The sequence below is a fragment of the Cupressus sempervirens genome, chromosome 8 (assembly GCF_028749045.1).
Source record: "Cupressus sempervirens isolate cs-2001-9-10 chromosome 8, ASM2874904v1, whole genome shotgun sequence".
In the NCBI taxonomy this organism is placed as follows: Eukaryota; Viridiplantae; Streptophyta; class Pinopsida; order Cupressales; family Cupressaceae; genus Cupressus; species Cupressus sempervirens.
Genome location: NC_143125.1, coordinates 39,959,906 through 40,031,994, shown reverse-complemented (window position 1 = coordinate 40,031,994; position 72,089 = coordinate 39,959,906). Strand labels below are relative to the sequence as shown.

General features: G+C 35.9%; 1 protein-coding gene across 4 annotated transcripts; it reads left to right on the top strand.

Annotated features, from left to right (window-relative positions):
- Positions 1-15,839: 15,839 nt before the first annotated feature.
- Positions 15,840-66,280, top strand: LOC149541473 (ER lumen protein-retaining receptor B-like). Of its 4 annotated transcripts, none has more exons than XM_089796724.1 (7): positions 15,840-15,977; positions 16,075-16,276; positions 31,176-31,441; positions 32,015-32,130; positions 65,406-65,479; positions 65,628-65,691; positions 65,967-66,280. In XM_089796724.1, the coding sequence occupies exons 2-7, from the start codon at positions 16,186-16,188 to the stop codon at positions 66,001-66,003; spliced, it is 648 nt and encodes a 215-aa protein (XP_089652850.1). In that variant the 5' UTR covers positions 15,840-15,977; positions 16,075-16,185; the 3' UTR covers positions 66,004-66,280. The 4 variants fall into 4 exon arrangements, with proteins under 4 accessions (XP_089652850.1, XP_089652849.1, XP_089652851.1 ...); XM_089796725.1 differs by lacking the exon at positions 15,840-15,977 and adding an exon at positions 16,393-16,448 and having other exon boundaries at positions 16,018-16,276; XM_089796723.1 differs by lacking the exon at positions 15,840-15,977 and having other exon boundaries at positions 15,980-16,276.
- Positions 66,281-72,089: the final 5,809 nt, after the last annotated feature.

Genomic DNA, 72,089 nt, shown 5'->3' with positions numbered 1-72,089 from the left:
TTCACCCACCTTGGCCTTGCAGAGCCTAAAGAGTAGGGAGTATTTTGTACTCTGTTGAAGTTGGTCCAGAGCCAAGACTGATCACACTCAATGTAGGATTTGGCTAATCCTTAGGTTTGTTTATGTCTTATGTATTTTGGTATTGGGTTTAAAGTACCTAGTAGTCTAAAAGAATAAACAACACTTTGGACTCAAAGAACAAATATTACAATATTACCTAGTGACAATTTCTACAATGAGGTATGTCAGGCACTTCAAAGGGATCCTCAAGATTTTAGATATGAAGGGTACCACCTAGAGGAGGATGGACATGAGATATAAAGGTAGGATGTATATACTTGGAAATCTAGAAATTAGAAGGATGATCTTAGGAGAAATTCATATTGCACCCTATTTTAGACACCCTAGTTTTACCAAAATGTTAACAAATATTAAACCCTTGTACTTTTGGTAAGGGATGAAGAAATAAGTTGCAAGTTATGTAGTAGGATGCCTCAAGTATTAGAGGGTCGAGGAAAAGCATCGATATCCAACGAAGATATTGCATCCCAATAAAGTTCTATAATGAAAATGGCAGATGATTACCATGGATTTCATGCAAGGATTATCCATGACTTGAAACATGCATAATACCATTTTGGTAGTTGTAGATAGACAAACACAAGTGGCTCATTTCATGTTGGGGAATCTGATAGATGGATGATTGAAGATCGCTCATAAATTTGTTAGAGATACTTTTAGGCTTCATGGAATTCTAGAAAATATTGTATCCAATTTAGCAGACTTTATTTCCATCCTTGAGAACCAAATTGAACATTAGCTATGCTTATCATCTTGAGATTGATGGTGAGACATAAAGGGTGAACCAAGTGTTAGAGGATATCCTAAGGGTATATCGTATGGATTGACAATATCAGTGGGAAATATATCTTCCATTAATGGATTTTGTTTATAATAATTATCACCAATCTACAATTAAGATGACACCTCTCAAAGCTCTATATGGGCATAAGTGCAGGATCCCTATGAGTTGGAATAGTATCAAAGATCAAATAATTGTTGGTCCTAAAATGCTTCTAGAGATGGAAGAACAAGTGGTTCAGATTTGTCAAAGGCTGAAGGAAGAAAACAATCAACAAAAGAGTTATGTATATGCAAAGAAGATTCCTAGGAAATTCTCAATAGGAGAAAAGGTTCTCCTAAAAGTAAAACCATAAAAGATCACTATCAAGTTTGGCAAGAACTCAAAATTAGCCCCAAGATATGTAGGACAATTTGAAGTCCTCAAAATCATAAACCTGGCAGCCTACATAATTTCTTTACCTCCAAACCTCACTAGAATACATAATATATTTCACGTATCATATCTTAAGAAGTATATATCTCATCATGAGCATGTCATCAAATGGAATCTCTTGCAGGTGCAAGACCTAGGGGTGGTGGAAATAAAACCACTCAAAATACTTGAGGTGTGTAAGCTTCACTTGTAAAATTGAGACATAACTCAATGCAAGGTCTAGTGGGACCATTATTATGAGCAAATTGCCACATGGGAAGACTATGATGAGATCTTATAGAAGTTTCCTCCTTTGTTATCTAGAACTTGAGCTATGAAAGAAATCTGAATTATATATGTGTTTAGATTTATGATTTTGTTATAGCATTTTTGTTTTTGTTGAAAAGTTCACCTGGGACAATGAAACACGAGGAGGGTGTGTTACCTTCTAAATTTTGCTACATTGAATAATATTCTAGCTGCTGAGAAATATCATGTGAAGTTGTTTGGTAAATTTGTTGAGAATAGCAGTTCATCTGAAATTGATTTATTGATAAAATTGTTGAGATATTTTGATTCTTGTGAAATGAAAATTTGATTATTTGTTAATGTGTCATGTGACATGTTAGTTAGCCATCTAGGATAAATTTGGAAAAATGAATATCCTAGAAAGTTAGAACAATTATGTGATATTTTTATTATTTTAAATTATTGGAAATATGTTATTACTTGGAACCATTTCCATTTTGTAGGAGCAAGATGATGACGAGAAGTTTTGCTAAAATGAGAGTTAGGAAGGGGACATCCAAATCCAATGATACACCTACATGTATGAACTTAACCACCTAGACCAAGGACTAGAATGACTTGACAATCAAGAAAGTACAAGGACTACCATGAGCTATTCATATATATAATTGAAAAAATTATAAATAAATTAAGAATATTACCTTCATTGTGTATCAATCTTTTTGTACCTTGCAAGCTAGCATGTCTTAGTACAATAATATCTCATATACACTCATACTTGGGTGGGTATGAAATATGTATTTATGTACACACACATATATTCATGCGAATTTATCACTAGTCTATACATATGTATGTATCTGTGTATGTATCATAATTACTTAGGTAAGCATGAGTATATATAGGAAATTAATTATTGTACTAAAGCATAGGTAATACTTGTGATGCAAACTTTATTTTTAAATATTCTCTTCACTTTGAACTTTGGTCATTTTAATGATTTTTTATTTAAACAACCACCTGTTGTGTATTCATCACCTTGTGACATTGGGTCATTATATTCTTTTTGATATTTTTAAAAGTAAAAGTCTTTCGACATTCTTGCCACCTCAAATCTTGGCATAACCAAGCTACCACAGATGGCCACATATTTTTTATTTGTTCTTGTTGGGGGGCACATGCAAGCATTGCTCATTGTTCTTAGTAATTCTTTGTCCTACAATCTTTTGTTACATCTTTTTATTCTCTCATATTCAAACTCTAGTAGGAGTGAATAACAATGAATATCATTTTCCAAGCCAAGTCATGAGTCAAGTCTGCAACTCACATCGAGCTCCATTGAAAATGCAGGTGTTAGCACTTTGAGAATTGCTATACTATAGTCTACACCGAATTTGTCAGGTCATGCCTTGTTTACCACCACATTTACTTTACTATCTTTGTGGATTTCATAACAATTGTGGCTATTCTTTTGATTGTAAAAAATTAGAATCAAATTTGATAAATTTTACCATCATGATTTTACCGTTACATCAACATCCTTTATTATGAAAAAATTATGGTGTACATTTATGTATGCTTTGATTGATCAAACACCATACAAGGATATAATCAATATATTCTCTAAGATGGAATATTTCTCTTACATTTGATATCAAAAAGAAAGGAAAGCGTACAAATTTAAGATGTCACAAGCCTTGAATCAACATGATGTTAGGATTAAACCATGGACATAAATAACAATTACACGCAAATATAACCAATAATAGCAAGTAATAGATCACACCGAAAAGAACACAAGACACTAAGATTTAATGTGGTTCACCCAATCTGTGGGCTACATCCACCAAACAACAAGTTTGATATTATTACGATCCAATGATTACAACCTAATTACAATCTGTAATCCCTTATAGCTCAATACAACATCAAGAGCCAATTTTGCATCCCCACACTAAAACAATCCCTAACCCTAAGCCCTTTTATACAAGTATTTTTATGCTGCTTTAGGGTTACAACATGTCAGCCATATATTGACCATAAGTCGGCCACAATGTTGGCCATGACCCAAACCCCAAAGAATTTATGAAGTATGTACAATACTTCCCTGATCAATCACCACAAACTAACACATGAAGCATGACAGAGTATTAAATGCTTATGAACCAACAGTTATATTACAAATCTCCCAAGTAAAGAGGACATTCTAGGTTGAGCCAAGGGGAGAAAATAGTGGGAAGATTCCCTACAATGAAAAGAAAGATATATTTATTATTATAACACTTAAATCAAACATATAAATAGCTCATGGAAGTCCTTGTATTCTTTTTTTGTTGCTGATCAGGCACATAAGTTGCCCATCCAAAATCCTTGGTTAGGGTGGTTAATGACATTTTACCACCATGATAACCAAAGGTTAGGATGGTAGCAATTATAAGATAGGTTGTTGGAATGTGTCCATAGTTTCGACAATTGACTAGTTGACACTCTAACACCAAGATGCTCAATGGTTGGATAAGGGCATCCTAAGCCAACTCCCAAGGTAGGGAGGGCCTTTTGTGTTGGAGATTGTATGGGGATCAGTTAATAATTGAATGTCATGTGAATGGATAGTTAGATGTTTGTTTATTTTCTAAATAATGAAAATATAAAATATAGTTAGCTCATAGTGTTCCTTTTTAAGTGAGGAAGTTGAGGAATCTATTTAACTATATTTAATTCATGCGGATAAGAATGAGATATGACTTATTTATTTAAGAATTAATTAATTTCTAAAAAATTTCATATGTTACAATTATAGTGGGGTGGAATCATTGATAAAAGTTGTGTACCTACTTTGGTTGTTCTTAAAGGCATGAGAACTCTAGCAAGCTTGCTAAAGGTGACTCTTTATACTATAAGGTACTAATTGAAGGGTTTGATTGTCTGATTCTCTTGAAAGGAGAAGATCACACTTCTCTATCCTCATCACATGACATAGACATATAGAACACATTCATCACTGAGTTAGCTCATCTTCCAACAAAGTATAGATGTTTCAAGGTTTCTTATTTTACGACAAGGAGAAAAGAACATACTCCCCTAACTAAAAGACTTGCTAAAAGAATCACTACCTTCCCTTTCCTTCCATAGAGTCAGTCTAATAGGGGGTTTGACTTGCTCTTAGAACCAAGAGATTTAGTGAACATTAGACTCTGTTAGAATGAAGGATTTATGAGTATGATTGGAACAAATTTGTATATTTGTATTTTAAAGTGCAAGTAAGAATGAAAGTAACCTAGATTTGATAGTATTGAACTAAATGAGTAAATAATCCTAGTAACTAAGAACAATGCAATTTAAACTAAATGATAAGCAAATACCATCAATTAAATGGAAGCACTTAACAAGTATTCAAATAGCTCTAGCACAAGTTCAGAAGAGTTTCAATACTCACTCATTTGCACCTTAGAAATGACAAACAAGAGGTCTCAATTTATATGAATCCCAGAAAGATCGATGGTGGATATTGAATCAGACTAACAGTCAAGATTCATTTGCAGTTGAGTTGAAAACATGAAATTTCCATTCAAGAGGGAGCTTTTGAGAGTTTTGAGGAGTTAACTACTCAATTTCCCCCTTTTGATTCAAGTTGACTAATTGTTTCTATTTCAAACTCAAAATAATATTTTGTGAATATTATTTGAATATTATCTCATTTTAAAATGATTATTCTCAATTATTGAATATCTAAATTCAAAGAATTTATTTTTTTGAGACATTTAATTCAAAAATAATAATAAATCCTATTTCACGTGTAATTAACGAAAAGGGATTAATTTAATAATTTTTTTAGAAGTTTATATCAAATTAATTAATCAAAGTAGTTTAATAGCCAATTTTAATCCAATATTTAGGCATATATTAATGTTTAATGATTATTGCACATTAGTGATTTCATGTAATTGATAATAAGATTGAGTGGAGACAATTAGAATTGTTGAAGTTGATAAAAAATCAACCCCATAGCTCCCAATAATCACCTTCATGCGAACACTTATCACATAAAGAGAGAAGCAAAAGCTATGGAGGCTTGAATTCATAGATCCACAGAGTAGATATTCTTGATGTGGAAAAAGAGAAATTGCTATTATCAAAAGTGAATGAATGTTACAAAGAGATAAATCCTTATAAAAGGAGATAAAAACCCTAACAGGTAACTGTTGCCCCACTTTTCACCATATACAAATTTTGCAAAGTGGAAATTAAACTAATGTCATGTTTTGTCAAAGTCGGGTCAATAGGTCTTTCCTCTTTATGTTCTGAGTTTCTCCATCGGGTTTTCATCTTTTCCCTTCTCCCGTGTCACATATAACCTGGGTGGGTATTTCATGATTGTCATGAGTCTTAGGGGTAGTTTAGAGCCATACTCGATGGAGATTCTCGAATTGTGCTATATCATTTGATTTTCTTGTAGCTCATTTGATCTGGAGATAGAGAAAATTGAATTGGCAAAAAATCAAGTTCTGGCTTCTCCTCGGTGGGTTTTCGCACCCCAAAGGTGAATTTTTGCAAAGACTGGAAAATGCTATTTGTAAGCTTTACTGAAGTAAAGTGAATCATGTTATGGAAGGATCATTCAAATGATGTCATGATTTCACAGCGAGAATCATTTTAAAAGTTTGAAAATGACCAGAATAGTGATCAGCGAAAAATTCAGAAAGAGCTTCTCCATGGCAGGTTCCGAAGTCAGAAGTCAGTTTTCCACAAAGGCTTTTATAAAAGGGTAAAATGACGTAGTGGGTCCCACTCTTCATCGGCGAAGCTACTTTTATGTTTTCCAAAGGCCTTATATAAAAGGGGGTTAAGGCGAAGAAAATGAAAGAAAGACAGAAGCGAAAAATCAGAAATTGGCTTCCCCACTGCGAGTTTTCTACCCTCGAGGGCCATTTTCTACATTTGAGAAAAAATCATTCTTGCAAGCATGGTAAGTACGTGAATTGATTGCAGATTGTTTTGGGCAAGGAAATAGAAGCAAATCAGTGAATTAATAGGGTTTTTGCAAGCAGAATTGAGTTAAGCGAATTTTGTCCTAGGAAGTACTTCGTTCTTGTTTTTTTCGAAAGATGGGCGAAAACGGAAAAGTAAACTAGTAATTAATGAAAGTTACCATTGAGCCAATAGAAATAGTGAAAAGACAAAGATAAATCTGTTAGAACCCTTACATTCACCAATCCAACGAATTCACCCTTAAATTCGCTCATGTGGCGCGGTTTATGAAATTCAACGGGCAAATCTAGGGTTATTCTATAAGAGGGATGTAACAGATTTTCAAACTACCATTTTACTGTTATACTATTGTATTGGATAGTGCCTTCAGTAATTTTCAAAGTTACGGAGCTTGCTTCTTATATCATTTGCAATTGTTTGAATTTCTATTATCATACATTAAACAAGATGGCAACAAGATTCGCAGGTTTTGATGGATTGGGTGGAATTAAGTCAACGTGGTCGACTATCACGGATACTTCACTGCGTTTCTATGATATGCAAGATTTTCAAAGGAGATTAAGAGAAAAGCCAGTTAATTCCATAACGGAGAAACTTTGGGGAAGTAGGTTAGTGGGAGCAGCTGGGTTTCCTGTAGCGATACAAGCCCCAGAGTTGATTTTGGAATGCATCAATCATTACAACCTGGATACAAAGCGGATTCTATTGCTCGACCAAATGGTGTTGATTTCAATTGATCGCCAAGCAGTAGTGAATTGCTTGCGAATTCCAGAACGGGAGGAGTTCTCTAATTTAACGATGGGAGGAGCTATGTCCGAATTCTCTCTGAAGAAGATGGTTTGGAGGAAGGAGATCATGTAGTCTTGGTTTCAAAGGCCAAGGGGAGCTAAGAGTAAAGTCCCTAAAACTCTTTTCGGTATAGACCTCAAACCAGAAATTGTTGACATTTTGGTTATGTTGTATCGACTCAAAGGTGAGGTAAAAGCCTTTAATTTTGTAGAGCAATATTTCTTTTTGGTGCAAGTTATTTGCTCAGACACACAGTATATTGACTGGGCGTATGAGGTTAGTGAGCATCTTTCTAGGGCTCTCAGTGCAGCTAAGTTTTATAATTCATTTTATATGTCCTCTTTCTTGATATATATGTTGGCTTCTCTTCAATTGTGGTCAGGACTCCCTAGAATTGAGAATTTTCCTGATAATGTAAAAAGTTACGAGTTTATCCATGCTTGCAATTACTGAATAGTTATGCAGAATATATCCGAGTAAATGATGCATTCACCATGAGGATTTGCAGAGAGCTCCAAGGGTGTCCGAAGCGGAGATTCAGCCCAAAAGCGATGACAGCCATCAACCAATTTGGCAGTTATTTCATTCAGTTCTCATCATTTTCTTATTTGCATCTTGCAGCGTTTGATGGATTTCCACCGAAGCTGCCCAGTTATCTAGATGATATGATCGCGCTCATGGAGATCACGAGACAAGCAATCCAAGTGAACATTTTGAGTGCCATCCTGAAGAAGAAAGGGTATGAATTCCCTATTAAAGTTGGAGCATACAGTTGTGAGACCAGATCGAATGCAAAGAATATACTCAAAGCATTTGAAAGTAGATACAAATTGGAAGAGTATGAAGTAGTAAGGCCCATGTTTGATCCAAATGGATATGCTAGAGACGTGATTCAAATTGGAAGCGTAATCAAACATGCGACAACCATGGAGGATTATTGGGCAGATTGTAAGAATGAACTAGAGAGTCGAGATCGTGCCTTTGCCAGATTTACAATTGATCAGGTAAAGACATATGGTATAAATTTAGATGTGGAAGGGCTGGAAGATGATGGTCAAAATATGTACAGTAATACATATTTGACTAAGTTGAGGAATACTCCCATTAGTTTTGAACCATATGTTGACATAGAAGAAGACTTCGATGTCATGATGGCAAGAATTATCAAAAGAACTGGGAAGTGGGTTGAGTGGACAAATAAGAAAGGCTGGAGCAAGAGAAAAACTACTCAAGCTTCTCCACCTGTAGCTACTCCTGCTTCATCTCAAAGTGCCACACCTAGTGCTACTACCACAGCTGCTCAAGGACCAGCCCAATTTGTAGGAGGAGGTGATCAATCCCCAAAGAAGAATGTTCCAATAACCCCAACTTGTCAAGGTGGATCACTACTAGTCATTGGAGCTCAAGCTGAAGTTAAAAAAGGAACGGAAGAGAAGAAAGATGGAGCTCCTGCTCTAGTCTCATCTCTACATGCCACTCCACCCCCATCTCCTCAGCCTTCTCCAACTCCATCTCCTCATGTCGCCCCTGTCTTATCCCCTCATCCTAGCCCTACTCCATCTGTAAGTGCTCCTTTTCTAAAGCCCGCTGGTTCTCCTATTCAAATAGTAGAGATTGGAGATGATAAAAGTAGTAGTAGTGAATCCACTGAGTCTGATGAAGTTGCAAAGAATTGAAGATATGATGCCAGAGGACTTCACTCTGCATTCAATTGATCTTGGAGAGGCTATACATGATATAAAAGTAGGCCTATGGAAATTGAGTAATGAGGTGATAGAAGAGCAACATGAGAACCTCAAGTTGTCAAAGATTAGAATGAAAGCTGAAATAGAAGAGTTAAGAAGGTTTATCAAGCAATTAGTTGTTTCATTGGCAACTATTACCGGTGTGCCTGCTACTGAAAATCCTTCAGCAGAAGAGGTACAAGCTTTCATATCGCAACTCCAGAAAGACAGGCATTTTGGTCAGATTGTAAAGGAATGGATCGAGAAACTCAATGTAGATGGAGTTTCCCTAGTCAATCAAATTGGAAATATTATCCTTTGACTAGAAACTGAAAAGGATAATATTACGTCTAACAGTAATATCTTGGCTGGAGAAAGGGCAAGGTGTATAGATTGCATTTCTCTCCTAGAGATGGTTATTCAGATGAAAGCAAAGGATGCAATTGAAGCAAAGATTCTGAAGAAGGGAAATGAACCCCTGAATGAATGGCTCCAGAGTATGCAATTGAAGCTAGAAATGATTCAAGAAGCTGAGAAGGGACTCAAAGAAATAGGGGACAAAGCGAAGAAGACCCAGGACAGAGCATTTGAGCTCATGCGAGGATTGCACACTAAGTCACAAACCAGTGGGCAAGGGAAATCCTTTATTAATGTAGAAGTGATGAAGAATAATTTCTCTACATATTTGAGTAATTTGTCCAGGATAGCTTCAAGCAGTCAAAACAGAGTGACAGAACTGCAAACACTTGGCAGATGCATGTACGTGGCTGCTAAAGAAGTGACAAGTCAGCTGAATGAAGTAAAAGAACTAGCTCTAGAACATTCAAGGTGGCTTTTGAGATTCACCAACGTGCAAGTGTCCAATCATGAAGAATTGATTCCCATCATAGTGGCTGCTAAAACATATAGGACAAAAACTAAAAAGGGGAAGAAGTCCAAGTGATTCAGATTACCCCCTTTTCATTTTCTGTTGTAAATTTTGAAATCTTTGTTAATGTTTTGATACGATAAATTGGCATCTTGCCATTTTTCATCTAGAGAAGATGAACTGATTAATATTCCTATTGTAACGGTCATCTCTCAAATCCTATATGTATAAAATTCAATGATTAATCAAGGGTCAAAATTTTTTTTGGTGTGAGATACTTTTTGTTGCTGAGACAATTGAGAGTACTCAATATCAATCATTTTTTGTTCTATAGAATTGATTAAGTTAGGGTTTTCCTCAGATGTTTTGGGGATTAGAACAAGGAATAAACAGAGCTTTACTTCCCCTGTTCACAATACAGTGAATGAATATAATAAGCATTGTTATTGTTCATTCAAAGAGGAAATTTTAGTATAGTTAATTATTTGCAGTAGTTTAGATTCAAGTTTTCATAGTTAGATATCAGAAGGTTTTGTGAATTCATAAGATTGTGAATACATAAAACTAGTCAAATACTTAAAAACTCAAACTTGCCTGAGTTAGGTCTTGTCTAAGTCTAACTTGGTTATACCTCTGCTATTCTCGGGTCAAGAACATACCCCAAATTAGATAAGTAGGAACAAACATTATTCATTGAGTATCATTCATATAGGGAGTTGTACCTACCAATTCAGAGAAAAGCTAGTAACCATAAAATGGTTTTTCAACTGTGGTAAATAGATATTGTTCATAATTCGGGCATTGAGAGTCATATTTTCACAGTAACTAATCTAGGTTGCATGATAATAATTGATAAAAGAATTAATTATTATATACCCAAAGTTTAGCTTGAGAAAATTAGAGATAATAAGTGATTTAATAATTAAATCAATATGATTTAATTAATAAGAAGGTAATTTACTACTCTAACACCCCCCCTTAAGATAAACTTAGGGAATAGCTAAAAATTTGGAAACTACTATTGGAAGTAAATTTAGGTCCTAGCAACAGGGCTTGATGAGGTACCCAAGCACAACAAAATCTTTGAAAATAGGAGAAATAGAGAAAAACACATGGGAAAAATCCCAACCCAAAAAGAGATGAAAATAATATCGAAAAGAACTAGTGAAGGACTGAAGAAGCTTCCAAACTAGGGAATGTCCTAGACGATAGGAACAAAAGATGATCATGAAGAACACCACTGAAGCATGTAGAAATTGCAAAGATTTGTCAAAAGTATCAACTGATATGATGAACCTCCACTGAAAGAAAACTTGACTAGGTAGAGAAGACTATAATCTACATCGAATTAGGAGGCACACATAGACAAACAAGTGAACTCAAAGATACAGATAACATGAAACACCAAAGCCTAAAGAGCTAATCAATCAAACATGGAAGACTACAATCAAAGTAGGAATGAAAAGAAAAGTGTTTATATGGTAAATTATCCATCTCACCAAAATGCATATGTACCCAACCACTGCATCCACCTAGTACATAGGAACAAATACTAAATACATAACTCACTCTATCAAACCAAGGAAGCATGCGAAACAATAGAAGAATGCCTCCCCCTTGCCTAATGCAGGCAAGGGTGAGGTGACAAACAACTAGAAAAGTGGGCCAAAAGAACTCCATGTCAAGGAACCATGACCAAGATGCACAAAAGAGTACATATGTGTGTATTGAGGTGATCAATATCAGACATGCCACGTGGCTAATGTCACAGAAGGGAAACTCACTAGACAAAGGAGAATGGTAAACAAAGGAAAAGCATCAACCCCCCATGACACTTTAATTAGAGTAGCGCATGTACAATAAGGAACAAGATATAATGAATCCCAAGAATACAATAATCTGTACGAGTGGTCTCAGATGACACTATTTGAATCAAAAGGCAAAGTAAGGCAAAACAATTGAAATAAAAATACAAATGGAATATGGCACTTTATCTTAGTGTGTTTGCAAGAATGCATACAAAAGATGTCTACATAAACTAGAAGAGACATACGGTTGATACAACATATAGTACAACCCATGACAAATCATTTGAATTAACAAAATCGATCCCTAGACCTGAAACAACCAAGATATCCACCATAATGTAAAAATGCAAAAGACTAAATAGAATGTGCCTAGAGCAAAATATGGAAAAATAACCATCATCATTGGAAAGATCTCTCAAAGACCTTTCTAACGATATAAAGAAATCCCAAGTGGGAGATCGGATGCCCAAAATATGTCTCACGAAGTGTAAAATAGAACCCTTGGCTTTGATAACAAAAACACAAAATCTTGATTTGTGTGCCAAAATTCACAAATTTTCCATGTCAGGAAATATGTCCAATTTGGAAGCAATATTTTTTTTTGCCTCAAATTCTAACTATATCCAAATTGGGCAAAATCTATATGAAAAATATGGGTTTTTGGGCACTCTAAGCTCAACGGTGAGTTTTGTTTGGGCTCAAAGTGCACTGAAAAAAGGTGACCCCCTCATTTCCAATATAAAAAAATCTAAAAAATGAAACCCTCTAAAAGAAAAAAAACACATATTTGAAAGCCAAGCCAAACCTCTCATAAATAGAACATGGGCATGAAGATCTGGAGCTCTGATACCATGTTGAAATTGATGAAAGAATCAACCTTACAACTCCCAAGAATCACCTACATGCAAATGCCTATCACAGAAATAGAGAAGCAAAAAGCTATGGAAGCTTGAATTCACAGATCCATAGAGGAGACATTCTTGATGAGCAAAAAGAGAAATTTCTATTATCAAAAGTGAATGAATGTTAAAAAGAGATCAATCCTTATAAAAGGAGATCAAAACCCTAATAGGTAACTAACCTAGGTTGCATGATAATAATTGATTATTATATACCTAAAGTATAGCTTAAGTAAATTAGAGATAATAAGTGACTTAATAATTTGCTCAATATGACTTAATTAATAAGAAAATACTTTACTACTCTAACAAGAACAATAAGTGCTTAGTAATTAGGACTTTGCCAATACTAAGTTGATACATTTGCCTCCTATTTAGAGGTCTTTAGAAGATTCTTCCCTCCTTTGCAATATCTTTCTTAACATTTTGATTTTGAGATGGGCATTCCCTTCTCTACATACCTTCCTTAGCATTCAAAATCTGAGATGTGAAAAGGTACAAATGTCTCACAGTCTAGAGGTCTCAGGAGGGTATTTCCTCCTTTACATTAAAAGGAACTAAAGTAAAGCTACCATTACTAATGACTGTTATTCTATTAGTATCCATGATGCTTGGTCTCTTGCAAAATACTTTGACTAAGATCCACTATTAACATTATTGGTATATAAAATTTGCTTTAGTTTTGATGCAAGTTCTCATACAATAAGATTTTAAACTTATCCACTGATAGGATACCATCAGTCGTGCACCTTTGTTAGCATGTAAAGAAGAAATTAATGTTTTGCTTAATATTCAATTATCAATATTTGAATATAACATTTCTGAGGGAAGGTAATCCAAAAAAAGAAGAAAAAATAAATACTTTCCTTTCAATCCAATTGCCTCTGCCCCTATCAGCTAATATATAATTGCTAATACATAATGATCAAACCGTTTTAACTCTGTCATATTGTATAAAGCTATGAAAAAATGGTAAATCCTTAATGCACATATTAAAATTCTTTTTGAAGCTTATCCTCAATGTAGCAACATAGAAAATGATCAGGAATGTTAATCCATATATTATGATGACCATATTATGCTAGTAGGGAATAAAACACAACAAAATTCTAATTGGAGTCTGCCTGAGAGCCACAACTTATATTAAAATCCATCATCATAGTATATCTTGGATTAAACCATTTCACAATTGATTGCTAGAAATAAATAAGTGCACAATTATTATTAAAATTGAAAGAATAAACTTCTAAAGAAAGAATTTCGGATTGAGGACATTGATAATAGTAGTAAAGCCAAATGATGTATATAACATACCATTGCCATCAAAATTAGCACATATTATCTAATATTCCAAAATCAATAATAACCTATACAGATGAAAGGTCTAATTTTCTATAGTTGATTGAGAAATTATTTTGTAAATGCACATGAAGCCGACAAAGAAAACAACCCTAGAAGCCTTCATATAGAGTGCAATGATAGCAGGGTATTATATTGTAGAAGAACTCATAACTAACAACCAAGGATTGAAAAGGACATTGAAAGGAAGAGATAGAGTGTCACTTGCACCAACTCCTAACCAAAAAAATTAGATATGAACATAAATAAATTAAACCAGGAAAGTCTAGCAAAGGAAACCCATAGAGGAGCTAAGGAAGCAAAATAAGGCCTCTATAACATAGGATGAATATGATAATCAACAACTAGAAAGAAGAAACAATAGGAAACCCATTATTAATTCCAACAAAAGACCATTATACCTTGACAGAGTAGGTGTTTCCATAAACATGGAATAAGTGAGCCAAGCATGATCTTCTTCAAGAAGCAATACTGTGATACAATATCTGCCAAGGAAACCAAACATGTAACAACCTAGTCTGACATCATGAGAGCAAATTTTTAGAGAGTCAGTACAAGAGGAAGCAAAGAGCAAGAGCAAAGATACAATAACAAGATGAGAGAGAGAGAGAGAGAGAGAGAGAGAGAGAGAGAGAGAGAGAGAGAGAGAGAGAGAGAGAGAGAGAGAGAGAGAGAGAGAGAGAGAGAGAACAAAAAATATTGCATAAAACCATAAAGATGGAGTCTATAATCGGAGCACCTTAGCTAAATATGTTTTTATATATTAGTTAAAAGTGTGATTTAAGGTCAAAAACCCTAAACTATGGAAGATTATAAGTTTCCAAAAGTATTCGATAATAACATTACAGAAACTATAAAGCCTAATCTATACATATAAGGCTCTAAAAGAGCTAATAACCAAAAAGAGAAACAATCTTGATGCCGATGACAAATGAGGTAGTCCTTTGGCTTATTTCTCTCTTTAAGTCCAACACCACCACTTGCATTTTTGGCTTTCTCCTTTTGAGAATGTCTGGTAGAATGACACACTAGCATTCTGCATGCAATTTTTGATTTCCTTTGGCACACCATATCTTCCTGCTTTGAGATAATGAAACAACCACAATCTTCCTTTAGGGTATAAAGAAATTGATATTGTATTTCATCTCCACCCAAACCTCATCGAAAATCGCTTATACTTGAAACTAATAATAGGTTTCTTGGTAATTCCTTCGAGCTCCTCCAACATACCCACATCCACATTCATGTATAATTTTGGGTATGGTATTTCTTTTCCTCTATTGATACCGAAGATAACATTTTCTAAACAACCCAATATATGTTCCTTAAAAATTTTTCAATAGATACTAATAACCCACCCCTTCTTGAAATCCCCATAAATCATGCAAGTTGCAAATGACCCAATAACATCCCTATTCCACAAGTAGAAATATTCATAATCAAAGTGAGGCTCTCCTATAACTAATTCTATAGCTTGCCTAGTTAAATCATCTAGTGGTTTTATAATTTTGTTCCAACGCCCTAGCAAAACTTTTCTCCAAAAACCCATTTGCCTATGGTTGTCTAAATTAAAGACCTTAATTGCAGTCATAATACCCTAAAATTGGTGTCCTAAAACAATTTGTCCCTCATCTCAAATATCAATCAACAATTAGAATATTATTGTTAAAAAGCAAAAAATAAAAATGTACCTTATTTAAAATATAAAATGCCCCAAAGACACTACTCACAATTAAATAAAATTAAAAAGACATAACACAACATAAAAAAATTACAAACTATCATTAAGAATTCAAATATATTATTATATGGAAACTTTAAATTAATAGATTTTACAATATGAACGATCAGTATCGAAGGACAGAATTTTTATTTTTTATTTTTTGGCATGCTAAGTACGTCCCATAGACTGCTTTGGCCTATGGACGTTATTAAAATCGTTCGTTCATTCATTCAATCAAATGGATATCGGCGACTGACTAGAAATATAAATTTCTTGTTTGACTCGACAATACGGTAGTTAATATCTATACAGCTCTTCACTACAACAGCGTTCACCTTTGCACGGCAAGAACTTCGAAAAGCTTTTTATTTTCTGATTTTTTTGTTGCAGTCATAGATAGTAAAGCAGAGGAAAACAATCTTCTCGGATCTGAAGTCCTGTTCCCAATTGAGTGGATTATTCTCAAGAATTCTGCAGGGTTCAAGAAAAAGTTGATTAAAAATGAATGTGTTCAGGTTAGCAGGGGATATGACCCACCTGCTTAGCATTGTTGTGCTGCTTCTCAAAATCCACTCCATGAAATCTTGTGCAGGTATTTGTATTTTTAATGATCTATTTATGTTTATCGAATTTTACCAGAAGAATTTGCTTCATTAAGTGAAGATTTACCTTTATCTGCCATTTAAAAAAAACCACATGATATTGCAGTTTATTACCAAAATTCCGCAATCGTACCGTACTTAACAGCTATTCTAGGGTTCGGGGTAAATTCGTTTCCCTGAATTATTCATTACTTTTTTTAATATTGAGATGAAAAAGTTATACGCTGTGTACACAATGAGTCAATATTTCTGAAACAAAAATTGTTACTGTTATAAACATCTTCAAAAGTGTGGCTATGAATATTCTGTTCCTAGGTATATATTCCTATAATCACCTATTCATGACATACTTTACCCATGGCTTTTTTTTTTTTGGATGAAATAGACTTACATGTGTATAAAGCTTTTAAAATGAGACGGATACAGCTTATTCTTAAAAGACCCACAGAAGAGAGGATCACGTCCCGGTGTCGCTCAAATTAGGTAGAACACGGTAGACTAATTGAGAAGGTAAGAGTCAAAACCACAATGCCTGCACTGGTGGGGGGGCGGTGGGGGGAAGCGGTTCCGATCATCTAGGTTGCCCCACTGTATGTTAGGTAAATGTTTTACATCATCATTCGGCCTTCAACTAGTGAGAGCATTGTCTTCAGCTGAAATTTCATTCTATATTGTACACTGGAGTCTGAGAAACACTCGTCTACCGCAAAATGGAAGAGCCGGGCGAGGAAACTTGTCCTGTCCTCTGAGATGGACCCACTTGCATCATTGGGAGGATGCAAATGAGTGGTGCGCAAACAAGCAACGTGAACGCTACCTATCTGGTGGTGGCCAAGATGTTGTCTCTGTAAGTGATGGCAAGCAAAACCAGAATGCCCACTACTTTGATTTTGATGGGGGATTTGGCAAAGGTAGAGGCGGATGGCACATTTGTCACTGTACAAGGGGCCTTTTCCTAATGACCCAATAGAGTTTGGAGGTGCACTGCCTTCGAACGCAACTTTGTTGCCCTGATTTTGGCTTACTTGAGAGCAATAAACACTACTAGTGATTTGATGTGAGTAGAAAATTCGGAATCAACTGAAATATGACTAAGAGCAGCATTTTATATTTCCAAATTGTAAAATGAATCTCCAATTCGCAAGCATGACATACATGGACAAATTCAGTTTGAAATTTGCCACGATCTTCTATAGAGACATTGTCTTAGGTGAAGGGCTTTGGTAGAAATGACTTAAGGAAAAGATGGATCTGCAACCATGGTTTGAAGAATCACCTGGACTTGCTGAGAATTTTGTCAATTTCAAAGATGTGTTATGTACAAGACTTTTGTGCAAAGTCTAGCTCAAGTGTTTGCCAACTCCAGTTTGAGTTTTCCACAGAAACTGTCCGAGCATTTCTTGCAGAATTTGCTGCAGCCCAAACCTAAAACTCACTTGCCCAGTTTCAGGTTTCATATTAATTTTGCTGTTTTCACGTATATAATTGTTGAATTGTAACAAATCAATGATTGGACTAAGTCGCTAGACTAATGTGTTATCTCAATGCATTAATTTCTACTTTTTCTGTAATTATGTTTTTACTTTTTGATAATTTTTTCTGCTCTTTTGTTGAATCTCAAGTCTGATTCAAATTTTTGGGCTGTTAGTGTGTGCCAATACAGAGTTTTCTAACAATGTCCACAACCTAGCCAATTGCACAAGGTATAAGAGTAAACAAAATGTGTAATTGTCTCAAATTGTCTACAAAATGGGACATTTTGGGGTTTGTCGCACCTGGTGCATTAACCACTTACCATTAGCAGAGCCTTGGTGGAGAAGATACCAAGTAAATGAACAATCTTGTGCTCAATAACAGCTTTCGGTATAGCCTGGATTAAAAAACAGGCATCACAAATACAGATGAAGTTTGGAGAGACCACTTAAATTCCACTTTTAAACCATGAGCAAAGGGGGGGGTGGAAATTCTATTATATTTTTTTCACAAATGCTAAAGAGGCACAGCCTTAATTGTCATTTGGAAAGTTTCTTTGTCCTTATTGTTCAGTTATATATGGCTTTAGTTTACAGCCATGCAAGCAAAGCAAACATGACTTTGGAGTGTAAGTCTTCAATATGTTTGATACCTCTTTAGAAAAATTTGAGAGTGCATCCAAGGAATCTCTGCAATGGCTTTTCTTAGAGGATAATGGTGAGAGACGTGAAATTCATTGCCTTCTTATAGAAGCTATGGTTTGATAGCTTCCCAAGCATTCCGAGTGCTTTTTGGACATTCCAAGGATCCCCCCTATTTTGGGTATAACACAGATGTTGACATCCTCAGGACCCTCAAAGAACTCTTTCATCTCCCTTGAGCACATTGGACATGTCTAGGCATCCCTATTGTCATTCAGCTGAAAAAGGGCATTCAAAAGGACAAAAAATAGTGAGAGCTTTGTGTTATAGAAAACACAGTGATATAATTGTGAAAATGACTTGCATCATGAAGGTTAAAGGTAAAAATCTTGAGACCTCCCTAATCTGGATGATGACTCCACTAGGGGCTATTGAAGATTGTAGCTGCAATAGAGATCTTTATCTCTGGTTTTAGAAATATGGTCATTATAACCATTATAATCACCTTCAGCTGATGAGGGCATTTGTGAAAATAATTGAGATAATATTAAATATAGAGACCTGTGTTGTCGATATATGTTGAGGCATCCATATGGAACTACAAAGAGTTATGTATTTGGAATTTGAAGAGACCTTTGGTTGTAATGTGAAGAGTCTCTCTATTTGGTATATATATCACATCAAGCAAAAAACATTGTGCACTTGAATATTTTCTTGATCAATAGTTGTTAGATTTTGTTGCGTGGCTGGGTCTTTCCCTTCAAGTGGAAGGGTTTTCCTAGGATAATCTTGTGTTTCTCTTGTATCTATTTTTGCTCTTCCTTATTGCTGTTAATATTAATTTCTGGGCTAAACTTAACATGGTATCAGAGCCAGGTTGAATTTCAGCAATATAGAAATGTTAGTCATATATATCTAGACAGCTTGAGTACTTTTGATGGTTCTATTATGTGTTTTCAGAGATTAGCGTGTCATTATTTTCTGCTATATCTTATTGTCTGTAATTAGAACCCCGTTCTAAGGCATAGTTATATGCATTGGGGATTGTAGTCATCCCTCATGACTCTTATCCAATCTTCAGATTTATCATAAAGATGCTTTTCTTTTGGCAGTCTCGTCATTTCTGAGAAAATGTGGCTCTATTGACATAAAGTGCTAGTTTAATTCATTAGAAATTCATCTTGTGTGGAACCACGGTGGCTCTCACAGATGTTGATTTACACAGATCTTCAATTTCCTGTCTTGCATAAAGATTGTCATTTCATATATGTGGGTGTATATTCGACATCGATGCCCCAAATGTTGGGCATAATGGTTTCCATATTTTTGCCGTCCTAGACATAGATATGCTTTGTATTCTTGTGGCTGCATACATTTTCTTGCCTTCCATTTGCGTGCACTTCGTGTATGAGAAGGATAGTAGTTGCTTGAAGATCTGTTGATTTGGGCCGAGCAATTGATGGTCTGTGGCAATATCCAATGAATAGGTATCCTACACTGGAAATGGAGTGCTCAAACGTGACCGTATCCTCTGCCTGAAGGTGCTTCTACTTGATATAACCGTTTTAGCCCTTCTTAGAGGAAAATATTTCTCGGTGTGTTGCTTCCGGATCACTGCATGATCCAGCTTCCCCACATTGTTGGGCCCAATAGTCTTCTCAAACAGTTGTTTCCGTGGGAGTACCCCAGGTCGTTGGACTCAAACTTACGATTGATGAATCTCCATTTTCATCCCCATTCCCATTCCTGGATTTGTGGGTTGATTGGTGGAGCTCGCCATGGAATGTCTGTTTTTTGAGTGTATCAATGATGGAGTGGCCACGTAAAATTTGTGGCATTTATAATTGTCGTCATAAAAACTCACTCTCTGTATTCAAGGTGTTACCAGAATTACCTAAAACGTTTTTCTCATGACAAAAGAAGTCTCTGATGATGTGGTCTTAAAACTTTGCATCTGAAGACTAGAAACTAGAAAATGTTGGTTGTGTTATGCTAATATAGTTGCTGAGACGAGAAGCATTGTAGTGCCCCCACCAAGTTGATTTCGGATTATTCATGTATAGCTATAACTGTTGGTCACTGATCTAGTATTAGGGACTGAAAATCTGGGGGTTTTTCTGAATGTTGTTTCTCTGCCACTTGAAAGGCAACAGGCATATATATATATATATATATATATATATATATATATATATATATATATAGATAGATAGAACTCTATGAGCTATACTACCAATGATAAGAATCACGTGTATCCAGATACAGTAACAGTTTCCTTTCACTTCTAATTCCAAACTTGATTCAGCTTTACAGAAAATGATATTGTACTTATGATATTTGACATTCATCCGACTATACAAGAATAATTGAAGAAAGAATCTGTCAATGGTGCATTTTCTGGCTGACTCATGGCTCTTCTTGTTATTGCTGACTCCTCCAACTCAGCTTGATCCTCCTTCATTGTTGACGTCTACACACCAACAACTCCCGGCGTATTCTTTCAACTCGACCTCTGTCTTGAAGCCTCACGATATCCTGCCTGCTTTAATACCTCTACTTCTGGTTTACCCATGCACTTTAACATCCCATTCTGCTATCTCTAGGCATCGGTCTCCGTGCCCTCCACTGTCAGATGATGTGGGTGGTTCGTACTGCCCAATAGGAAGCATCTGCTATAACTCCATTCGTGCCATTTCCTGTACGCTTGCTCCAAATGTGATGCAATACTATTCAAAGACTCCTAAATGTCTGGAGCATATCCAAACCTCAAGACCATCCAATATGGCGTGAAGGTTGTTAGACTGTGAGGTTGCCATCTCACAGACCCTTGCCAAAATGACTAACCAAAACCATTGTCTCCACTGCTATTCACATAAATTCCTTTTCCCAAGCAGAGCCATTCTGTTCCCGTTGCCTCCCCTTGTAGAAGTCTTTTCCCAACTGTTTGCATACCTGATTGAATCTATTCGATGGCTAGAAGTAATGCACAAGAGTCTAAAAGTAGCATGTGCAATTCCCATATCATGAATGATTTCGATTGTCGGTTTGTTTTATTTGTCCTTTTCTTTCCACGCAGGTGGCTAGCTGGCACACACCTCACTCCCCTTCTTGTCTTATTCAGCATCACTCAACTAGGACGTGAGTGCCACATCCTCCCTTGCTTGCGTGACTTAGCCTTCACGGGATGCAATCTGAAGGCTGGCATTTCCCCCACTTGACTAACTTGCGCAGGGGACATCACAGCCATATGCAGTGGAGTAACACCAATACATTACCATTGAAAGCATTATGAATATTTTTGCAGGTCATGCGTTGAACTGGGTATTGGGAGTGTGTTGCAGTTGATGAGGATTGTTGGGAGTTGCACGGATACAAGTTAAGTGATCATATTTATATCTGTTTTCCATTACCAAGATTTTCTTCATCGGTAATGAGCGGAGTTTTGTAACTTTCACGTGGATTGTGGAGTAATAAGCTGGGACTCTCTGTCCTTTCATCTTGCATGCCGTCTAGAAAGTGGACCTGATTTTGCCTTTGGATTGAAGTCTACAGTCTGCGATTGCAGTTAGGAAGTTGTGGCTGTGACATTTGACCAGGAGACTCATTTCTGACCATATACCGGACTAGCTGGGATGCTATGGAAGGTAGTTTGATTTTCTTACATTCAAGCTTCAATATTTGATCTGATAAGTTTTACTGTATTAACTTTTTAAGTACTCTATATTGTTTTAATATAGATCTTGAATTTGTTACATTACTCGGAATAGTGTATAGCACTATTTGATTTTATAAATCTCTCTTGATAAGGACACATCAAGATACAGTGACATGATGATAGATTAATGAACGTGAAAATAATGGTTGCAGTCTTGGACTGATTTGAAGATTATATATCTCTTCATAAAAGTGGGAAGATCCTATACAGGTGGAGATTTTTCATCTTTAGAGGGAGATGTTTGTAGCTCCAGAGGGAGGTTTCATCTGCTGTTATTCTTGTGACAATCAAGTTATTTGAGTTGAGAGGGAGTTCTTATGGAATCCCCAAAATTCTATACATCATACTGTTAATTTTTTGGTATTGTAGAATTTGAGACTCTTGTTGGAAAAGAGTCTCAGTTGTGATTTCTTTTCTTGCTGATTATTCTTATTTTTTATGTTTGTAGGTTCAGTCAGATAAAATTAAACAAATCTATTGAGACAAATATATATTTATACTTAGTATATATGAGATATAGTATGTAGACTCAAACAAATTAAATACTGAAGAAATCAAAATATCATGTGTAGAGAAATTAATATAATAGAGACTATGTGTGTACACACACACACACACACATACACACTTATTAATGTCTCTATATATATTAATCTCTTTCTAATATTTGATCAAATACATCACAATATTAATATCCAAATTTAAACTGACCGAATGAGATGTTTGACTGAGCAAGTTGTTTGACCGAGCAGCATTCATCATCCATGGGTTGTTTATGTTTAGGAGTCATGACCCACGATGGATCACGACTCCTACATAGGAGTGGTGATCCATCATGGATCATGATTCGACGATGGTTTATAACTATGCAGTAATATAGCGGACAAAAGTATTAGCAAACACATCATTGAAACAGTCTTCCTAAGTACTTAGTCTGCAATCAGTATTTATACATTCAGTCGATCACAGTAATACACACACACACACACACACACACACACACACACGCATACACTACAGTCTGAAATCAGACTAATAAATATATTGGATAATATAGTCTGCAATCAGATTTATAATTAAGAGCATTACATTTAAGAATGATAAAAGTGTATTAATCTTGTATGATAAATAATATATGTTAAATCTGATAACCAAATTTAACATGGTATTGGAGCAGGTTTGAGAAACGATATATCTATATATATATATACACACTACTGTCTGAAATCAGACTAATAAATATACTGGATAATATAGTCTGCAATCAGACTTGTAATTAAGAGCATTGCATTTAAGAATGATGAAAGTGTATTAATCTTGTATGATAAATAATATACGTTAAATCTGATAATCAAATTTAACATGGTATCAGAGCAGGTTTGAGAAATGATCAAGATCAGATTTTAAATCTATATATTCCATTGGAAATCTTGTCCGTACAGAATAGTGAATGGAATCAGACTTGAAGGCGCTTCAAATTTTGAAGCTTGGAAACCCAAATGATGCTAATACTAAGAAAGCATGAGATAAAAACAATTTAGAAATTCCTCCTAAATCTAATGACAATGATGAAAAGAGTCAATGGGAAAATGACAACACCAAAGCAATAGAATTAGTAGAAGACGGAGTAGAAGATCAATTTACTACCTATTATCACAAAGTTAGACTTTGCATACGATATGTTCAAAGCCCTGCATAACATGTTGAGAACAATGACACTAGCACGATTCTTACTCTTAAAAATCAACTCTAATATTAAAATGAATAAAGGAGAGACCATCACCTCATACTTTATGAGGATAATATAATTAAGAAACCAACTCTCAACAATTGGTCTCATCTATGATAGTAAAGAATTAACTATGATAACTTTAAACGGACTCGCTATCTCATGGGAAAACTTTAGACAAGGAATAAGAGCTTGTTCCAAGCTCCCCAAACTTGATCGATTAAAAGTTGACTGCATTCAAGAAGAGTGTAATCTAATATCTAGAGGAATCGGTATGGAATCCACAAATGAAGACATGTAGATTCTCACCGCTTATTTGAAAAAGAAAAAGGAAAGAACTCAAATGGTAAACGAATGTTAAAGAAATAGAGAGACTATTTTACAATACAATGTTATAGATGTGACAACTATGGTCATGCTGCAGCAAAATGTCCTGATAGACAAACGTCAAGCTTCCTTCACTGACGTCAGTAATTCAAACTTGGATTCAGAGAAACTTGTATTCTAAAGAACTCCAAAATATCTCAAAATTTTGTGAAATACTGGATTGAGAGGAGTTTACTGTTCTTTACAATAGGGTTACAAAACGAAAGAACATAACTGTCATTGAAGTTACCAAAGCCATAATGCAAGATCAAAACTTAGAAAATTAACTTCGAGCATATTTGTTTATTGTACTAATGAAACTTTTTTATTAATTAGGAGTGTTATTCGTGGCAATTTGGGACCTGTGTACATCATGAGGAAGCGATGACTTCCAAATGATTATCACTTGTATTTGTAAAAGGTGATAATCTTACAATAACTTAACTTTCTATTATGATGGACATCATATGATGTCTAAGGAGATCATGATAGGTTATATCTTGTAAATCAATCAACTAAGAGATAGATTTCGCCACATAGATATCTATGAGTTGCATTGTATAGATATGTCATGGCGGATTAACATCCTTAAACAAACCATGAATATAATGTTCCTATGGTAAGTATCATTGAGGGTACATGTGTATATACCATTGTGGACAATTTGAGTATTTGATGAATATCATGCGACTTGATATTTTGAGGCCATTACTCAAAGTACTTGGTGATATCATGTGACTTGATATTCTAAGGCCATTACTCTTGATATCATGAGATGATATTTAAATGGTGGGTATCTTCTAATCAAAGATATCCTTAATTATACAATTATTGATATTATGCTGAGCTAATAGCTAATCGTGTTGTTTATCCTCCCCAGCTAAGAGGGGGTGCTTATGTTTGTAGTACAGTCAGATAAAATGAGACAAATTTATTGAGGACACATATATATATTTATATGTAGTATATATGAGATATAGTATGTATACTGAAACAAATGTAACATTGAAGAAATCAAAATATTATGTGTAGAGAAATTAATATAATAAAGATTGATTGTGTGTGTGTGAATATATATATATTAATCTCTTTCTAATATTTGATCAAATACATTACAATATTCATAATCAAACATAAACTGATTGAATGAAATGTTTGGCCGACTGCCAGTCATCATCCGTGGGTTGTTTATGTTTATTAGTCATGACCGACGATGAATCACGAGTCCTTCATAGGAGTCATGATCCACTGTGGATCATGACTCCACGTTGGGTTATAAGTATTCAGTAATATAGCGCACAAAAGTACTAACAAACACATCATTCAAACAATCTTCTACTTTGTTTGCAATCAGTATTTATACACAGTCGATCACAGTAAATTTTATATATATATATAAAATTTATTACAGTCTGAAATCAGACTAATAAATATATTGGATATTATAGTCTGCAATCAGACTTATAATTAAGGTCATTATATTCAAGATTGACAAAAGTGTATCAACCTTGTATAGTAAATAATATATGTTAAATCTAATCATCAAATTTAATACTTATTTTTGTGAAATTATTAAAGTTGTAAGGACAACTATGATAACTACTTCACTTATGAGGTAAATCATAGTGAACATTTAGAGAGAGTCCATGATTTTGTCACGTTGAGAGATTCCATGATGGGAGTTGAATGTCATGTTGACATATTACATGATAGCATCACATTGAGAGAGTCCGTGATGTAAGCTAACTGTGAGTCTTGCAAGCTTGTCATGTTGAGAGATTCCATAATGGCATCGCGTTTAGAGAGTTTGTGATGTAAGAGCCTTGTAGGCTTGTCATCTTGAGAGATTCCATGACAACATCATGTTAGAGAGCCCGTGATGAAAGCTGGTCATGATTCTTGCAGGTTTTTCATGTTGAATGATTCCATGAATTATGTTATGTAGAGATAACATTTTTTATTAGATTCTATGTGTTTAGAATTTATCATTGACATTTTTTGGTTGCAACTATTTGTGACTGCTATGCTAAAGATCTCTCTCTTGCTAAGATGTAGTGTTGAAGATTGTAGATGTGATAGAGGTCTTTATCTTTGGTTTTAAAAATATGGTTGTTATAACCGTTATGGTCACCTCTAGTTGAAGAGGGCATTTGTGAAAATAATTGAGATAATATTGAATATAGAGACGTGTCATACGACATAATTGAGGCATGCATATGGAAATACAAAGAGTTAGTATTTGGAATTTGAAGAGACCTTCGGTTGTAATTTGAAGGGTCTATCTATTTGTTATATATATTTTATCAAGCAAAAAACGTTGTACACTTGAATATTTTCTTGATCAATGGAAGTTATATTTTGTTGTGTGGCTAGATTTGTTATATATATCACATCAAGCAAAAAATGTTGTACACTTCAATATTTTCGTGATCAAGAAAAGTTTTATTTTGTTGGGTGGCTGGGTTTTTCCCTTCAAGTGGAAGGGTTTTCCCAAGATAATCTTGTGTTTCTCTTGTATCAATTTTCGCTCTTCCTTATTGCTGTTAATCTTAATTTCTAGGCAAAACTTAATAGGGGCTACATCTCTGAACCCCCACCCACAATCATCTTGTCACCTCCCCGCCACTTTTCCATTGCCATCCCTAAATCTGGGCCTTTGGTCCCCTCATCCTTGAGACCTGTCTCTGCATACCCCCATCCCAAAACTTTGTGGAACATAGGTTATTAAGTTGAATTAATGTGATCGTATGTGTGTATAATTTCAATTGCTAGTAATGTAATGTGAAGAGTCTCTCTATTTCTTATATATATCTCATCAAGCAAAAAACATTGTACACTTGAATATTTTCTTGATCAATAAAAGTTTTATTTTGTTGTGTGGCTGGGTTTTTCCCTTTAGGTGGAAGGGTTTTCCTAGGATAATCTTGTGTTTCTCTTGTATCAATTTTTTGCTCTTCCTTATTGCTGTTATCTTAATTTCTGGGCTAAACTTAACAGGGGTTATATCTCCGAACCCCCACCCACAATCATCTTGCCACCTCTCCTGCCACTTTTCCATTGCCATCCCTAAATCTGTGCCCTTGGTCCCCTCATCCTTGAGACCCGTCCTTGCATACCCCCATCCCAAAACTTTGTGGAACATAGCTAATTAAGTTGAATTAGCGTGCTCATATGTGTGTATAATTTCAATAGCTAGTAAAAATTGAAAATTGCTTAGTAAAAAATTTGAGTTTGGAACTTGATACAATGATTGTATAACATTTCAATTTGTGTGCTTAGTCTTCAAAGTTAATGTTTGGCAGTGAACTTTATCACTGATCTTGTTTTGAAAACCCAATGTCACTATATTTTCAGATTTTCTATAAAATACATAATTATAGATAAAAAGTTGACGTAGCCAAAGTACCCTAGTCTACTATTCTGAAAAAATAACCATACCTATGCCCGTCTCTGTCTCTGAAGCACCCAAGTACTCTCGTCTCTGTGCAACCTTGATTAAAATATATAGTTATTAAACTAATGCAAATAAAATAGTTTTCCAAATAAAAGTTAAACTAAAAAATATTTAAATAAACTAGATTTTAGTAGCCTTAAGTGAATAAAATAGTTTTATATTCTATTCACTTATTATTGTGTCTGTGTATGCAGCAACTTGAATAGGTTTTAAAAGTTGATGTTTCATATAGTTATATGTAATATAAATAGGTATGTAAGTATTGAAAATACTATGTTATTTGTTTTGCACCTACATTTGTAACTTCAGGTCCAATCTGGGTTGGATATGGATTTGGGCTTTTGGTTTGGGGAATGGATCTAGGTAGGGCTTTGCAAAAGTTGGTGCATTCCTCTAGGGTGTACTTGTCCTGATTTTTGCCAACTTTTGCTGCTGTTACAACAAAACTGCTTTTCAAGATCCTTTGCTTATTATTGGTTTCGAAAGTGTGTCTTTGTCATCAATTTAATGCCCCAAATGTCATGAACCCAAGCAAATGAGTTTTATGTGCCAAATGCATATTAAAATTATTTAGACAATTGTCGTTAAGGACGTAGTTATTGTCAAATGTCTCAAATGTTTTGTGTTGTTATCGTCACCATCTAGATTCAAATCTCTGCTGGACTTCTGAGTATGCAGGTTTTGAGACCCTGCAGGGCCGTGGCAGTTGTGGGTACATTTAGATGGTTTAGGGCCAAATCCATAGGCCTGGGACAAAACCGTGGTTGAACCTTCCTGGCAAAAACGTTAGAAATTTCAAATTATAATGAAAAACCAAGCAAACAAAAAAAAATGACAATAACTTAACAAAACATTAAAAAGTTGAAATTGTAATGGAGAATGTAAAACAAACAAACAAACAAAAATGACAATAACTAACCCAGAAATGTGACTTTGAAATTGCTAGCAACATTTAAAGCACAAAACAAAAGAAGCCAATGTGAGTAGCACTGGTGCTACTTGTGGATTTAATGAACCTGCTGATGACATTGATGCTTTTGATGGAGGAAATTTGATGGTTTGTTTTGATTTTTTTGTTCAGTTTTATGTATATAAACCATTTTCAATTATCTCTAACATTTGATAATTGATATTAAATATAAATCAGTAGCATTGCTTTGTATTCAATTCTGTACATTTGTGCAAATCATATGTATGCTTGTGTGGCCAGACCAAGCTGTACCAAATCTGGGAAGGCTTTCCTGGTAAACTGTTGAATCCAAAACTAAATCTAAGCTTGGGTTGGGTCCGATTGTCATGTCCCCTCTTTTAGCTCAGTCTAGCAGAGACATGTGAGTCTCTTATTATGGGGTCTTGTAGGCTGACAAAGTTGGATAGAGACCCAGTATGGTTATTCAGTGTTGGGGACTTGATGTTCTGGCAGTTATTGATTAGTTGGGAGACGTTCCTTGTTTTTAGGAGGCAGTTCCTACTTTTTAGGAGGTATGATCTTGCCCAGGGTTGGGTCTCCATGAGATTACTCTTTGGGTTTAGTTTCAGAGGGATAGGGCTTGTTTCCTAAATTTTAGGAGCATCCCTAGATTTCAGGGATGAGATTGCGAGTGGATCCTTGATTTCCGACATCAGTTGCAGATAGGTGTTAGGATGATTTTATGGTTTGTGATGTCAATTGGGCATTTTGTGGCTATTTGGGTTATATTTTTAGTATTTCTTAAGTTAGCGTTTAATAATTAAATAAGGCTAAGTTATTAGCCATTTTGGAGTAATAAGGGGTTTTTGGCTCATCTGGATGTGCATCCTATGGTGTGATAGCTTGTTGGAAAGGTTTCGAAATTCTCTAAATCTTTCTCTTTGGTCTCAGGGCAATTCAGTGAACAGATTTTTGTTTATGAGGAAAAATGTCATTTTCTAGTAACATAACCACTTTAAAATAAGAAATTATAACACTTTCACTACCCAACGCCACTTGGAGACACTTAGGGTTCGATTTGCAATTGAGAGGGGTTATAAGGAGATAGAAGTTTCATTCTAAGATCATCTTTTGCATATTTGACAACTTGTTTATGAATTTGCTCTGAATGGGCGATTTCTAGTCTGGGACGCAAACCCCAGGTTAGTGATTGGCTGGGATGTAGCCCTCAGCAGTCTTTGGCATCAAATCTCTTAGGTATTGTGCATGGTGATTAAGGACAGAGGCATCAATTCTTATTTGGGTTTCAGCGTGGCATATCATCTTTCCAGTTGGGACGTGGTTCACTGCAGCCTGTGGGACACCATTTGCAGCAGATACACCATGTGGTGTATAGAGTATTGCTTGTATTCACCTCCAAAGGTATGCTGGATTCAAGAACAATCTTCACCTTCCAGTTTGACATCAAATTTGTATGTGAGCTTTGGAAAATGCATTGGATTTATTGCTTGGCTCTATAATTCAGACAAATCAGCCTGGTATGTTTTGCAATAATTCTGATTTTTACCGAATACTTTATTTATTTCAGTCTTGTTTCATGGTTGCTGTTCCCTATTCCTTTCTATGTTATAAAACCATCAAAAACAAACAAACCTTTCTGCACTTCTGTCTAGTTCTGCAAGAAAACATAAATAAACAGGAAAACAGATTTAAAAATATAAAATTACAGCAGATCAGCAGAAGAGATCCATCAGGGATCTTTCACCGATTTGAATGATGTTGTTAGAAGTACTATCTTAGCATCTGTGATACAAGCATAACACTATCTCTTATCCAGGTGGAGGATAAGATAGATGAAATACTACGCCATTGATGTTCATAGGTGACTTGGATAGTTAAATGAGACTGAAAGTGCAGCTAGCAGAAGTAACAAGAGGAGGTGCCTGAGGCCCTGAAGCACCACAACCAGCAGAAAATAGACATAAAACTGGTTGTATGAGGAAAATATAAATCTAGAAGCCCTAAGAAAGTGTACGGATATATAAATAGCTATATTAAAACAGTCCTTAAGTTATACAATTGAGATCATTAGTCAGCATTAGAAGGTGAAAAGATGATTGGTAGTTGAGAATTACTAGATGATTGGGCTGCCAAACTCCTACGAATCTGGAATTCTGTAGGTATCTGTGCTGTCTTTGTTGCATACCATATCTGTACGTGTTTCTGGTACAGTGGTACGTATACACTGGGAGGGAGGGTCCATTATCCAGCAACTCTGTTGATTGGGCAGTTCAGAGATTGATAATGTTACAGAGCTGAAACTCTTAGGTTGTTCGCTGTAAAATTAAATGGAAACATACCCCTCAAAAAATTATTAGTTTCACTAATAGCCAATAATACATATTACTCTGAACATCTTATGACCCCATTTGATCAAGTTTTTTGTAGTTGAGATACTGGGTCCTAATTTGTAGTATCTTCTTATGTTAGTAGTGAAAGCTCTTCTTACTTGAAAAATTTGTATCAAAAAAGTCAAATCTATACTGGCTTTCCAATTTTAATATTCTGAAAACTTTATCTTATGGTTTTCATGTCTATCAGGAATCTCACTGAAAACACAAGAACTTTACGCTCTTGTCTTTGCTACGCGGTATTTGGATTTCTTCACAAAGTATTATTCCTTATACAATACAGTCATGAAGATTGTTTTCTTGGTTACAGCCTTCTCTATTTTGTGGTATATGAGGTTTCATAAGGTTGTTCGACAGACATATAACAAAGATCAAGATACTTTTCGACATTATCTTCTGGTCATACCATGTTTTGTGCTGGCACTTCTGATCCACCGTAATTTCACAGTACAGGAGGTGCGATTCTTCTTGCCTTCTTTTCCTAGTCTATAAACTCTTGATTGACATTTATTCATGTCAAATGGACCAATGGCTTAAAACTTATTTTTTTACAAAGAAGTTAAACATGGAGGATATGTCAGTACTTTGAATTCTGGATAGGTTTCTCTAGGTATTTGTCCACAACAGACTATTAATTAGGCTTCAATTACTACTCAGTATGTCATGTTATTCAATTTATTTATATTTTGTTAGCTTTACAAAAATCTAGCTTTGCCTGATTTGGGGACATTATAGGGAGGTTGGATGGGTCATGCTGTTAGTAAAATTGAACTGTACTCTACCATAGACTCCAGGGAACATTGCCATTTGCATGGCTGTTTTCATGTGTCCAATCAAACACCAAATATGACTCAATAATGTGGACTCTGGAGGATAGCTAGCAATTTGGTCTTTATAAATAGAAGTTCTATGTTTTAGAATAGACAAACTGTGTTGAAAATCATCATCCAGCAAAATTAATAGGACAGATGTCATTTTCATGACTTCTTGTTGTTTATTCCTTGAACTAACAGTGTAACCATTGCATAGGTTTTATGGACTTTTTCATTATATCTTGAAGCAGTGGCTATTCTTCCCCAGCTTGTATTATTACAGAGATCACGGAACATTGATAATTTGACTGGGAATTATGTCTTCCTTCTTGGGTATGTTACTCTTTGGCAGTTTATTTGTTGATTAAATCGATTTTAAGAAGTTATTTTGTATGTCATTGGCAAGTCTACACAATATATAGAAACAGACAGTCCACATATTTACCTTGATACACATTTTGTTCCTGTGTTTCCTGGATGAGAGGGGTGGGTTTTGGGGATGTTGAATTCTTTTCCAGATTTTTGGAATGGCTATTAAATAAATTATAATATATAAAAATTAATATTTAGAAAAATTCTAGTACAAAGAAGAAAAGGAGTTGCTTTTTATCACTTCTGTAAACAGCTTGAGTAATTAAGTTGAAATTTAGACAGTTTAAGAATATTTTGCATCAGATACAGCAAATCTTGATATGTCTTTATTGAGTTTATTCCTTTATCTTAAGTAGATACACCAATCATACTACATAAAAGAGCACAGAGCTCCAGCACAATTCATTAAACAAATAAATATAAATACATCACTGCTGACCAAATCTTCAATTTGATAATGGGGTTTAACCGATTTAACATGTTATCAAGGGTATTCACCAGAGAATGGAATTTGTCAAAAAGGTCCACAATAAGTTCCTGTATTAATGCACACGTCCCAGAAATCCAGAATCTTCACTAAGATCATTATTATGCTTTCAAAATCATTTGGCTATAAACATACAACCATCACTTGGAGTCAAGATTGACTCAGCAAATTAAAAGTATAAATGGAACTCAATTACTTGGCTTTTAATCTGGTTTATTGCAACATATTTTGTTTTTTGTTTTTAAAACCAAAGTAGGGGTCTAGGAATGACATCCCCCAATAGTATAGTGGGCCTGCCTAAACTAAAGTCTTTAGGGGCACAAAGACCTTATGACGCATGCACCTTTTTTTTGTTATTTTTATATTTTAATGCAAACTAGCTGTTTTTTATAGTTGGTTGGAGACTTCCTCTTGCTCTCATCCTCTTCTGGCAATTGCAATATAACATATGCCGTAACATATCTATAGGTTTTTAGGGTTGGACACTTTGGTAGGCACCTTTAAAGTTTAGGATTTTAGGTTTTGTGTTAATATCTTTAAGTAACATGAATTCTTTTTATGGATGTAGAGGACGTTTCGATATCCTTGGGATTGTCAAGGTATATCTACAGTTTCTTGGTGACAATAGAATGTCCTCCCTTAGAGGGTAACCTACCCAAGACAGCAGGGCTATGTTTCATTCCTGTGCTGCAACCATTTAGATGTTCCCATTCCCATAAACAAGGTAAAATTCAAAGGGACGTGTCCCTGGGGAACATTGTTTTATTCAATAGCTAGTCTATTAAATTTACTCTTTTTCAAATAGATACATTTATATATGCCAAACATGATCCCAATCATTTTGAGACACGTTTCTCAGAAATGATTTACTGATTTATAGGAATACAAAGCATAAAATACTGGATTAGTTAGGTATTTTAATTCTTGTGGGATTTGCTACGCATAGTTTTTAAATGTCATTTGACCTCCTTGAATAGTCACTATTCTAATGAAATTATCCGTCATTGATGCTAATAATTACCAGGGAAGGGGACTTGCTTAGCACTCAAACACTTCCAAGCATTTGTGAATAGGGGAAAAAATAGTAAATATAATACACCAGTTTGGGCTTTGGACTGCTTAGCTTATTAACTCAAATACAACTCAACAATGCATTCATGTTAAGTGAAAGCTTTCATGAGCATTTTAGTTTTTGTGAGATCTGATATGTGCTTTGTGGTCATCTTACAATTGCTTCTATTAGTAGTCACTACACGTGTCATCTTTTTTTTCTCAGATGCTGGAATAATTACAAGGGAAAGTGGACTCCTTAGTATGCAAGTAGCTTTTAAGCATTTGGCTGTAATAGTAAAGACATGATTGGGTTGTAATTGGGTTAACCACAAATTGTGAGAGGAGCATGAAAGCATTTATTTCTTTAAGAGGTTTATGAATAGTGAAAGAGGATAGAAAATGAACATTCCAAGGTGGTAGATTACATTTGTTATTTCACCCCGCTAGTGGCAAATGCTCAAAGGTACTTGAGTACCAAGTATATTCTCTTCACTTTTAATTTTTTGTAGATCATTTAGTGGAATTTTTATAGGTGCCCCCACCTTAGCATAAAAACACACATGATATACTACTAGAAAAAGTAGAGACACTTCAAAAATTGCGCTAGTCCAAGATAAGATCACCCATAGAGACAAACAAAAAAGCTGGTTTTGCTACCTTACTCACATGGGTGTACGGTGTACCAGCCTATACGATATAACTCTAGTAACAGATACAAACACCTTACTTCTAGAACCCCACTCAGTACAAAGCAATAAACACTAAAATAAAAATAAAAAAACTATGCCACCCTCATCATTATACCAACAACTGCCCTTGGGCTGCTATGTTCATGTTAGTATGAGCCAAACTTGAGAGTTTAGGAACCATTTGGCATTATTAAGCTCTCTTCTTTGTTACGCCCTATGGATTGAGCTGCCATAGAACAGTAGAATGATATAATCATTGCTTACATCAAACCTCCTATGCACTACATGTAAACCCATCATCACCTTCACAGTAGTTAGTCTCCAACAGGCCAATTTCCCCTACTATGCAATAGTGAAGACATTGAACCTTCACTGTAAAGATTCTGCAAATTCCTTATCTCTGAATCAGACTTTTAATCCAGTCTTTAAATGCCGAGAATGGTCTTCTAAGAATTTTGAATATTGATGGAGTTAATTCCTAATTTTATGCAGATCCAATAATGAATATTCGACTTTTGATTGTGAGGAAGTATCTTTGATATTATTTGCAGGATATAGATACTTAGAGGAGCAGACTTTGTTGTAGCTGTGTGTCCTTAATCTGCATCTATAACCTCCCTATATATCCTTCCTAAAGGGTATGTCCCTCAAAGGGACATAACCCTTCCTAAACTAACACTAACTAAACTCCCTCTAAGTCGGCGATTAGAGAAGACAAATTAATAACACCTAAATAACTATGTGTTAGTTTAGTTAAGCATCATACTACTGCTTCTTGAAAAGTTGCCGGCTCCTAGGAAGAGTTATATATATAATATACTGCCAGTTTATATAATAAGAAGAGGAAGTATGGTCTGTATTATCAGACTTGTAGGTTATTTGATTAATATTCTTAACACTCCCTCTTAACTTGATAATCCTATAGAGAGATATTATATCTAGCAACACCAATACAGATGAATAAGCAATAATAAATACTCTATATTTGTCTGTTTCTTCTTAGTATGTGTTATCATAGAACACATGATACAAAGTCATATTACTAAACTTGTGATATGACAAATCACTGCTACTAGTGATATTATACAGAATAAATTTGAAGAGTAATCTCTTCATTTATCCAAGGTGTGATTTCATAGAAACTGGTATTTCTATATCACAACAAGATCTTGAGTTTTAAGATCTATCAGAATACAAGATAAACTTGGAGAATACTAAGATTCTTCCTTTATTCAATTTGTGACCCATGAACATAGCAATGGCAATATCACAATATGATCTAAAACTCCTCTAGATCTTACAGTAAAATCTACTGTTTAGAACATTATCTAATAGATCGTCATCTCTCATAATGCCTTTTTATACAAGTGTTCATTATTTAAGAGATCGTCACCTCTTTAAATGATGAATACACATGGTAGAGCCCATAACAGTCAATAGCCTAACAAAATAAAATAATTTTATTAATAATCAAAAGAGAACAAATAGATTACAATTGAATCATACCAAGTCTCCTCCTAAAATGTTCTATCTTCACTCTTGATAGAGGTTTGGTATGTCTGTTGTCTGATCTACAGTGCAAATGTATTCCAATTTTACAAAATTCCTATCTACCATATCTCTTACATAATGGTAAAGAATTTCAATATGCTTGGACCTGTCATGGAAAACTGGATTTACTAAGAGCTTGATGGAACTCTGATTATCACAATGAATAATCGTAGGATTCATGGTTTGCCCAAATAATCTCACAAGTCACAGGTAACTTCCTCAGCCAGATTGCTTCTCGAGAGGCCATCGTTGCTGCAATGTATTCGGCTTTTGTGGAGCTCTGAGCTACTGAAGATTGCTTTCTGCAAATCCAAGATATCATAGCTGATCCTAAACTGAAACAACATCCTGAAGTACTTTTTCTATCTTTAACACTTCCACTCCAATTTGAGTCGGTAAATCCATGCAAGTCTAAAGCAACTTCCTAATATTTGAGTCCAATATTAAGAGTGCCTTGAAGGTATCTCATTATGTGTTTAACTGCAACTAGGTGAATCTCCTTCAGTTCACACATAAACTGACTTAAGGCATTGACTGCATAGCAAATATCTGGCCTTGTATTTACTAAGTACATAAGGGACCCAATCATTTGTCTATAGAGAGTATAATCTATGGAAGGTGATTCTGCTGTTGCTTCGTTAAGTTTATGTAGATTAGATTCCATTGGAGAAGACATAGGTTTGCAATTCCACATTCCAAATCTCTTCAAAATGTCTGATGTATACTTTCCTTGATTAATTATGATACTGTCAAAATTTTGTTGTACTTCCAGTCCTAGGAAGTAATGGAGTCCCAAATCTTTCATTTTGAACTCTCTAGTTAGATCTTTCATGCATTGATCTATGAGACGATCATCTCCTGTTATTAGTAAATCATCGACATACAGTATCAGAATTACTATATCATCTTTATCTCTTTTATAATATAAATTTAGATCAGCTTCATTCTTGGAGAATCCTAAGCTGGTGACATACTTATCAATTCTTTCATATTAGACCCTAGGAACATGTTTAAGTCCATAGAGAGCTTTCTTGAGCCTGCAAACAAACGTGTTAGGATCATGAGTTTCAAATCCTTCCAGTTACTCTAGAGATACTTCTTTTGAAATCTTTCCATTTATGAATGCTGTTTTTATTACAATAATAGATAAGACGTCTATTATTAGTTAATGGTTATCTTGTAAATATCTTTAGCTTTAGTTTGCTTTCGTTTTTTGCTTTCTCTAGAATAGAATGTTTCTATTCTTTATGATCGTTTCCTAAGGAAACATTGTCTCTTCCTTTTGTATAAATTGACCTTTCGATCTCTGTTATTAATAAGCAAGTATTTACCAATTACCTCGTAATATGGTATCAGAGCTAAATACTTAAATTTTTTCGGAAAAATTTATAATTTCTTTTTGAAATTATTTGTTTAAATTTTTCCAAAATTATTTCAGCTAATTTCTCCAAAACCCACCTAGGGTTTTTCTGCTTGGAGAAATTCCCGAATTACGGGTCTGCAAATCGCGTGGAAATCGTGGCCATTTTTTGGAGACTCACGTTTTTGGGGTGAAAATCTGCATGTTTCTGTATCAAATCTTCATGCTCTTAGATATCTCAGTCTGTCATCGTGCTCTGGGAAGCAGATTCGACCATTTTTCATCAAGAAATCTGAAGTTTTTTCAAGCTTTTTTCAGCTAGGGCCGTTTTTTTTTCGAAACCCTAATTTTTGGGGTCGAAATTTTTTTTTGTTTGCAGATTCTTGGTGGGTTTTTCAAGAGCTCAATTGGGTTGTCGTCCGTTTTTTTTGGGTGCCTCGATTTTTGTGCCTCGATTTTCAAGCCAGCAGATTCAGAAAATGACAGGAGATTCCTTTTAGGTTTTTCGAGCTCTCTTTTGGGTCATTCTCTGATTCTTTTGGGTCTTCCGTATTTTTGCCTCGAAGAACGTGCCTTCACAGATTTTCACAGTTTTCATTGAAAAACGTGCCATGGCATCTCTGACAAATATTTTGCTCGAGCATAATTCCAAATTCAATTGTCGCAATTATGGAACCTGGAAGCAGCGCATCATCGCAATCTTCGAATATCGAAACACCGATCAACTTGTTCTGGGTGTTAAGCAGCGTCCGACTTCTCCGGGTCCTGATTAAGATACATGGGATCTGAACAATCGAGAGGCAGTAATGCTTCTCAAACTCTCCGTCGCTGATGACCAGCTTTCTCAGATTCCATCCGGCAAGACAGCGGCCGAAATTTGGACACATCTCAAAGGTCTTCATGAGACTTCCGACAAGAGCAGAGCCTTCTTTCTGAAAAACACTCTGTTTTCTATTGTCATGGATGAGCGCACCTCGCTCCAGGCACACCTGAATCGGATTCAGGAAATCCGTGATCAGTTACTTGCCATCGGTCACAAGATGGAGGAAGAGGATATTGTGGTAATCACTCTTCGGAGTTTACCAAATTCCTATGAGCATTTTATCGAGACTCTCAACATCACATCTACTGGTGTTGATCTAAAGTTCACTGATCTCTGCACCCTGCTACTTCAGCAAGATCAGTGGAAACAACAGTTCGGTAGCAGCTCCAGTTCCACCTCCACTGAGCAAGCCTTTGCTGCGAAATCCTTTCAGAAGGATAAGGGCAAGTTTCAGCAACCATCTCAGCAGAAGTCTTCTGCTCCAGCATCCGATGGTACCAAAAAGAAGAACATTCAATGCAACTATTGCCACAAGTATGGTCACATGAAGGTTGCATGTCGGAAACGCTTAGCTGCCCAGTCTAAGCAATCAGGTTCGCAACCCAAAGCGAACAGTGCAGAGCACACTGAGCAGGCGGAATCTGACTTTTACGCCTTCATGGCTAAAAGACCCGCAGATCATGTACAGTCATTTGCCTGGTACATTGATTCAGGTGCCTCTCGACATTTCACTCACTGCAGAGACTGGTTTACTGACTACCAGCCTTATTCAGATTTTGTTATCTTTGGTGGTGGAGAAGAGTACACGGTTGTTGGTAAAGGCAACATTCAAATTCAGTCTGTTGGGAGGAAGCTCATATTCCTTGATGTGTACTACGTTCCAGGGATGGAACTAAATCTACTCTCGGTCAGTCAGTTGCTGCGACATTCTCCACACTTGGCAGTCACCTTCAGTTCACATCAGTGCATCATCACTGATCGGGCGACTAAGTCTACTGTTGCAGTTGGTCTTGACGATCATGGTCTTTTCAGACTTATTGATTCTGGTGATTCTCAGGACTTAGCTATGGCTGTTCGACGATCTTCCATTAGCACACTTTGGCATCAGCGATATGGGCACTTAAATGTGCATTATCTCTCACAACTTGCTCGGGATGAGCTTGTTCTTGGTTTGCCAGAGATTCAAACCCAACACCTTGGAGTTTGTGACGCATGTCAGGCTGGGAAGCAACATCGCACACCTTTCCCTAGTGGCGATTCTTGGCGAGCTTCTCAAGTACTTCAGCTTGTTCATGCTGATATCTGCGGCCCTATGGCCACTCCTTCTGTTCTTGGGTACAGGTATTTTCTGTTGTTTGTAGATGATTTCAGTAGAAAAATGTGGGTGTATTTCCTTACAAGGAAATCCGATGCATTTATTGTATTTCAGAAGTTGAAACCCTTAGTTGAAAAAGAGTCTGGGAAATCTATTATTACTCTTAGATCAGACAATGGGGGGGAATTTTGTTCTAATGTTTTCTCTAGCTTCTTGGATACACATGGCATCCAACGCCAGTTCACCACACCCCACACGCCACAACAAAACAGTGTAGTTGAACGTCGGAACAGGACAATCACTGAGATGGCTCGTTCCATGCTCGAACACAGACATGTTCCGAAGCGTTTTTGGGCAGAAGCAGTTAACACTGCAGTTTATCTGTTGAACCGGTCACCCACAATGGCGGTCAAAGCTAAAACTCCGGAAGAGGCCTAGTCAGGTCGCAAGCCCAGAATCAGTCACTTGAAGGTTTTTGGCTCTCTTGCTTTTGTTTGGATCCCTGATGCCTCACGCACCAAGTTGGATGCCAAGAGTCAGAAACTGATGCTTGCTGGATATAGCAGTCTTCACAAAGCCTATCGCCTTATTGATGTTGAGACATCTTGTCTCATATATAGCCGCGATGTAGTCTTTGATGAGCAGCGAGGACCATTCATGCCTGTTTCTCCTGTTCCTGATCCAGCAGACCAGCCTATGCAAGTTCATGATTTGGGAGTTCGGCTTCCATTAGGTCCACCTGATGGGAGGGCTCGAGTAGCTCCGACAGCTCCAATCCTGCCAGTGATACCTGTACAGACACCTCCGACTTCTCCTGCAGGATCACCTCGTTTTGAAGATGCTTCACCTGAGTTTGATCCAGATTCTTCTGATCAGGATCCTGCTGATCAAGCATCTCCTAGTACTACTGTTGGTCATTCTCCTCTCCGGCCTAAGTGGTGGGCTAAGACACTTGCTGATCTTCATGATGATGAGCTCATTGATGGGAGAACTACTCGGAAAAAGAGCAAAACTATAGATTCTGTTAACTTTGCTCTTATGGCCAACATTCACAGTGTGTTTGAACCTCAAACATATTCCGAGGCTAAAGGAATTCCAGAGTGGGAACAGGCCATGCAATCTGAACACCAGAGCCTGCTAAAGAACAACACTTGGGTCTTTTCTGATCTTCCCCCAGGGAAGAAACCCATTAGCTGCAAATGGGTCTACAAAATCAAATACAAATCAGATGGTACTTTGGATAAGTACAAAGCTCGTTTAGTGGCAAAGGGCTTTTCTCAGCGTCAGGGCATTGATTATGAGGAGACCTTTGCTCCTACTGCAAAGATGAGCACCATCAGATTAGTCCTAGCCATGGTAGCACAGTTTGGCTGGAAGGTCCATCAGATGGACATAAAGAGTGCTTTCCTGAATGGTGATCTCCATGAAGAGGTCTACATGACGCAACCTCCTGGTTTCAAGGTTGCTGGTAAAGACCATCAGGTTCTCAGATTGGTAAAAGCTCTCTATGGTTTGAAGCAGGCCCCTCGGGCATGGTACATCAAGATTGATACGTACCTCAGTGATCAAGGCTTCAAGAGGAGTTCTTCAGACTCAAATCTGTACATCAAGACTACTGACAATGACATCATCCTTCTAGTTATCTATGTGGATGATCTGATCATCACTGGCAGTTCGGCATCTTTGATTCAGGGAATCAAACAACACTTATGCCAGTCTTTTGATATGACTGACCTTGGGCTCATGCATTATTGCTTAGGTGTTGAAGTTTGGCAACAGTCTTCTGGTATATTCATCTCTCAGTCCAAATATGCCAGAGCCTTGTTAGACAAATTTCTAATGCAGGATTGCAAACCTGCATCTACACCTATGGAGAAAGGTCTCAAGTTATCAGCCAAGTCTGATTCTCCTTCCGTTAATGATACTACGTATAGGCAACTAATAGGCAGCCTCATCTACCTATCTGCTACTAGGCCTGATATCAGCTTCGCAGTCAGCTATATTTCACGCTTTATGACAGCTCCTAAGGCTGATCATTGGATGGCAGCAAAGCGCGTGCTTTGTTATGTGAAGGGCACTTTTGATTATGGACTTCTGTATTCTCGGAGTTCTAATCCTAAACTCAGTGGGTTCACAGATTCAGATTGGGCAGGCTCTGTTGATGATAAAAAGTCAACATCTTGATATGTGTTCAGTTTGGGATCCGGTGCAGTCACATGGACCAGCAAGAAGCAGCAGGCAGTTTCTCTCTCTTCTACAGAGGCTGAATATAGAGGGACTATTAAGGCAGGATGTGAAGCTGTCTGGCTTCGTCGGATGCTTGGGGATATGCAGATGTCACCAGCAGGACCGACTACTCTGTTTGTTGATAATGAAGGCGTTATCAAGTTAGCACGGAATCCAGTCTTCCATGAACGAACCAAGCATGCGGATGTTCATTGTCATTACATACGACAACTGGTTGAAGACAGGACTATAGATCTGCAGTATGTTCCTACCTCAGATCAGACTGCAGACATTCTCACCAAGCCTCTTGGTCCTGATAAGTTTGTCAAATTCAGAGGACAACTTGGTGTGTTAGATAGATTAACCATTAAGGGAGGGTATTACAATAATAGATAAGACGTCTATTATTAGTTAATGGTTATCTTGTAAATATCTTTAGCTTTAGTTTGCTTTCGTTTTTTGCTTTCTCTGGAATAGAATGTTTCTATTCTTTACGATCGTTTCCTAAGGAAACATCGTCTCTTCCTTTTGTATAAATTGACCTTTCGGTCTCTGTTATTAATAAGAAAGTATTTACCAATTACCTCGTAATAGTTTTTACATCCATCTGATGCACCTTCCATCCCTTTGATGTAGCAATTGCTAAGACTGCTCTATAGAGGCATATTTGGCAATAGGAGCAAAAGTTTCTTCATAATCAATCCCTTCTTTCTGAGGAAATCCTCTTGCTGGAAATTTGGCTTTATACTTCTCAATACTACCATCAACAGCATGCTTTATTTTAAATATCCATTTGGAAGAAACAACAAATTTTCCTTTAGGTCTTGAAACAATTTTCCAAACATCATTTTTCATAATAGATTGGTATTCTTCTGTCATAGCTTCTTTCCAAGCTGTACGTTTAATAGCATCAGAAGGATTGGTTGGCTCTGTTTTGGATAAATCACTCATTTTTGTTGTATAAATAGAGAATCTTTTAGGTTTTTTGCTTTCTCTGACTGTTCCAGAAGGTGCAACAAAGCCTTGAGCTGCTTCAACTGTTTTAATGGCCCAAAGTGGTCTTTTCTTTGAATTTCATTTTCAATTTCTTCTAAGTTCTCCCTCTGGGACCTAGATTCACTATTTCTTTGAAAACTAGAGAAAGGAGAAGGTTCATCATAACTTATGGCTCTTTTGAATGCAAGATCTTCTTCAAAAATTATATCTCTGCTAAGTTCAATATTTTTTTGTCCAGGTATGAAAATCCTATATGCCTTAGATGTTTCACTATACCATACAAAATACCTTTCCTTCCAGAGGGTTCTAACTTGGTTCTCTTTTCTTTTGGAACATGAATATATACAGGACATTCAAAAATTCTAAGACAACTTATATTGGGTTTTACTTTAGTAAATACTTCTTTAGGGGTTTTATCTTTAAAATAGGAGTGAGGACCTCTGTTTTGAATATATACAACAGTACAAGAGGACCTCTGATTTGAATATATACAACAGTACAAGAGGCTTCTGCTCAAAGATAATATTCTAGATTTTGATAAAAAATTATAGCTCTAGCAGTGTCTATAATTGTCCTATTCTTTCTTTCTGCTACCCCGTTTTGCTCTGGATTATAAGGAATAGTGTACTCCCTCTTAATCCCTAATTCTTTTCAAAACCTTTTAAACAAATTTGAGGTATATTCTCCTTCGTTATTAGTTCTGAGGGTTTTAATTTTATGCCCTAAAAAGTTTTGAATTCTTTAAACCTTTGTAGGATTTCTTCTAATTCCTTGCATTTTAAAAAATAAATCCATCTTTTCCTAGAGAAGTCATCTATGAACAAGATATAATACTAGAATCCTCCAAGAGAAGGAACAGACATGGGTCCACATAAATCATAATGAATTAACTCGAGTACATTATTTGTTTTCCTAGTACTATCATAAAAGGGACATCTAGTGTTCTTACCCAGAGCACACCCTTTGCAAATACTTGGATGGTCTTTATTTAGTTTAGGTAATCCAGTAACCATCTTCTTCATAGTTGATAAAGTTTTGAAATTTAGATGCCCTAAACTTCTGTGCCATATTTCATTTGTATCTGTAGCTTTGTGAACTAGGGCTTGAATAGAACGACTAGGTTCTGTATTCAATTCATACAAATATCCTTTTCTTTGACCAATTAACTTTGCTTTCTTGATAGAGGAGTTCTTAGCCCAAGTTAATACTTTGCCATCTACGAATGCAACATCGTGCCCATCATCTTCAAGTGTTGTAATTGAGATTAAGTTTCTTTTAATTCCTGGTACATAGAGTACACCTTTAAGAAGAAGAGTATTTCCTGATTTTAGTTTCAAAGTACAATTTTCAATTCCCTTCAACAGAGTGTGCTGAGTTATCACCAATGGTAACTTCACCATTTCTCTGATAAAGAATCTAGAGTTTCTTTGTATTTTGTTATGTGTCTAGAAGATCCACTATCAATTACCTATGCTTTATTTGAAATTTCATTTGATAGAGAGGAATACAAAACACGGTTCTCAAGATCATAATTATCTTCTTGTCTAATGACATTTGTACAATTTGCTTGTTGTTTGGAATTTTCAAGACAATTAGATATATAGTGTCCACATTTTTCACATTTGAAACACTTTATTTTAGATAGATATTTCTTGGATTTTCCATTCATTTGATTTCCCTTTTTCTTCTTGAAATGCTACTTCTTGCCCTTATAGGAGTTTGTATTAAGAACGTGAAGTTCTTCATCTTCTACTTTTGGTTTCCCTCCTTTCTTTAGTTTTCTGGATTCCTCTTGAAGACAATCATTCTTGAGTCTGTTAAAGTCAAGAAGCTTATCTCTGGCACTTATTCCTTTTGCAAATCTCTCCCATGAATTTGACAATCCATCTATAGCCATAAGTGTTAATTCTATGCCACTAATGATGGTTCCTATGGTTGATAGTTCATCTATAATGCCGACAACTTTTAGGAAGTAAGAATTTATCGATTCTCCTTTCTTTATCTGAATGTGATTTAGTTGCCTTTTCAGTGCAAGAACCTTAGTTGCATTGTTTACTTCATAGGCATTTCGTAATGCATTAATCATATCAAAGGGAGTTTGATGTTTTGTAAGCATAGGTACAATATCATTTTTTACTCCATCCAAGATGATTTGAATAGCTTTTCTATTTCCTCTACTCCAGATAGATTTGTGAGGTTCAACTAGGGGTTGTTTGGATGCTCCATCAACGAATTGTTTTACATCGTTCTTTTCAAGAATCATCATGATTCTGAATTTCTAGGCTTCAAAGTGCTCTTTCCCATCAAACTTGTCCTCGAGTTTGATTGTGTATGCCATTGAAGATAGAAGATAGTTGCTAGATATATATAGAGTCTGATGATTGAATTTTGCAGAGCCTAGGTTCGACTACCAGAGCTCTGATACCATGTAAAGATTCTGCAAATTCCTTATCTCTGAATCAGACTTTTAATCTAGTCTTTAAATGCTGAGAATGGTCTTTTAAGAATTCTGAATATGGATGGAGTTAATTCTTAATTTTATGCAAATCAAATAATGAATATTCGACTTTTGATTGTGAGGAAGTATCTCTTATATTATTTGTAGGATATAGATACTTAAGAATTTTAATGGGTAAAAGTGCCCTAGAATAGGTGCGGGAAATGTGTGGGGTGTGTGGGTATGGAAATAGTGGTTTGGGGGGATTTTTAGAGGAGTAGACTTTGTTGTAGCTATGTGTACTTAATCTGCATCTATAACCTCCCTTTATATCCTTCCTAAAGGGTATGTTCCTCAAAGGGACGTAACCCTTCCTAAACTAGCACTAACTAAACTCCCTCTAAGTCGGTGATTTGAGAAGACAAATTAATAACACCTAACTAACTATGTGTTAGTTTAGTTAAGCATCATACTGTTGCTTCCTAAAAAGTTGCCGGCTCCTAGGAAAAGTTATAAATATAATATACTGCCAGTTTAGAGATATATAATAAGAAGAGGAAGTACGGTCTATACTATCAGATCTATAGGTTATCTGGTTAATATTCTTAACATTCACCTTCCATATTGTATTCTTCAATTGACCTCCTTGAATAGTCATTTTACTAATGAAATTATTTGTCATTGATGTTAATAATTACCAAGAAAGAGACTTGCTTAGCACATAAACATTTTCAAGCATTTGCAAATGGGGGAGAAATGGTAAATGTTAAAGGAGTGTTGCAGATGTACTAAGCACTTCCTAAAAGGAGCTCTCTCTTTCTCTCTTATATAATAATCTTAAGCCACGAAGAGACATGTCCCTCCAAGGGACATGTCTATTTGTTAATTTGATAGTTATTATTATATTATTTGTTCTCATAAACGTATATCTCACATATATAAATTATATATCAAATATAATTATATATATTCTTAGGTTATACGATTGAAGCTGTTGGTGTTTTAAAACTACTAAGCAACAAAATGCTCAATACCAAAATGATATCACTCACACAATCTAAGGATTAGCCAATTCCTATTAACAATTATGTGTGCAAACCATTTGGACCCAACTTCAACAAAACCACGAGTGGTTTTCTACTCTTTAGGATCTACAAAACTAAGGTGGGTATACCGAGGGATGATTCAAGATTGGGAAACTTTGTATGAGAATTATTTTAGTTTCATTCTGATTCTCATCTCAAATCCTCAAATACATGCATAATTCTTGACAATTTGATAAACACATCCCATATAATAGATCTGGCCAAAATTCTTCTATAGATCTGCACATATTCTCAGCAATAGTGGCTACTTGAAGCTAAAACATTCCATGCAAACAAGTACTGGCCAACTTTGAAGATTTTCAGGAAATAAAAGGAAAATTGATTATAATTCTGCATTTGAAAACCATTTATGACATATTTCTCTTCCAGCTGAATCAATTTGACCAATGCCAAATCCATTGGGCTTCAAAGTCTACTACAAATCCTTAGATCTAATTTGTTGCCTTACAACAAATATTATCAGCAATTCTTATCAGAATTCATCATTCAAAAAATCCTTCCTACTACTATAGCAACCTTATCAAATTCATCAAAGCTTTTACTTAATCCATTGAATTAATAGCAGTGGTGAACAGAATATACAATCTAAGTGGATTGCATTCAATTGCACAAGCCTTTACTTATACAATATCGAGATGATCAAGTAACTAAAAGGAGACAAAATTCAGAAAGAACTGATATGGGGACAACTCATAATTTGTATTCATTTTCTTTGAAAATTGTATACATTTGCAGTAAACTCAAAATGACCTTAGGAAAAACACAGAGATCATTCTATATTAATGTATTCCCAAGAATTAACAGAGATAATACATCATAAAACTTGCTCCAAACATTGGACTGAAAACAAACTAAGTATATCACTTAAGCATTAGAAAATTGGACCCTTTCTCTAGCCCTGGAATCTCACTTATATAGTGTGAGATACAACAAGCTTCAAGCTAAGAGAAATTGACAGGGGTCTTTTACAAGAGATATTTACATACACTTATCACAAAATGACAAAAATGCGAGTAACAGAAAGACTTATACATCAAACATTCCTTTTGTGGGCCCCTTTCTGTTACATCCCTTGGAATTGGCAAAGTACAATGATTTGATTCTTCTATCAATTTGATTCCTCTGAATAAGTGACCATGAGGCTTGAAAGTGATTTGTCCTCTTTAGTTACCTACAAGTTTAGTTTCACTTGGGGATTTTCTCTGTCTTCATCATCAACTGTTAAAGTAACAGTTACACTTGTATCATCTTCTGCCTCGTCATCTTCTAACATTTGCTCTATAGACATGAACTTATCTTTCCACTCATTATAAGCAGTGTCATCTGGCCAATCAAAACTCAGGACTTCTCTTTGTACAGTTATCAGGGAATTTACAATTGCCTCCATATCCACCAGATCTTTTTTGATGGAGTTATAGAATAACTGCACTTTTACCAACTCTTCATTTGTCCTTGCCCACAACAAATGACCAATCTCATTAATGATTTTATTCATCCTTTCAAAAAGAATTTCATCTAATGCTCTTTTCTACTCTTCTTTTTCCTTCACTTTATCAATGGTCTTTAAAGCACAAGGAAATAAATCAAACTTCTTTGCAATATACTTGGAAAAACAAATAATTAATCTTTTTTGAAAAGAATCTTGTTTGTCATCAAAACCTTGCAATTTATTTAGCAAATCAAAGATCTGTTCTATTTGATGACATGGTAGTTGAATGACAGGTATACACATAGTAGTGATATCTTTATTCCTTTCTGTCCATTTCTGCATAAGGGGTTTGAAACTACCCTCATTTTTCTTCAATTCATCCCTGATGGTTGCAATCCTTGATAACAAATCAAAAAATGATAGCCCTTCAATTCTATCTACCAAATACATGACACCCTGTCTCAATTTTTCTTCATACTGATCATTTAGTTCCACATGCAATGCATATAATTTATTCTTTTCTTCCTCAAATTCCTCTGCAGTGTAGAACTGTGGCCTTTCTGGGGTATCTGGTATTTCAACAATTGGAGTTGATTTAAAAGGCTCAACAGGGGGCCTGGGGGGTATACAATCTTGGGTCTGCTAGATTCCTCTACTTTTTTTTTCCCCAATTGTTTCTCCATTTGAGATACTTTGTTTTCTAATGATTGTATCTGCATACTCCTTTCCTCATATGCTTTCAAAACTTCTTCAAACCTAGCATTGAGTTGGGCAAATCTATCTTCTTCCTGGCCAGATACAACACTACCAAATTTTAACATTTTTGAGGCCATTCCTATTATTTGCTTACTGCCTACCTCACCGGCCCTGAAAACTGTCAATGCATCAGTATGCTCTGCAGTGGAAATTTCTGCATCCTGGTCTTATCCCTTTTTTCAATGGACCAAATAACAAGAGCTTGATGATCATCACTAAATTTGACTCCTCTATGAGCCTGTAATACCTCTTCTTCAGTTTTAAATTGGACGTCCTTTTGCTTCCTTACTGAATCAAAAACCATGGCGTTCACTATAATCCATTCAAGCAAAATAAGGACTCCTGACTGTCTAATTACTTGCCTACTGGCCTCAGGGGTAAATTGAGCAAAATCATTCAAAAATTTAGAGTTTACCTCCTCCTTAATAGTAGAATCCGATTTATCAGGTTGTTTTGCCTTTATCTTTTCACAAGTCTTCTCAAAATTTCCTATATTTAGCCTCCATAAAAATTGAGCAAATGCCCTAGATTTCACAAAATTTTCATCATTAATAAACCTTTCTGAGGCTTGGGCAACTATAGGATCAATTTCCTTACCTGGTAATCAGCAACAGTTAAATCCAAGGAAGGTGTAGGTGGTTCTCGTGGCTCTCCAACCTCCAAATTTGTGGAGGTAACAATTACATCTCCCTCTCCACCAATTTGTCTAAGCTGCTATCTTAGAGATGTTTCATCATCAATCCTAATTGGAGATTGGCTTGGGGAATATTGCTTCACTTGGGAAGAAGACCCTTGCTCTAACTTTTGTCTTTTTGGAGCACTGGCTGCAGGTGGGCTTTCTGGCCTTGGTCTTTGTTGAGGGGGAGCCTGTTGCACATTCTGGATCATTACATATCCTGCCCGTTTCTGCAAAGTGTACGAACCAGGAGACACCATATTTCTACTGTTTATTCTCTTCTGCACCTTTGCAGCCTTGTCTGGATAAGCCTTGACATATGCATCCTTCTTCTCATTCATGGCTTGTATTATCACAGCAAAATTATTCATCAATGCCTGCATCTTGGCTCCCCAATATTTCTTTTCTTTCAATGGATCATAATGGAGGTCAAAAGCATTAATGAATTCTAGGGTTTTGCTAAATACTATCCATTTCTCCTTTCTCAATTCTTGTTCTTGCAAAGTAATAACATTTCTAATCACATCCTTCGGATAGTAAACTTGTTGCACCATGCGGGAAGCTTTTATTCTTTCTCTTAAGAGGTCATAGAATCCTTCAGGATCAATAAACTTGGCATGAGACTGCCATGTTATATTTGTCTAAGAACAAATTCAAATGCTTCCACCCTTTCCTTACAAAAACAAAATCATGTGCCACAGTAACAATTGGAAAAAATGTACCCTTCTTAGGCAACTCCCTCTCATCTATAGTGCCTATTTGCCATAACAACTCAACTATTCCTATCTTCAAAGGCACATGAAATGGCAGCACATGAGGCTTTCCTAGGAAGCCATATACTCTTATCACTGTTGAAACATTATAGGGAATGATATCCCCCCAATTATGACTAGCCAATAGTCCTTTTGCATGGTCCTTGGGTTTGACCAATTCTAACAGTGCTTATGGAATTCTAGGGCTGTCTGCTCTCAAAAACAATCTAAGCTTTGATGCAAAATATCTGTCAAACCTCACATAACTGGCATCTGTGGCTTCTGAGGTCATATCCACACTCCACAACTGTACTGGATTCCTCTCTCCATTTCTAGTTGTTTCTAGCTCCATACCCTTAGAGAAGAAGGCAAGTCCCTTATACAAACATACATACATGAGCAATGAATACCAACAGAAAGGTTTATCCACTTTTTCCCTTGCTATTCCTACCAAACCATTGTGAATCTCCTTTGCAAGGAAAGTAGCAAAATCTAGAATAGTGCTCATCCCAAATTGAAGAGTTTGAGCCATTATGAGGACGATTGAGCCTGGGATCTGCTCGGCTTCATCCATTCCAAAAATTTTACAAAGAGAATTATATAATGCCTGAGCCCTAGGGTTAAAATGTCTTTTCAGTAATGGCTCGGGTGTGCTAGTAGTAATCACAGACAAGGTTCTAACTTTCGCAACATGCTCCTGCAATGGCCCTGTCCTCAAGTATATTCTTTGTGCATCATATCTTGCTTGCAAATCATCCATATCAATGATTTCATGTACAATGTGGTTAGGGTTAAGGTTAAAAACTTCACTGAGCAGCTCAGGGAAAGCCCTAAAAAGATTTACTCCAGAATGATTCTTCACCCAACCCGTAATAGGATCATATTTCTTATCCAGGTCGGTCAATAGATCACTATCAAAGAAAACTGTAGGGACTGTTAATTTTCCAATGTCGAATTCCTAGACATTGCTCATGGGGGTATCTAAATTCCTTTTGGAGAACCATTTTTTGAACAAAACCCCCGATAGATACTTGGGTGTCTCTTACCTAGTTTGCCCTATCATAGAAACCCTCAGCGACAACTACCCTAGGGTTCTTAGGAATGAGTTCCCTTCTTTTAGTTATTTCATTTACTGATAAGGGAAATTGTTCTAGGAAATCATCATGCATAGCCCTCTTTAAGTAATCAGTTTGCCTAGAAAACTCCTTCCGTGGAGGCATCTTTTAAAATTTTTAAACTCTTACAACAGCAAATTCTGGATTTCTTATGGTTATAGGTTACTTACCCGCTAAATTTGCCCTTCTTTCTCTGCAATTTCGCTGAAACCGCTTTGAAATTCTGTGCCCTAGCTCTGGAAATCCTTTTTCTCTGAGAAAATCTGCAACTTTGTGATTTAGTAATGGCGAATTTTTATGTTATACCCATGCATTAAGGTTGCACGAAGGATCTTTGAATCATATTAACTCCTTTAGCCATTATTTTCGTGTTTGTGCTTCAACTTTGAATTTCACCCGTTGATCCTATGATGATCGGACAATTTTATTTGAAAACACAAAAAGCTTTAAAAATTTGACAACCCCCGGCCACATGTCAAAAGGGCGCATGCCGCATTACTTAAAATTCCTGCAACTTCTTATTGCGGGCATGCGTTCTCCGTCGATCTTTTCCAGATTGACGGTGGGCCAAAGTCCTTTTCTTTGACGGCCCACTCAGTTGACTTAACCAATAAAATATCATCCTTTTACCAACGTGCTCTGACAGATTTGACTGCGGCATTTAAAATTTCAGTGCCCATGACATCACCACTTCCAACTCGGCATACCTGTCATATTCCACCAATGAGCGCACTTTACTTCATCTGACCTTTCTAGCATGGCATGACTCATCATTCCCTTTTAAGTCTTGGTCCCACTGTGCCCGCTTGCCTGCATTATTTAAATGTCGAGCAAGTCCATATTGCGGGTAAGTGCTAACTTTGGATCTTATTCAAATCGATGACGATCAAAAATCTTCTGTGATTGTAATATCTAGTCAGCTAGTCCGACCAATGAGACGCTTTCTCTATACTCCAACTCATCTGACAAGTACCACATAAGACAAGTTATTATTACCTTCTAAGAAAGGCGGCCCCATGATGTCACACTATGTCATGTGTTGCATTGGCGCTTCCTCGCAATGTATAACATTTGTGCACTTTATTATTGCGGGCATGCGCTAACCCTTGATTCTTTGCAAGATCAACGATCAGAATCTCTAAACTATAAAATAACACCTTCATTAAAGAACGAGCCAATGATATTGTAGGAATTTCAAAACGTGTGCGAGAACACTGACAACTCTGCAAGAAGGTCTGACTAGCTCTGACAACCACGAACCTGTTGCGGCGCACTGAGGCTGGAATATCAGGAAGGGATACGTGTCATCATAGCGCATGCCCGCATTGTTTAAAAGCCCTGCATCTTCTTATTGTGGGAATGCGATGGCCGCTGATCTGATCAAGATCAACGGTCACACAAAATCTGTATTACATAGGACCTTTTCAAATAAAATAATGCAATTAAGGCAAACTTTATGAGGTTTATCAAAGGATTAAAAGGTCATTGTTACGTAAATAAACCTTAAGGATAAAAAATGTCCCGCCAAAATTTATTTGAAATAATACTTTCTAAAGTTTTCAAATGCTAGGGCCAAACAAGGCAAGCACAGGGTTATTTGGTGAATTTTTTGCCTAGGGTATTTTGACCAAATTTCAAATTACTTGGGAGTGCAAATTTAGGGTTTGTCATTGCTGAATACAACAAAACAAGGGTGGTGAAAAACCAGGCCAACAGAAGCTACCAAACATCAACACTCCCTCTTAGCTAGGGAGGATAACACATGACCACATATTACCTCAATGTAATGTAAGAATATTGGGAGTAATGGCCTCCTGAATGTCAACTCATTTGACATTCACCACGTACTGTTTGGGCAATGGCCTCCCGAATGTTGAGTTGCAACATATTCACCAAGTGCTGTGAGTAATGGTCTCCTGAATGTCAACTCATTTGGCATTCACCAAGTACTATGTGTAATGGCCTCCTGAACATTAATTTGCCTAACATTCACCAAGTACTCAAAATGTTCACAAGGTATGTGCACACACATTCTCGTAATGCTTACCATTTGAAAATCCACCATGCAAAGCATAATCTATCATGATCTGCATAGACATCGTAAGATATCCATCATAATAGAAAATTAAGTTATTGTAAGATTATTACCTTTCAATAACTTTTGCAAATACAAGTGATAATTGTTTGGAAGTCGTCACTTCTTTGTGATGTTCACAGGGGGCTGGCCCATTAAAACCATGTAGTCACACACATGGACTTTCAGACTCCCTTAGAATATCAATCTTTATAACTGCAAGCATCCAGTGTTACCTTTGAAGAGGTGTCAAAGTTCCTCTTAGTCCGAAATCAATCTCCCTTTTCCTGCAATAACATTCTCAAAAAAGATCAAGGCAAATAGCTCTTATAGTGTATAAAAAATACAGAAATGAAGATAATTTTAAGATATAATAATCAGGAAATACTTATCTCTAATTATCTTCAATTCCACTTAATATTTTCTTCAAAATGATCTCCTTGTACATATATCGTTTCATTATGTTTTTCTCATCACTTGGATTGTTCTCATTTCCATCCAATGCTACATTGATGACCTCGTTCTGATATTTTTCGTACTTTGAAGTGATAATAACTTGACTGTATCGGTGACATGTGTAATATTATTGGTTGGTATATGTGCTGAGTATGCTTCATGGCTCCTTTGTAATATATCTTCTTCATTTTGTGAATGGTGGTTCCGCCCTTTTCAATTTCCTTGGTCTATCAGACATATTGACTTGACTTATCCAGAATGTTGGACTGGATTAATATGGACTTGCCTGTGTCAACCGAACTCACACTTTATCAGAGTACCTTGATTGTTGTGCGGATAATGTTGATCAGAATTCCCACTGTTCAAAACAAACGCACTCCTGCTCAGATTTATTAATCGCACTTGTTGCCATGACAGTAGTTGACATCAAAGTCATGTACTTACCTTCTCACATATTTCTCGCGTACAATATTTATTTGTGGATTACACATTTTTTTCTCCTCTTCATCACATATTGGTCGGTTGGAATGATATTGCCACTATTCAGCACATGTATATCCTTCAAAGCATTTCGAACATTCTTATTGTTTTAAAAACTATTCCATAGCACCCATGATATGCATGCCTATCATTGTATTCACTATTTCTGAATAGTTCTTGAGCCTCTCATTCAACCCTGTTATAGATTTTGTTGATGGGTGCAATTTCCTCCTTTAATGCTCTGATACCATGTTAAAGGAGGAGTGTTGCAGATGTACTAAGCACTGTCCTGTTGGGATGTGTTTTCCAAAGGCAGCTCTCTCTCTTATATAATAACTTAATAAGCTTAAGCCATGAAGAGACATGTCCCTTCAAGGGATGTCTATTTGTTAATTTGATAATTATTATCATATTAATTGTTCTCATAAACTTATATCTCACATATATAAAATATAATTATATTTATTCTTAGGTTTATCCAATTAAAGCTACCAAACGTTAACAGTAAATATAATCCACCAGTTTGGGCTTTGGACTGTTTAGCTTATTAACTCAATTGCAACTCAACCATGTATTTATGTTAAGTGAAAGTTTTCACGAACATTTTAAATTAGTCTTTTAGTTCTTGTGAGATTTGATTTGTGCTTTGTGGTCCTCTTATGATTGCTTCTATTAGTAGTCATTGCACATGCCATTTTTTTCTCATAGATGCTGGTAATAATTATAAGGGAAAGCGACCTACTTAGCATGCAAGTAGTTTTTAAGCATTTGGCTAAAGACATGATTGGGTTGTAATTTGGTTGTAACAGTTGTAAAAGTTGTGAGAGAAGGGTAAAGGCATTATATTCTCTAAGAGCTTTATGAATAGTGAAAGAGGATAGAGAAGGGACATTCCAAGGTGGTATTACATTCATTATTTCTTCATACTAGTGGCAAATGCACAAAGGTGATTGTGTCCAAGTGGATTCTCTTCCCTTTTAATTTTTTGTAGATCATTTAGTGAAGTTTCTATGGGTGCCCCCACATTAGCATAAAAACTTACATATAGACTACAAAAGTTGCATTATTGCAAGATAAGTTCATCCATAGAGACAAAAAAGTAGCTGATTTTGCTACCCTACTCTTATGGAGGCATCAACCTATACAATATAAAAATTTACTAACAAATATTGTTGGCAAAATGGTCAATGCTCCCCTTGGGGTTTGTGATAAGGGACTAATTGCCTCCTATGGCTTCTATAAGTCTAGTGTTCGCATCAGGCATTGAAAGGTCAATCTTTTGGTGTAACGGAAACCACACTTGTAACAAGTGGTATTAGAGCTTGGGCACAGGTTTGAATCCCCTCGGGTAATGCTAAGGGTAGATTGTTGTAAAAATGGTCAACGCTCCCCTTGGGGTTCATGACAAGGGACTAATTGCCCCCTAAGGATTCTATAGGTCTAGTGGTTGTATCGGGCATTGAAAGGTCGATATTTTGGTGTAACTACAACTACACTTGTAACATATACAACCACCTTACTTCTAGAACCCCAATCAAAACAAAGCAATAAATGTTAAAAATAAAAAAAAACTATGCCACCCTTCATCATTATACCACCAACTACCCTTGGGCTCCCATATTCATTTTAGTATTGAGCCAAACTTGATAGTTTATGAACCATATGGCATTATTGAACCCCCTTCTATGTTATGCCCAATGGATTGAGCTACTATTAAACACTAGAATGATATAATCATTGCTTACCTCAAGCCTCCCGTACACAACATGTAAACCCATCATCACCTTACCCACTTCACAATAGTTAGTCCCTATTAGGCCAATTTCTCCAACTATGTATTATCCCAAGCCCTTCACTTTTCTTGTGGAAACTTGTATTCCATAGGATGTGTTCCTTGCATTTTTTGACCTGCACTCATCCCAAGTATGGTATGGGGATGTGGGGACACGAATTTTCCATCTCCAAAGGTATTCCTTTTTTGCAAATTTGGGTATTGTCCCCAAAATGGGTTTTCCAAACCCAAAAGGTATTGGGCAACGACAATCCATATTGGGGATAGCCTAGCCATCCCTTGGCCATCCTTGGGATGGATTGCCGTATTACAATAATAGATAAGTCGTCTATAATTAGTGAATGGTTATCTATTGTAAATATCTTAAGCTTTAGTTTGCTTTTGTTTTTTGCTTTCTCTAGAATAGAGTGTTTCTATTCTATACAATCGTTTCCTAAGGAAACATTGTCTCATTCGTTTGTATATATTGACCTTTTGGTCTCGGTTAATATCAAGCAAGTATTTTACCAATTACTTCATAATATGGTATCAGAGCTAATACTTAAATTTTTTCGAAAATTTTTATAATTTCTTCGTGAAATTATTTGTTTAAATTTTTTCAAAATTATTTCGATCGAATTTCTCTCAAACTTGCCTTAGGGTTTTCAACCTAGAGAAATTCCCAAACTCAGGTCTGCAAATCGCGTGACATTAATGGTCATTTTTTGGGGCCGAACTTCTGTGCAAAACATGGCCTGAAATAAACAACGTTTTTCCAGTGTTTGGCGTTTGTTTTTCCAGTGTTTTGGAGTCTGTTTTTTCAGTCTTTGGCGTTCGGTCTGCTCAAGTAAAGATGACTGCACGATTTTTCTTGCATATCACGATTCAGGCCATCGGATTTGTGACTGGTCTTGGCCTGTGTTTTTGACCCACGCTTTTGGCGCTGATTGAAGCTTGAATGGAGTTTGGTTTACCACACATCCTCATTCTCTCCACTGTGAAAGCCCTAACGCCTGTATTCTCATCAAAATCAACCAGTTTTTTGGACTGAAAACACCATTTTTTTGCCATTTTGACCTTCATGGCTGTCGACTAGATTTTCTGCTCAAAACCCTAATTTATGGGGTCAAAATTTTTTTTGGCTGCAAATTCTTGGTGGGTTTTTCAAGAGCTCAATTGGGTTGTCTGTTTTTTTTTGGGTGCCTCATTTTTTGTGCATCGATTTTTGAGCCAACGGATATAGAAACCGACAACAGATTCCTTCTAGGTTTTTTGAGTTCTCTTCATGGGTCACACTTCGATTCTTCTGGGTTTTTCGTATTTTTGCCTCGAAGAACGTGCCTTAACAGATTTTCATTGAAAAACGTGCTAGGGCATCTTTGACAAATATTCTGCTCGAGCATAATTCCAAATTCAATGGTCGCAATTATGGAACTTGGAAGCAACGCATCATCGCAATCTTTGAATGTCGGAACACTAATCAACTTGTTCTGGGTGATACGAAGCGTCCGACTTCTCCGGGTCTTGATCAAGATACATGGGATCTGAATAATTGAGATGTAGTGATATCTTAAATTATTCGTAGTTGATGATCAGCTTTCTCAAATTCCATCCGGTAAGATTGCTGCTGAAACCTAGACATCTCAAAGGTCTTCATGAGACATCTGACAAGAGTAGAGCCTTCTTTCTGAAAAACACTCTGTTTTCTATTGTCATGGATAAGCGCACCTCGCTTCAGGCACATCTGAATCGGATTCAGGAAATCTGTGATCAGTTATTTGCCATTGGTCGCAAGATGGAGGAAGAGGATATTGTGGTTATCACTCTTCGAAGTTTACCAAAATCTTATGAGCATTTTATTGAGACTCTCAACATCACATCTACTGGTGTTGATTTGAAGTTCATTGATCTTTGCACCCTGCTGCTTCAACAAGATTAGTGGAAACAACAGTTCGGTAGCAGCTCCAGTTCCACCTCCACAGAACAAGCCTTTGCTGCAAAATCCTTTCAGAACGATAAGGGCAAGTTTCAACAACCATCTCAACAAAAGTCTTCTGCTCTAGCATTAGATGGTTCCAGAAAGAAGAACATTCAATGCAACTACTACCACAAGTTTGGACACATGAAGGTTGAATGTTGGAAACGCTTAGGTACCCAGTCTAAGAGATCAGAGTTGTAACCCAAAGCGAACAGTGCAGAGCACACTAAGTATGCGAAATTTGCCTTTTACGCCTTCATGGCAAAAAGACATGCAGATCATGTGAAGTCATCTGCTTGGTATATTGATTCGGGCGACTTGTTATTTCACTCATCACAGAGACTGGTTTATTGACTACCAGCCTTATTCAGACTGTTATTTTTGGTGGCGGAGAAGAGTACACGGTTGTCAGCAAAGGCAACATTTAGATTCAGTCTGTTGGGAGGAATCTCATATTCCTTGATGTGTACTACGTTCTAGGGATGGAACTACATCTATTCTCAGTCAGTTAGCTACTGCGACATTCTCCACACTTGGCAGTCACCTTCAGTTGACATTAGTGCACCATTACTGATCGGGCGACTAAGTCTATAGTTGCAATGGGTCTTGAGGATCATGGTCTTTTCAGACTTTCTGATTCTGGTGATTCTCAAGACTTAGCTATGGCTGCTCGACGATCTTCTGTTAGCACACTTTGGCATTAGTGATATGGGCACTTAAATGTGCATTATCTCTCACAGCTTGCTTGAGATGAGCTTGTTCTTGGCTTGCTAGAGATTCAGACTCAACACCTTGGAGTTTGTGACGCATGCTAGGCTGGGAAGCAACATTGCACACCTTTCACGAGTGGGGATTCTTGGCGAGCTTCTTAGGTACTTCAGCTTGTTCATGTTGATATCTACGGCCCTATGGCCACTCTTATTCTTGGGTCCAGGTATTTTCTGTTGTTTATAGATGATTTGAGTAGGAAAATGTGGGTGTATTTCCTTAAAAAGAAATCAAATGCATTTATTGTATTTTAGAAGTTTAAACCCTTAGTTGAAAAAGAGTTTAGGAAATGTTTATTACTCTTAGATCAGACAATGGGAGGGAATTTTGTTCTAATGCTTTTTCCAGCTTCTTGGATACACATGGCATCAAACGCTAGTTAACCACACCCCACATGCCACAATAGAACAGTGTAGTTGAATGTCGGAATAGGACAATCACCGAGATGACTCATTCCATGCTCGAACACAGACATGTTTCGAAGCAATTTTGGGCAGAAGTAGTTGACACTGTCGTTTATCTGTTGAACCGGTCACCCATAGTGGCGGTCAAAGGTAAAGCTCCGGAAGAGGCCTGGTCAAGTCGCAAGCCCAAAATCATTCACCTTAAGGTTTTTGGCTCTTTTGCTTTTGTCTGGATCCCCGATGCTTCATGCACCAAGTTGGATGCCAAGAGTTAGAAATTGATGCTTGCTGTTTAGTAGTCTTCACAAAGCCTACCGCTTGATTGATGTTGAGACATCTTGTCTCATCTACAGTCACGATGTAGTCTTTGATGAGCAATGAGGACCATTCATGCCTGTTTCTCCTATTCGTGATCTAGTAGACCAACCTATGAAGGCTCATGATTTGGGAGTTTGACTTCCATTAGGTCCACCTGATGGGAGGGCTCTAGTAGCTCCTGCAACACCAGTTATTCTAGTGATACTTGTATAGACACCTTCGACTTCTCTTGCAAGATCACCTCGCTTTGTAGATGCTTCACTTGAGTTTGATCCAACTTCTTTTGATGAGGATCCTGTTGATCAAGCATCTCCTAGTACTATTGTTGGTCATTCTCCTATCCGGCTTAAGTGGTGGGCTAAGACACTTGCTGATCTTCGTGATGATGAGCTCATTGATGGGAGTACTGCTCGGAAAAAGAGAAAAACTATAGATTTTGTTAACTTTGCTCTTATGGCCAACATTCACAGTGTGTTTGAACCTCAAACATATTCCGAGGCTAAAGGAGTTCCAGAGTGGGAACAAGCCATGACATCTGAACATCAGAGCTTGCTGAAGAACAACATCTGGGTCCTTTCTAATCTTCCACCAAGGAAGAAACCCATTGGCTGCAAATGGGTCTACAAAATCAAATACAAATTAGATGGTACTTTGGATAAGTACAAAGCTCGTTTAGTGGCAAAGGGCTTTTCTCAGCGTCAGGGCATTGATTATGAGGAGACCTTTACTCCTATTGCAAAGATGAGCACCATCAGATTAGTCCTAGCCATGGCAACACAGTTTGGTTGGAAGGTCCATCAAATGGACGTCAAGAGTGCTTTCCTGAATGGTGATTTCTATGAAGAGGTCTACATGACGTAGCCTCTTGGTTTCAAGGTTGCTGGTAAAGACCATCAAGTTCTCAGATTGGTAAAAGCTCTCTATGGTTTAAAGCAGGCCCCTCGGCATGGTACATCAAGATTGATAAGTACCTTAGTGGTCAAGGCTTCAAGAGTTCTTCAGACTCAAATTTGTACATCAAGACTACTGACAGTGACATCATCCTTCTAGTTATCTATGTGGATGATCTGATCATCACTGGCAGTCCAACATCTTTGATTCAAGAAATCAAACAAAATTTATGCCAGTCTTTTGGTATGACTGACCTTGGGCTCATGCATTATTGCCTAGGTGTTGAAGTTTGGCAACAATCTTCTGGTATATCCATCTCTTAGTCCAAATATGCTAGGGCTCTATTAGACAAATTCCGAATGCAGGATTGCAAACTTGCATCTACACCTATGGAGAAAGGTCTTAAGTTATCAGCAAAGTTTGATTCTTATTCCGTTGATGATAATGCATACAGGCAACTAGTAGGTAGCTTCATCTACCTCTTTGCTACTAGGCCTGATATCAGGTTCACAGTTAGCTATATTTCACACTTTATGACATCTCCTAAGGCTGATCATTGGATGGCAGCAAAGCGTGTGCTTTGTTATGTGAAGGGCACTTCAGATTATGGACTTTTGTACTCTTGAAGTTCCAATCCTAAACTTAGTGGGTTCACAGATTCAGATTGGGCAGGTTCTGTTGATGATAAAAAGTCAATATCTGGGTATGTGTTCAGTTTGGGACTTGTTGCAGTCACATGGACCGGCAAGAAGCAACAGGCAGTTTCTCTCTCTTCTACAGAGGCTAAATACAGAGGGACTGCTAAGGCAGGATGTGAAGCTGTTTGACTTCGTTGGATGCTTGGGGATATGTAGATGTGACCAGTAGGACCAACTCCTCTGTTTGTTGATAATGAAGGCGTTATCAAGTTAGCACGCAATCCAGTCTTCCATGAACAAACCAAGCATGTGGATGTTCATTGTCATTACATACGATAGCTGGTTGAAGACGAGACTATAGATTTGCAGTATGTTCCTACCACAGATGAGATTGTAGATATTTTGACCAAGCCTCTTGGTCTTGATAAGTTTGTCAAATTCAAAGGACAACTTGGTGTGTTAGATAGATTAACCATTAAGGGAGGGTATTGCAATAATAGATAAGTCGTCTATTATTAGTTAATGGCTATCTATTGTAAATATCTTAAGCTTTAGTTTGCTTTCATTTTTGCTTTCTCTAGAATAGGATATTTCTATTCTTTACGATCGTTTCCTAAGGAAATATCGTCTCATTCTTTTGTATATATTGACCTTTCGGTCTCTGTTAATATCAAGCAAGTATTTTACCAATTATTTCGTAATATGCCTCCCCCAACAACCCAACACAAAATAGATGACTGAACAGATAAAAAAAGTTTTTTTTAATATATATCTGCTCTTGGCCAGGTCCACGTGGGTTTAAAAAGGAAATAAATTTTTTGAAACCTTAATTGAGGAGATAAAAGACAAAAAAAGGTAAAAACTTCCTCATTTTACCATAATTTCCAAAAAGAACTTAGAGCAGTAGCAAGGTAGTGAAGAAATTTATCAATTTGGAGTTGGAAGAGGAGGTTTTGTCATCAAATCTTCTTTATTCTAGGTATGTTTTTCAATTTTTATTTGTTTATTTCAACTTTGTAGCTATATATAATATTTCATTTCCATTTTTTTTTGGCAACACATAGGGATGACATTTTGAGTAAAATATATATTTTTTTAACATCCAACACTATTTTACATTGCATAATCAGAAGCAACAGTGAGAGTGAGGCGACTAGCGATAGCATGACTGTTGTATTGCAAGAAACTCAAACATCTCAAAGGAAAAGACTTGGTACTAGGGCAGCCATAGGGTGGTCTTCAATTGATGTGGATGTAGAAGAGGCAACAACCTAAGCCCTCAAATGTTTGAAAAAGACCCATTCAACCCTAAGAAATCTCTTCTACAATTTACCACAAGATTAGACAAGAATAATAAAAAAAACTTTGGGGGTAGTAGGGAATGAGAGTGCCATTTGTGTCACATACATATTTTGAGAGCTATACTAGAGTTTATTGCCATCTTTTGTGGATAGGCGGTCAAGAGTCAAGGGTTGCAAAAATTAACACAAACAACAATTTGAGGCAACTAGATTGTACACGGAGGGGGAGACATTAAAATAAGAGACTTCTATAGAGAATGTGCAAGCAAGTATGCCTTTGACTCATCCTTCTCATAGAGAAGCAAATGCCACACCCACTCCCACTTCTACTAAATGAAAGGGAAAGAAGAGTAAACGAGTTACCAATATTGCTGATTTGTTTAATTTACAATCAAAAGAGATGGCTGAATTATCTATTGCCAAATTTCTTTTTGCTCATGCTGTACCATTCCATGTGTCACATTCCTCATATTTTATACAAATGTCCAACAATATATGTTGCTGGTCCCTCACTTGTACCACCTGGAGAAACAAAACTACGCACCACCATTATTGGTAGAGTACTCAAAAGTGAGCATTTTGATGGAGGCTATGAGATGGACATGGCTGAGGGATGGATGCTCCATCATCATGGATGGGTGGACTGATATTAGACATTGGCCACTCATCAATCTTATTGTCACTAGTATAGAAAGATCCGATTTTCTTAGAGCTATAGATTGTTCAGGGAAAAGGAAGAAAGCTATAGAAGAGGTTGGATGTGCTAATGTTTTGTAAGTAGTCGTTGATTCAGACCGGTTGTGTAAGCTGGATTGATGGTAGAGGGTGCTTATAAGCACATTTTCTAGACCCCATATTCAGTACGTGAATTGAACAACACCTTGAAGGACATTGAAATAATTGCTTGGATGAATCATAATGGCAATGGTGTCTGAGGCTGGAGATATGCAAATGTTTATTTGCAACCATCACATATCTTGTGCATTGTTTAGGACATATTCTAAGAAAGAATTCTTAAGCCTGTGGAGAGTATATGCCAGCTTTTTTATTTTGTTGGCAAGGATGCTTGAGATATAAGAGACCATACAATCCATGATGGTCAATGCAGACTGGAGTTGATGCCATGAGTGCACACCAAAGAGAAGAAGTGTGAAGCAAAGAATCGTTGATGATAACTAGTGGTCCATAATAAGGTAAGAAAATTATTGCTGATTTAAGAAAATTATTTTTGATTTTGGCATTTGCTGAATTTATTAATTAAGAATTAAGAATGCTAATATTTAAGATGTTTCTAACTTGTACCTTGCTTGCACTTGCAAATACATTTGCTCCTTCACTGAGCCTATTGTGAGGTTCATTAGATATGCTGATACTAAGTCTCATAATCTTGGAGAGATTAGACCTTTGATAGCATGCTTGGTCAGATTGAACAAACTATTCATAGCAGAGACTCTTCTTTGAGATTTTCTGAGGATCATCTTCGGCCTATTGTGACATAGCGATGGAACATTATGAACACCCTGTTTCACATGGCAGCCTATGCTCTCAATCCCAAATAGTATGCACTAAGACTTGGGAGAGTGGCTCTATCTAGTGACAAGGAGGTTATTCTCAAATTTGAAATCTCAAGTTTTCAACTGAAATTTTAAATACCAAAGCAGATCTCTAATAATTCTCTCATAATTATTTAATATGTTCTTTTTTGAGTTCAACTTAGGTATAGGAGGGCTTCTATAAGGCCCTTTCGAAAATGTACAATGAAGATGATTCTACTAAACTTTGGGGTCAGTGGCTTGCATTCGTTAATCTTTGTTGTCCAACCTTTGGCAGACTATAGGTGAGGTTAGATAGAGCTAGATTAGCTCAAACCTACCCTATTGGATGATGGATGTGGCATGGTAGGATGTACCTAAGCTTCGAATACTTGTCATTCGTCTTCTTTCATAGGTAGCTAGTTATTCTGTTTGCAGAGGAATTGGTCCACATTAGCTTCATCCAATCAGTTAGGAGGTATAACCTTACCTCTAGACGATAGGAGAAGTTAGTGGCTATTCACAATGCATTGCGGCTATAGGATCGACAAAGTATTGAGTACTGTTAGACTCCAGCCTTACGTTGGGATGTCAATCCCGAAGGTGCTATGCAGGTTGAGGAGGATGAGACACCTCTAGGATTGCTTGGGGTTCCATTGGATGAGGAAGATCCTCATCCTGCTAGTGACTCAGATCCCTAGAGCCACCATGTGCTATTTATGGACAGCCATATATTTGCAGGTACATTATCGATCATGATTATTATGGACATCTGATTATGGAAATGTTCAGTCTGTTAGTTATTGACATATTTATTGTTTACATTTCAATACTTCATGTCATTTAATGCATGGAACTTGGAGCCTTTGGACATTTTTGCGAGCATGCCAAATTTTGACAATGAAAGCATTTGAATTTTGTTAATTTGCTATGTATTGAGCTTCTAAACTGTGTATGGTGAATGGTTTATCGATGTTATGATATGCATATTTGAAATCTCTCTTTGTAAAAATTCCCGTATTTTTTTGATAGTTGTCCCCTTAAAATTTACCCCGAATCATACCCATATCGGAAACATGTCCCTGTCCTTTGAAACAGCACTGTCCCCTCTTAACATTCATGTCCCCAAATCTCCATGGAACATAGGTGGAAACATAATGGAATCACCATGCCAGAGATGAAATTCTTTGGATTCATAAGTTATTGTTTTCAACTGATACCCCTAGGAAATTTGTAAATGCTGCTTGAACCTTCAAGGGCGCCATTTTAAAATTTGTTTCCAGGTTGTTTTGTACTGAGAATTATCCTGGTTTTCTGCTGATTTAGTAACGTAGGAAATAAGGTAATGATGGAAATAGAAATTGTATATTAAAATTTTGCAGATGTTTTTCCTTGAATGGCTAAACAACAGCTCTATTAGAGCTCTCTCCCATATGATAAAAACGACCAGTGTTAGTTCAAAACACAACCTCCCAATAGAACTGTATTATCAGACGATAATTACATTAAGCATGTATTTTAATATACACCACATTATTATTCTCACCCTTTAAACCACAGAATGGCTCAGGCTCCTACCACTTTTCAGCTTAACACAAACCAGATCAGACACCCATAATGGTGCATCCATGCCCACACAATCCCATGTGGAGTGAGCACTAACCCAACTGCTCTGCCCCCTTGCAGCCTGTGAAGAACCTCCACCTTCATTGACACTGAGCAGTTAATCAGTCCTGAGCTACAGTTCCTCTCCACCCTCTTCCTCATTACTCTTGCCACCTTTTAGCATCCGTATAACTTATCACCAGAGTAACATTTTGAATGTATTGATAGTGAATAGTTGTGTTTTTGCAGGGCATATAGGGCACTTTATATCTGCAACTGGATATACCGTTACATGACTGAAACCCATGCTTTTCGATGGATACGTAAGTCTGGATTTTCATCAGTTATATAATATGGCTTTTATTTGAGCGTTATTGCAGTGCCTTTTGATGTGTTTAAACTTTACAGTGTCAAATATAAGACGATGTCTCAGACTTATCTTTTGTTGGGTGTGGATTTATAATTTTGCAGCTTGGACATCTGGTTTAGTTCAGACAGCTCTCTATGCTGACTTCTTCTATTACTATATTAAGAGGTAAAACCAATTTTGTTGTTTTAAAGTACATTTTTCATCTTCATTTTTTAATCCTCTTCTCCACTTTCAGATATGTTTTTATGAAAACATTGATTGATCATCACAATGTATGATGAAAATATACTAGTTAGAAGTTCAAAACAATGATAAATATGGTTTGGTGGTGTACCTTTTGCAGTGTCCAGGAAACTGTTTTTTCTTCTTCTCTAAGACCAAATTACTATAATACAGATTCTTAAAGCTGATAATTTGAGTATAACCTTTGTCTTTTGCAGTTGGAAAAATAATGAAAAACTGAAGCTGCCCTCTTAAGTTCTTGTTGGAGCATACTGAGAGCAACGCCTAAAAAATGCTTTTGGCATATGCACAAGAGAAATATACTCATTCATATACTTGTCTTCTCCTGTTCTCTTTCACATAGTTGCAAAGTCAGAATTTTTTTTGTACTCAAGCTGCTTCTCTTATTATGGTGAAATCCTTTGAGGAGCAACGTTATGGGGAAGATTCCAAAGATGCCCTTAATTCTTTAATATTACTCCATTTCTATTGGGCTACTTCCAGATTATAATGAATATGCTTTATGGATTAATTTTGCTTTGCAAGCTTTAATTTTTCGGGAATTTACAGTGATCGGTTGCTTATCTCTGTGCCTAAATAAATGCCACCTAATTTATTCAAATTGCTTGTCTATTTAATTAGACCGCTATAATTTGGAGGTAATAAGTCTTACGTAAGAGTTGAGGTCTTTCTTTTGGAGGAAGTTTATGGGCAATTGCAGTATAAGATAAAGGTGTAACAATATTTCTGAAGCATCTCTCTGATGGAAGGTTAAATGCGAGTCTCAAATGGTAAGAGATATGATAGGGTGGTGGTGTAAGCTCTTAGTAGCAAAGCATACAAAGAGACATGAAATATTTATTTACATCAAACATTTCAATTTTTTTTGAAGCATACATCTTTTTAATGTAAGGTTCAATTATATTAAGTCTTAGTGGTCACTCAAATGGTAAGATTCGATGAGTGCAAGTTTCAATTTCTTAGTGGCGAATATTAGAAAGCTGCCACATTTGATCTCAAAGACATAGTCTAGGGGATATCTCAATTATCGTCTACAATATTACTATAATTTGTTTGAATTCCATTATATATGTTCCATGTTTTTATCTTAATAATTTCTCGCTGTTGTTTTTTGGTGATTGCCGTAAATGTAATAGCACTACCTTTTATTTGGTATGTGTTTTCCAATATACAACAATCACTTATTCATATTGAGATTATATCAAGAGTAGACATGCCCCGTCATGAGATGGGCATGACGGGACATGTTTATTCATTAAAATAACAAATATATGTATATATGCACTTAGTCTCATAGTTTTATCTCACTGAAGCTACTAAACATCATCTCTCTCTCTCTCTCTCTCTCTCTCTCTCTCTCTCTCTCTCTATCTATCTATATGCACTTAGTCTCATAGTTTTATTATCCGATTGAAGCTACCAAACATCATATCTATCTATCTATCTATATAAACATACAAAGAGACATGAAATATTTATTTACATCAAACATTTCAAATTTTTTGAAGGATACATCTTTTTAATATAAGGTTCAATTATATTGAGTCTTAGTGGTCACTCAAATGGTAAGATTTGATAAGTGCAAGTTTCAACTTCTTAGTGGCGAATATTAGAAAGCTGCCACATTTAATCTCAAAGACATGCTCTAGGGGATATCTCAATTGTCGTCTACAATATTACTATAATTTGTTTGAATTCCATTATATATGCTCCATGTTTTTATCTTGATAATTTCTCGCTGTTGTTTTTTGGTGATTGTCGTAAATGTCTAAGCACTACCTTTTATTTGGTATGTGTTTTCCAATATGCAACAATCACTTATTCATATTGAGATTATATCAAGAGCAAACATGCCCCGTCATGGGATGCACATGATGGGACATGTCTATTCATTAAAATAACAAATATATGTATATATGCGCTTAGTCTCATAGTTTTATCTCATTGAAGCTACCAAACATACCCTCTCTCTCTGTCTCTCTCTCTCCCTCCCTCCCTCCCTCCCTCCCTCTGTATATATATATATATATATATATATATATATATATGCACTTGGTCTCAGTGTTATTATCCAACTGAAGCTACCAAACATCATCTCTCTCTCTCTCTCTCTCTCTCTTTATGTATATATATATATATATGCATGCACTTAGTCTCATAGTTTTATCCGACTGAAGCTACTAAACATCATCACTCCCTCTTAGCTAGGGAGGATAAATACAAGACAAATATTACACTATTGGTAATTTTAGGAATGCCAAATCCTAAGGACATTCAATCAAAAAATCTCCAATATTTGATATCATATTCGATTGGTCTTCCATATTATCAACACATGATATTCACCAAATATTCAGATAAAGTTAGATATCACATGTGATATTATGAGTATTGGTTTCCTAGATTATCGACATTCGATATTCACCAAGTACTCAAAATGTTTTAATATCACATATGATATCATGAGTGTTGGTCTCCTTGAATACATGATATTCACCAATTACTCAAAAGGTTTTGATATCACATCTGACATCATTAGTATTGGTCTCCCAGAGTAAATGATATTCAACAATTACACATAAATATTTGATATCATGAATATTGGTCTCCAAATAATCTTTGAGTCATTTGGCCTTCCAGAATGTTGAGATGCAAGATATTCACTAAGTAATGTGAGTAATGGCTTTCTAAAACATCAAGTCACATGACATTCACTGAGTACTCTATGTATTGGCCCTCCAAAACATCAATTTGCATAACATTCACCATGTACTCAGAAAATGTTTATAAGGTATGCGCAAATGCATTCTCATAATGCTTACCATATAAACATCCACCATGCAAAGTACAATCCATCATGATCTTCATAGACATAGTAAGATATTCATCATAATAGAAAATTAAGATATTATAAGATCATCACCTTTTAGTAACTTTTGTAAATACTAGTGACAATCATTTAGAAGTCATCAGTTCCTCATGATGTAGATAGGGGGCAGGACCATTAAAACCATGTACGTGATACACGAACTCTTGAACTTCCTCTTAATATCAATTATTAGAGCTCCTCATCTAAAGTTGCATTTCAATCCAAGGTTGCATTTGAAGAAGTGTTAGGCTCCATCTGAATCTGATATCAATCTCCCTTTTCCTGCAAGAACATTCTCAGAAGAAAAGATTAAGGCAAATAACCCTTATAATACATAAATAAATATAAATAAGAAAGATGCTACAATGAATATCAAATTTAATACTCAAGGAAAAATACTTATCTAACTATTCAGGGGAAAATGCAAGTCAACATTATTCCACGTACAAGTTCTTCCAATAAAAGATCGTGTCGCTTTGTTATGAAAGATGCGCATCATATTACAAGCCTCTGTTAAACTTAGTGCTTATTGCATACTCATAGGGATTTCCTCTATTTACTGATCATATCTTTGAAAGTGGGAGACATTGTATTGTATAGAAGCTATTGGTCGAAGAAAGCCCAAACATATCATTTTTATTGGAAATACTTCAGTTTATGTGGCATTTTAGTTTTCCAACATTGACATGGGGAATGCATCATTGGCTCTAACACTCAATCACCACCTTTAATAACATTCAAAAACTACCAAAAATTACAGAATGTGTTCAAGTTGCTTGTACTCCATATTATAGTAGGTCACAATAGGGGCATCAACCTCTTTAATATGATCTCCATAGCTTCTTACATATATACTTGCACATTGCCTAAAAGTATGGGTTCAATCTTCCCCTTTGGTGGGGTCCATGTGGTATGCTATTGCAATGGAAGATTATATTTATTGGTCACTTTTGTAATCAACCTCTAATAAAATGCGACTAGACATATGGGTTCGTCCTTTCCCAATTTCCTTATTACTCCCTTAGAACTAATGTTTTTGTTTGACAACCTCAAATTTTTTTTTGTTGAGTAAGCAAAGCATTTTTCAAAAGTTTTAGGCTGTATATTTTTTAATTCATTTATGAGAACTAAATTTTTTTTTTTTTTTTTTTTTTTTCTGATTGGTGGAAGGCTATTTTCCTGGGTTTTTTTTTAAACAAGTATAAAAAGAAAAGAAAATGACATAGTCGGTGAGATGAGCTTAGAAAGGAATTAATGCATATGTAATGAAAAAAAGTTATAAAAAGACAATTATGAGTGCACTATCTGTTAGAAAGGACACAACTTTTTTCGGTAACATTAATATTCTTATTAGCAATGTCTCAAGGTTACAAGGACAGTTGTGAATTCAACATAGAATATAGGATTATGATTGGTTTTTTATATACCGATAATTTTGGATGGACATCCGCTCGTTGATTCTCATTTTTAATTACTTTGAGTATAGTAATATGTGAATTTTGTTGAGTGATTCATATAAAAAGGCAACCAACTTGATTTCCTATCTAAATCATGATTGGTTGTTTGATAATATAATTTATTTGTAATCTTAATAGGGTAAAAAATCCTATCATCTATTCAATGGTTAAATGGATGATTTAGTGTTTGAAAGCGAAAAATATCGGCTTCTTTGGATGATTTACTATTTATAATAAAAAAATGGATTTCATTTTTTATTCAACATTAAATGTGTTTTTCTTTATTTATTCAAGATTGAAAAAATATTATTTAAAGGTTATAATTGTATGTTTTAATTTTAATTTTTTTAATACATGTGAGTGTTACATCTCAATTTTGACCTAATTTAAAATATAGCCATTGTGGTTCACATGAAGTCACTTGATAGTTAAATTTGTTATAATCCTGTGAAATGGTAAGATTGCTAGTCGTTATAATTTCATGTAAAGATAACATGCTAGTTGATTATTTATCATGAATTATGGAATTGAATAGGCAGTTGGCCGTTATGATTGTTTATGATTAAATAACTTATTATGGTAAAATATGATTTAATTGCAAAAAATTTTCTTGTAGGAAACACGTCAAAGGGGTGGAAACATTGTCAGGAAAAAATTAGGCACAAGAGCATCACCATCACTGGGCAAATGGGTTGAGGACTTAGCAACTTGAACATCAGGATACAATCGAAGAAATTGCATGAGCTGTTAAATAAATAATTTAAAACATAAACTAATGTAATTAAAAAAATCTAATATAATACGTACCTCAAAGGATGTTAAATGATCTCACTTTATTATTATAATAAATATATCTATGTATGTACACATAGATATAAAAATGAAGTGACACTATTGTATTATTTTATTATAATAAAATGATGCCACCTCACCAATATATTTACAAGTAAATATACAAATTTAAATCATAATAATTTTCAAATTATAACCTTCCAACTCTTTTTCTATCTTTTTATTCTTTTTCTTGTTTGAAAACCGATTTAACACTTGGCATTTTAATTGGTGTTCAAAGAGCTAAGATGATTCTTTATGTTTTGATAGCCCAAAAGTCACATTATTCTTTTATAAGAAATCATGAGTGAGAGCTAGAGGTATCTCTTTTCAAGTACCCGACTGCCTTCCTCTCATTTCAGACTCTCTCCCTTTCTTTTCCGACTTTCCTTCATAATCGACACTCTGCTTCAAGTCCATTGATTATCAGCAAGACCTTTTTCATTACATAACAATGCCATTGTATTACAGTTTGTTGTATGTATCATTCTTTGCTGAGGATATATATATATATATATATATATATATATATATATATATATATATATATATATATATATATATATACTGTGGTTACGCCTAAAGGAAAACCAAAGAAATGCACATACAAAATCGTTAGCAAGATCTAGACACTTGACTTTTATATGTTTCAAGCACTTGACTTCGATATGTTTCAAGCACCCATCTTTTCCATGTTATCAACTACAAATCTTGAGCAACATTTATACTAGGAATCGGTGAACTTTCCATTCGTGTTATCAGGTTATGTGATTAACCCAAAACCAAACATTACAATGTAACTTCTACCAAATGTGCTACAACATTATGATTTATATAGCAGTATGCTACAACATTTATCATGATAATATCTTGTTTGATATCTAGTTTGATATTACAAAATTAATTCTCTTTAAAGTAGATTTGATCATGGCAAGTGAGAGCCAAATAACCATAATATGAATCGATGAATTTTTATGCCAATGGAGATAGAGTTAAACAATAATTTCTGCAATCTTTAAGAATATTTTTCTCAAATCACAGATTATGATAAGGTGGAATATATGTATATATCAATAATGAATTAGTTAAGAATCAAGAGACAGAGCCAATTGCTCTAAGAGCCGAGCACCTAGGATTCAAAGGCTGTATATCCATGGAAAAGG

Excerpts from the sequence above, each read along its gene's own strand:
- LOC149541473 (XM_089796724.1), top strand. The coding sequence starts at position 16,186 with ATGAATGTGTTCAGGTTAGCAGGGGATATGACCCACCTGCTTAGCATT. Across the intron at positions 32,131-65,405 it reads AATTATGTCTTCCTTCTTGG|GGCATATAGGGCACTTTATA; the intron begins GTATGTTACTCT and ends GTGTTTTTGCAG. Across the intron at positions 65,480-65,627 it reads CCATGCTTTTCGATGGATAC|CTTGGACATCTGGTTTAGTT; the intron begins GTAAGTCTGGAT and ends ATAATTTTGCAG.